Genomic DNA, 72,089 nt, shown 5'->3' with positions numbered 1-72,089 from the left:
TTAGCAAAACGTGACTTTTATTAACGTCGTTAATTATACAAATTCTATGATATATCAACAAAAGATAATCGATCCGTAACATCTACAAGTATATAATTTAACAATATGATTGTAAGAAAATAAGCAAAACAAGTAAATAAAACAATACATTATGTTTGTGAGTTCATTGACCGCTGTTATACCGGTATAAATCCGTGCTTTTCTTCATAAAATGTATAATGTTTTTTTCCCTAGGCACAATACAATTTTCTGGCGCACAAACAGAAACTAGCGTCTACGTGTATTTATTTGTACATGGAGAAATTGTGTTTATTAAAGTCTCTCTTTTTTCAACTCATTTTTCGTCACAAAGCACATCACAAATTTGTTCGTAATTGTTTTCATGTACTATATAATTTAACAATTCTATAAAACAATACATTCATTAAAAGGTATCACTGTATCCTAGGTGTGGAGTGAAGCTGTGGAGTTCCTGGAGGCATCACGTGCTGAGATTCTAAAGTATCACGTGGTGACACACTTCCGGTGCCTGAGAAAGCCATAGCTCGCGTTGCCGCATTTTGTTGATATATTCTTTCCGCGAAACCCTGCCCAAATGACGGGAGTTGTAAGTTAGGTGACCATATTTGTGGATTCATACCATATGATGGAATGTTAGCATACATTTGTTGAAAGTTAAGCCCGTAAAGTCCACTTGCAAGAGATAATTGCAATGTACTCAAATTACCACCTTTTAAATCTATAACTTTTGGAGGCGGGCTTGGAATTTTATCAAAAATATCAATTTTTCTCTTTTTTAATGGTCTTTCAATTATTTCACTTTGTTCAATCTCAATGTTTGTTTTTTGCTCATTCTTCGTTTCTTTTTCTTCGTCTATACCCATAATACTGTCTATTGTAAAAAGTTTTCTTTTAATTCCAGAAAATTTACTTCCGCCAGAATAATTTGATTCAGGCTGATCGCGGTTATCACATTTACTTGTTTGAGGTCTGAAATTAGCTGCAACCTCCGTCGAGTCTCTCGAATTTTCGTCTTCAGAACCGCTCGAACCTACGTTTATACCACTGTCATTTACCGGCGAAATATTTGACATCAGTCGGTCTTTTTCCATGCTAGCTTCTTCCTCATCTCCTGATGTAACATTCAGCTCATCTAACGACTCTACATCACTGTCGTCCCTGTCTTTGGAATCGTCAAAACTATTAGTGCCATCCTCTCCATCTTTTACTGGAACTTTGACCCTTCTTTTCCTACGCCTATAGTTGCCGTTTTCGAACATTTCCTCGCATTTAGTGTCCAACGTCCAATAATTTCCTTTGCCCGGCTTCCCCTTTTCTCTTGAGACCTTCACAAAGCAGTCATTCAAACTTAGATTGTGTCGAATACTGTTCTGCCAGCCTTGTTTATTGTCATGATAATATGGGAACCGTTCCATGATGAATTGATAAATTCCGTTCAACGTTATCTTTCTATCCGGTGCACTTTTAATGGCCATAGCAATAAGTGCTATGTATGAATACGGCGGCTTCTGCGGTTGCTCCCGGCGTTGAAGTTCTTCAAGCATACGCATCGCATAAGCTCGGTTTAAATCCGCTGGATGATAGTACATTCCGGGATAACTGTACGGCGATGCCACGGCGAGACCGCTGTATGCCGACGGAATCCCAGCCCCGTAGATCGAGGAATATCCATGAGGTAAAACTTCATTTGGAAGTGTTGGCGGAGTCGCCATTTCAATAACACAGTTTTTTTCTTTCTTTAATGTAAGAAATATCCTTGTAATAAACGCTTTCGTAAAGTTCTATCTAACACTGCGATAAATTTTAATAAGCGCATACAATTCACTGCACAATTATTGCACGATTTGGCCAGTTTGATAGCTCTCGAATGTTTGAATCCAAGACAGTAATCCAGATATTATTTATATAAACGGAGATCAATTACAAGTATATGTTTTAATTGTATGTTTACTTAATGATGGCAAAATAAATGGCCATTAATGCAAATAACGCTCAAGCAGTGTCAACCCCCTTCGGGCAATTACGTGGCAATCAGCGGACCACGTGGTCTTTGTTAACTAATCACAGCCAATTTCGAGTAATCCTCTACGTAAATTACCGCCTATTTTCCACGCCTACCGTATTTTACACTTACATTTTCAAAATTTTAGCGAAAAAAATGACCACCCAAATTATAAACATTATTTTGACATACAGATATACAGAAATTTGCCAGATTGTGTTATTTTAGACCTCAGCTAGGATCTGATAAATTTCTGAATCAGATTTCGATTCCTTTATTTACATCATGTTTTCAACAAATCTTGTTTTACGAAGAATGTAGTTAAACATTTCGGATCAATCTGGAACAATTTCATTTGATCTAAAACATACGGTTTTCTGCTTGAGGCCAAGCAAACAGAATACATCTTCGGGGGAAAAATGTTTAAAAGCTCTCTAAGTATTCGCTAAACACACGATAAGTGCAGACGAAATTAGCAGACATAAAAAAATGAGCGTGACTTAAGCATGTTTTTTAAGACAAACTCCGTACTTTTTTTTATAAAAGTTAAATTATATATTGTGCTTTAAAATTTCAGATATGCATAGAAGATGGATTAAAAATACAATTGTGGAAATGTTTTTTCCTTTTGAAAAATAATGTTACGAATTTATTTTACTATATTTGTTTATGATGATGCTTAAAAGAAAATGATTTTTATACATGATAATTTATAATAAGATATCATATTAGAATATACATATAAAATTGTCTTTCTTCATTTGTGTTGTCATACAATTCGAATATAGTTATAGAAAAATAACATGTAAATTGAAAGGCTTTATTTTGTGAAAATAACAAATCTGACAAATAAAAGATTCATATTTTAAAAAATGATATTTAAATCCATTTTAATTCTAAAAATATATATTTTATTCTACTCTCATTCATAAAATTGATATTTTGTTTCATAAAAATATTTTGTTTCATTTTAATTCATAAAAATGATATTTTATTCAATTTAAATTAAGTTACAGTTACAACCAGTTAAAATCTTTAACAATAATATATTTTGAATATAACAATATTCTACTTTTTGCGATTTAATTTTGATTACCCTTTAAATGTCTACAAATGAAGTAACGCTCACACATACTTAATGAACAAAAATGAAGCATTTTTTCTATTAAAAAAATGAAAATAAAAGCAGTAAATATTGCGCAGCGTGAACTGTTAAGAAAAGGAATCCTTCGAGAAATTGTTTTTCTTTCCAAATTAAACTGAAAAATATATATACATATATGTATGATAAGAATTTGACAACCTATTTTCTGTAAATAAGGATGTATCTTTCCCGAGAGGAAGAGGATTGACAAATGAGCCGCGCAATGACAAAACCAACATACTGGGTTTGCGGCCAGCATGGATCCAGACCAGCCTGCGCATCCGCGCAGTCTGATCAGGATCCATGCTGTTCGCTATCGGTATCTCTACTTGTAATAGAGTTTGTAAGCGAACAGCATGGATCCTCATCAGACTGCGCGGATGCGCAGGCTGGTCTGGATCCATGCTGGTCGCAAACCCATTATGTTGGTTTTGTCGTGACGCGGCTCAAATTGTAATTTCGAGACCTATAAATTAATTCCCACAGCCTAAATTTGTCATCAGCAGCAGTGTTGAATGTTAATTTAAGACTGATGGCTTACAAACCACCAAGGATGTTTATGTAATAAGATTATAAAAATAAATTGTCTGCACTTATCTATTTCAACACGCGTTGAATTAGCTGAATATTTGTGTATTTTTCCTTGATTGAATCGCGCGCAGTAATTTTCAAAGAGAAACGTATGCCACGGTAATTCCTAATGTTGACGTCGCCCCTTCCTCACACGGTTGCCATTGATAGTTTTATGGATTTATAATGAAAAAAATGATAAATAAAATAGATTTCGCTGCTTAATAATTCAAACCTTTTCGCAATGTAACTAAAAGTAAGGATATGTGATGTTGTTGGTTTTTTTAATTAAATAATTGTAGGCGTTAGGTTTGATACTATTATTTCAATTGATATGACTCACAACGTAATTATCTTTGTTTTGAGAACAGGCTTATATTTAATATTTATATTTAATATATTTGATCGACTGTAATGTGTATGGTGATGCATTTTGTACAAGTCTGAAATAAAGTTACTGTTCTGTTCTGTTCTTAATCACTTAAATTTTTTTGCCGTATTGGGCGTTCTTTAGGGATTCTGTGTTTTCTCTCTATTAAGATATAGAAAAGAACAAAGTTAGTGGTTAAAGAAAGGTCAAATTATTTAAGGAAACCAAGCTGCATTTTTGATATGAAAATTAATAGTATAACGTGTATGAATCCTGAACTTGATAGCGTTATTTTTAGCATACTGGTTGTATGAGGACTAAAAATAGTTTTAACCACGCCTTTAAATATTCAATGCTTTATTCTGATCATATGAACGGTACGGAGACAACTTAGAAATCACAAAATTATACATTAATTGTACTTTGAAACGAAATAAAACATTTTTTTCTAATATTCCCCGATGTTTTGTCAGGGAACAGACGGATAGCAGGACAGCGGGACGAAGGAATACGGCAAATCTTATTGCCCTTGCCCCTCTCCCTCTCTTTCTCTAAAGTATATAAGGGCGTAATAAAATGTTATAATACTGTATCTTATGAATGAGTTTTTGTTATTTTTTTAAGTATTTAAGATAGGTGAAGCTAGGAAATGTTCATACTTTCAAAAGATTTTTTTTTTAATTTCAAAAAAAAAACGTTTTGAAGAAGAAATAAACCGCTTTAATTGGCATAAATCATTTCATTTTTTAACAAAATAGTCATAATAAAAAGTGCTCTGGCTTGGAAAAATTTGAACGTTACGCACGCTTTAATTTGATATTATATAATATCTTGATCATACTTAATCATATATTTTAAATAAGTTTTAACAATAAAGAACAATTTTTCTACAATCTCTCTCGCTATTCAATACTAAAATTTCTTTTAATCCGGACGCATGTACACTTTATCTTTAACAGAGATTTAGATTTTTGTTTGATGTTTTAATACCGGAATTGGCACGTTAAATAAACGTTTGGTCGGTATATGGTGCTTTACTTCTGCCACAAATATTTTTCATATCATTAATCTTTCGAAATGTCTATAATATTTAACTTAAAAACTTTCGTTACTGATTATTACATATATAAATGATAAAACAATATAAATTATCAGTCGGACATTTCGCTTCTTCAGTTAATCTTTGTAAAGCCGCTTTTCTTTAATTGCAAAAGAAAGTATGTTGTTTTAAAATGATTTTATAATCAGATATGGTCCTTTATAAGCAATCGATATAGTAATTTATCTATTTGAGTTATTACTTAATCCTTTTTTATCATTTTGTTTCTGATTCGAGGGCGGGGATTTCTTTTTAATCGCAACTAAAAATGTACACGATTTAATTCTACGGTAATTTAAGCATGGTAATTTGAATTTATAACACTATTATATAGATAATTCACATAAAATAATAAATAATTTTAAATGATGTAAACAATCAGGTAAATAAAACCACTTATTTGTTGTATATATTTGAGCGGAAAAGATCTTTCGAATTTAATGATTTCATATCACTTATTTTGCCTGCGTGTTTTTAGTTTTGTTGAATTTTGTGTGCGTGCTGTTTATTTTTTCTCGAATATTTCTTGGACATTAAAATGATTTATTTTCCCATATCGGAAGTAAAGTCGAAATTTAAACGTAGCAATTACATTTCTTAATTGGCTTTATCGTGTTTTATTTTCGCAAAATTACTATTTTAAAACACAATGTCATCTAAAGACAGCTAAAAGTGTAATTTAGCACGAATTAGCAAGTATTTATCTTTCTGTTTTAATTTCTAATAATTATTTTAAAATTAACAAGAAATATTTCAACAGTTAATGCCAATTAAGTTTGTTTACTTAATTTAACATATAATTAATTAGATTATTACTTGAAGCACTTTCAAACACAATAAATGAGTAGTTAACAAAATTATAATGTATTATTTCAACACTGGTATAATTGGTTCGCTCTCATTAATTAATCATACGAGCAGAAATTTGTACATCGCACCGTTTTCCTACAGACGACACCTTGATGGCGGCAAACATTTAATAATTAGGAGTAATATTTTATTGTTTCGTTTTCTGTTTTTTTTAATGTCGCAGCAAATTGTATTCGGGTGAGAGTATTGAAATTTGGCATTAATATTAGTAGTTTTATTTTTTTATAAACATATGGTTAAAAGTTAATTTGAAAGAAAAATAAGCTGTTGAAATATTCGTAATTTTGTCACCACAGCAGACGGTAGCTTTTTATTAGGTCAGATTTTCAAATTATTAAGAATGTATCATTTCTCTATAACCCAGAAGGCTGTTTAAACAGTTGTTACTTTTCGACTTTGTTTATTTTTATCCTCTTCAAAAATTTGAACAGCAGACGTTATTTTTGTATCGGTAGTCAAACATTTCGTGCTTTAGCCGTGACGGAAAAAATAATCCAATTTTATTTTCGGATTATTGAGACAAATAACAGGTGTTGAGTAAATACTTTTAATAAACATATATTATAATATCTGTTTAAAGTATCAATATAGGATGCTTTTCATTAAAATTTTATTAATGGATTTACATAAGAGATTAAGTATGGGGTTGACCGTGCTACCCTGACCTAGGGGTATCTCGCGACACCTCGTAACCTTTCTCAAAGGAAAACAGGTGCGTTCTTTCACAGATGGGCTGAAAAGTCTTTGTTGATTTTTTAAAAAGTTTACATACAGATTTTGAATGTTGCCTAAAAGTTCTTCCTCCTTTAAGAAGCCGCTAATCATGTTGATGTTAGGCGAAATTGTGAAAATATTTGTTTGTTGAAAAATTAAATTTGACGTGAATGTAACACTTTATTAAGCAAGATATACATAACATTAATCATTGACGTTCTTTTCGTTTTTTTGAAACGCCTGCGGACAGACTTCTCAATGTTTATAACAATCAGTAAAATATACATCTGAACTTAAAAATACTAAGAAAAATAAAAAAGTCACGAATTTTAATTTATGCATTAGTTGTTTTATTATAAGAAGGCGGTTGCTAATCACTTTGATGACATTTCCGTATAAACCCACAACAGATCCTCATCATAAACGTACCAACATATAACACTCCGTTGTTCTTAGACGATACATACGCATACTTGAAGGGACTCCACACACGTATATTTAAAAGGAATTTCACAGGGAATTTTTGACATGACGGGACTGGAAATATTTTTTCGAGATTTATTTTCCACTTGGTGTAGGTCTAGACCAATGACTTATGTGCAAAATTTCAGATCATTCGCTCACTCTGATTTTCCTGAATAGTAATTATAATTATGAAAAATAACATAAAATTGAAAATTACTCAGATCGGGTTAAAATTAACTAAGAAATACGAATTCAATATATTTCTGGGTAAATTTCTTAATAATGTTTTGCAAATCTTTCTGCCGATCAATGTAAGAAATTCAAATTTTATGTTCTTAGACTTTTAAACCTCAATTGAGTTCTTTTAAATAATGATTTAAAATAAACCATTCTAAAATTGTAATATTAAAGCACGTGTATACATGTTCCTTGAATGATTGCAACAATCGTAAGATAAATTAGTCGTCAAAAATGAAAACGCTATTAACCCTTTACCTCATATATACGCGAAACAACGCACTTTCGACCCCCCTCTTTTAGGCCAAGAATGGCCTGTTTGGGCCCCAAACATGTGTTTCCCCCCATCAAAAAGGTACATCAGGTGGTTGCCAGAAGGGGGATGTGCCCTTTCTGTTTGGGGGGTTTGAAGCGGGGCGACAACGTGTAACCAACTCTGAAAAGCCTCTGACTCTATCTGAATCCATTGAGTCCATGAGTTGGCAATGGTCCAGTCAACATTTGTGCCAAGTCTGATTAGTATTGAAGCAGTTTTTATAGTTTTATAGCAATTTGAACTTGTAACGGGAGACTTTTCAATGAAAACAGCCATTTTTCACAAAATGCTCATGCAGTAATGGGTTAAACAATGATGTATATATGTATGAGATTTTATAGAGATTCAAGATTTTAACATAATGTCTTTTGCCATACACAATAATGGCGTGTATTCATACTTAAAAAGTAAATAAAAACAAATACAAAAAAATATGAGAAAAGAAATATTCATATATGATATCTCAGTTATGAAAAAAATATACTAGAAATATAATAAATAATGTTTGAAATTAGTTGAAATTAGCTACAAGTTGTTTCTCTAGCTAAAGTCGCTTAGAAAATAAATTTAGAAAATGTCCTTTTAACATTCTATTGCGAGTTATTCATTAACATTTCCAACTTTTGTACATTTGGCCAAGAGCAGTAGTATTTTGGTGAATATTCATTTTCGTAGATGAATGTAATAACAAACAAGGTAGTTAAATACATGATGTTCAGTTTCTACAATATTCATATTGCATTTTAAACAAAATCGTTCATTTCGTATGGGACAACGTGCTCTCAGTTGAACCGAAATTCTTTATTTTAGGTTTTAAAACAGATGCTTATTGATAATTTTTATACAATTTTGGCTTGCAGATTTTAATTCTAATAGTGTTATGTCTATATTGTACAAATATTTGAAAATGCTCCTCATTTAAACCTTGTTAACAATTAAACAATCCAGATGCTTACTTACAAAATTAAAAATATTTGCTGATTGTCTTAAAATAGAGACAGGACTATATGGAAGAAATAGACCAGAAAGAAGTGAAATAAAGTGCAAAATGTGTAATAAAGGTGACATTCTCTTGTTCTGTGATATGTATAAAAATGTAACACAATATGTATGGAAATGTAAGAAAGAAATACATTCTAAGACCATATTATGCAACCATACATGCAAAAACTACTACAGCAATTAACAGCCATAATATGTTCATAAATGTTCATTGAAAAAGCACATTCTCTCTATCAAAGTGCGGTAGCCCAAAACAGTGAACAGACCTCAGAGACTCTCAGTATTGTGTACATCTTGTTAAATAGTGATCTCTTTGTCAGCCTCAAGCACTGAGCGGACCTCAGAGGCATCGGTCATTTACATGTTTGTAGTATATTGCTAGAACGCCCTCAGTGATATGTAATATATCTTAAATATCAAATCACCAGACACACTAACATTACATACATATCTACATAGTAAATACAGATATAACAAAATTGTACATTTGCTTATGAATTATAACATCCGTATCATACAAAGTTTTCAACGTCACAACATGGATTCAGTTACACCAGTCTTCACACATTTCTCACAGTTTTACTCCGAGAAATATACTTATCCGTATGAAGTATAAGTTCTAAATTCATAAAAACGACGCATTATTTCAAACAATATTGATTAGAGCAGCATATAGGTCACTAGTGATCCATATGCTGCTTACATGATTGGTTTGAGTGACTCTGTCCACGAGGAACAACAGACAGTGTAATAGTTACCCATACCCATAACAGCGACGAATGTTTGATTAAATGGATTTTAAAAGAGGCCAGAAAAGTATAAAAACACGGAAATGAAGTACGGGACACCTTTCCTCCGCTGTCGCATACCACTAATACTACAAACTATTTTCTCCGCATAAATGTCACTACACATATTTCTTAATATCATTTAAAATCAAATGTGATTCTTTACTTTTAACACCTGTCACAGATCAGTAGTCAAAACTGGTCGTTGGTGACAAATACGTTTACTTATTTTCACCATATGGTGTGTAATAGTTACTTCCCTTTGATAGGTAATTTAAAAACTGTTTAAGAAATTATACTCGTATATATAAACACAATCCGACCCGAATTGTACAAAACAACTGCTAAAAAGTATTCGAATTGGGATATAAAATTATATCGAACCATATGAATCACAAAAAACTTACCGAGTTATGAACAAATTTACCAAAATAAAAGTAAATTCTATTCATGCATAAAAGCAGCATTTCATCCTGAACGAACAAATTACATATTTTCACTTCATCTAAAACATAAATTTTATTGATTGAAAATAAATGATGTATATCTCAAGTAAATAAATTCAGCGCAGATAGAAATGATGATCTATATTTTAATTTAGTTTTCAAAAATTAACGCTATACTGAAGATTATACATATATACTGATTGAATATGTAGAAATATACCAGATAATGTGCACCTGGTTACACACATCAAATTTCGGATGGTGATCTTCATTATTTTTACTGCATAGCGTTGATTAGAAAGGGTTTTAAGAACAGAACAGAACAACAATTTTATTCATGACTTGTACAATAAGTACATTATCACATATACAAATGTATACAATTTACAATATCAAATATGCATAATTGTCACAGTGAAATAACATATTTACATTACATATCAATTATCATATGAGGATGATAATTTGTAAGCTGTTTTAAGTTATTATAAGAGCCGTTTGCTAATATAAATTATTCATGATTGTTTAACAATTATTATTTACTGATACCTTATATCAATGTAATTTGGTATTTTTTACTGTTTTCTGAAATTCTAAAAACGTCAACGTTCACGAACTGTTGACCGGTCAATAGTTTCGACTGTTTCCCTCAAGTGCTCTGACGTCATTGACGTCATAGAGGATTCCCAATTGAAGCGTCCATCGATCATGATCATAAACCAGATGTGACGTGACATAGTTAAAGTATTAAGTTTAATTATTAACATATGTGCAAAACTATTTTCTTGTACCTTTTTTTCTTCTGCAATTACTCTTAAAATAGTAATTGATCAGGTAATAAATCAGTTATTTCATATGTTATTTGGGAACAGTCAAACAGTTGTCCCTCGGTGTCGGCCTTGGGCAATAGTACAAAACACTACCCCCTCCACCTCGGGCCAACAATTTGACTGTTCCCAAATAGCCAGATATACAGAGACATATAAAATAATAACTTTCACGGGTTTCATTTCCAAGAAAATATACAATGTAATTTTACATCAAACAAAATTTGTAAGATTTCACTCTAACGGTACTGACTAGTATCTTTTGATGATATTTTAGTAGTGTATCCATATGTTCAACTAAAAAGGAACTGGTTCATAATTATGCATTTATATCAATCAGATTGCATGCTAACCACGTGCAAAGATTCCAAAATTGTAATATTTTCTTTATAAAAGTCGATAGAATACTTTACGTATTGATTAAATTGTTATTTCGGCACAAAACATTTTTTTAATCAATACTTCTATAATTAACGCAACTATCATCTACCTTCTGGTATAGGGATCAGGGTGTGAGCCTAATTTGTGTAACTGTTATGTTTCCTAAAATGACACGAATGATTAGTAACATAACAAAATGATGCTAGAAGGTCAATAAACATACTATTAGCTCCTGCTAGTTGTTTTGTAAATTTTAATTACGTATAATACAAATGTTAATGCTTATTTATAGTCATCGTCGGAAAGCCATTATGGAGACTCATGGAAGGAAATATTTAGGATGGTCATTGGTTATCCACAAGTCAGCTGTATTTCAGCTGAACACAAATTTAAGATGTACGTTAATATTCGAACCCACAATGGCATATGATTCTGAGTCGTCGACAGAAACCGCCCATTTAAACAGCGATTCGGAAATATATTTATTACTGGTATTTATAACGACTTAACTAAAACCACTGAAAAGCAGACGTGCCCCAAAGTTCACAATCAACTTCACTACACATGCAGCGTGTTCAACTTTCAATGGTTGACATAAATAATTCTTCAAATTCAAAGGGATTATTGTTAGATTACATAAATTTGGAAATAGCATGACTGAAATCCTGTGTTTTAATATATGGTACTTTTTCAGTTATTATCTTTTAGAAGGTAAACCTCTTAAATACTTAAATCTAAAAATATTACCTAATTTTAGAATTTCTCTTCCAGTCACGTTAGGATTGCTAAAACATGACTAGTGATCGATATATGGTCGACTTGACTTGATTGATGTAAACATATTTAAATCAAGTACTTGATTATATTACTCACTTTCGAGTCCGCTTCCTGGAACGAACCAGTACTGGTGTCACATTAAGAAACATGGCCGTGACCCGATCAGGGCTCGACACCTTAACCAATAGGCCACCGCCCCCTTTGACTTCTTAAAGACTTGTTTAAGTTTGAATAGAAAAAAGCATCATTCCGCTTATTTAATGGCAACTACAACAAAACGAGAAAAATAAACATTATTATGTTGCTGGATGTGTCAAGGTACGTGTCCCGTGGTTTTGAGATTAAGAGTAATAAGAATTATTTATCCGAAATGAGATGTGAGAGAACGAATCGGTTTAAGTACGAAATTAACCTGGCGTCTGTGACGTCAGATGTTTGTGATGTCAATAACGTTGGCGTCACTCATTAGCAACGACGTCAACGCAAAAAGCAACAGTAACTTTTATACTAAATAAATACATTTGTTGTGTATCAAAAAGTGTAAAATGAATAAAGAATTGAATTCAGAAATGTTTAGGACGATATTTTAGTTATCAAGAAACATGGACAGAGGAGGAAAAATAGGTAAATAAAATATTTTATTAAAAAAAAAAGAAATTATGCTTGTTTCTCAATGTCAACTAGATTTCTATTTTATGGATATGGAGAGTTCGGATTAATGAAAAAAAAATCTTCAGTTTTTGTATGAGTTATAAATATTTCTTTTACAAAAGCAACTGGTCTTAATTAAGGTCTTACTCTAACGAAGAAAAAAATAACGAGAAAGAATGTTGACTTTCATGCTCGGAAATATTCCAAAGGAAAATTTGTAGATTTCGACATAATGTCGACTTAAACGATAAAATTTAAAAATATATAAAACAAGATTGAACATTCCAAAACCGAAAATAGGGAAAGAATAAGCTGTTTTTATGAATAAAGTATTTTTTTATCTTAATATGTGAGTGGTAAAATTGGTGGTGACGGTTTTGACACCTTCAGAAGAAGTACTGTATAGGTCACTGGTATGACCCAGTCGGGCGTTTGAACTTCAGCACAAAAGTACTCAAGTATACTGAAAGATGTTATCAATATTAATGTGAACTTGTTGTAAGTTATAAATTTTAAGTACTGTTTAGTACATGCAAAATTATTGTTTATTAGTATATGCATGATAACTGTTAAGCATTTGTATGTTTACTGCTTAGAATATGTATGATTACTGTTAAGTACATGCATGATTACTGTTTAGTGCATGCATGATAATTGCTTAGTATATGCATGCATGATTACTGTTTAGATAATGCATAATTAATGTTAAGTACATGCAAGATTACTGTTTAGTATATGCATGATTACTGTTTAGTATATGCATGATTACTGTTAAGTACATGCATGATTACTGTTTAGTATATGCATGGTTACTATTTAGTACATGCAAGATTACTGTTTTGTATATGTATGATTACTATTTAGTACATACATAGTTACCGTTTAGTATATGCATGATTACGGTTTAGTGCATGCAAGATTACTGTCTGGTATATACATGATTACTGTTTAAAATATGCATAATTAATGTTAAGTACATGCATGATTACTGTTTAGAACCAGCATGATTACTGTTCAGTAGTAGTAATAATAATAATAATAAAGACTTTATTTAACGAGAGATTTAATTTGAACAAACATATCAATCTTCCATGAGGCCCTCAACAAGGAAGAATATATATTTAACATATTCAAACTATTAAAATACATAAATGTAAAAACATATAGGAGATTATCAATTTGTATACATCAATGCGTGATAAAACCTCAAGTATAAGGTTTTAAAATGGTTAACAGATGTAGCAGACTTAATATAATCAGGAAGGCGTAGTACATGCATAATTTATATTGTTCCTTGTTGAGGGCCTCATGGAAGATTGATATGTTTGTTCGTTAAATAAAGTCTTTATTATTATTATTATTATCATTATCATTATTATTATTTTTATTATTATTATTATTATTATTATTATTATTATTATTATTATTATTATTATAATTATAATTATAATTATAATTAATATTATAATAATAATTATAGTAATAACAACTGTAATTCAATCAATTATATAAAGATTTGGTAAGGCTTGTGTGTTTTAATACGCGCTACCCATTACTTTGTGTTAAAGAAAATATTTATCAATTAATAGAGCTGGTGTTGTAAGAACACATAATTTAACTCTCCTTTGTTTTAATGATAAAATGATATTTCGTATACACAAATGATTATAATCATTGTAAAACACATTCGGACAGCCTTTTATAACACAATGGTAGCCATAGGTATTTCCCATGTTTTACCTGTGTTTATATCTTCTTTCTTATGATAGTATTATTAGTATTATAATCAATTAAAAATTAAATTAAAAATTATCAGTTAATGGTCAACATTATGAAATCGATTATCATCCTCATGTTAACAGATTTTGATCAAAGTCATTTGTCCTGTGTTAAAATACAGTGAACAATAAGCATAACTGATATGTTAGAACGAAACGGTTTGAGTACGAAATCAAATTGACGTATATGACGTCAGACATCTATGATGTCAGTGACGTTATCGCCATTCATTAGAAACGACGTTTATGCTAAAGGCAACAGTATATTCTAGATCACATTAAATCATAAAAACTGTTTAATGGATGAAGAATTAAATTAAGAGATGTTAAAACGCGACATTCTTGTAATCTAGGAACATGGACAGAGGCGGTAAAAAAGGTAAATAAACAGAGAATATTTGTTTGTTTGAGTTGATATGGAATATTTCTCACCCGCTAATTTATGAGAATTAAATATTTAAGATGCGCGAAACTTTGCGTTTCAATGTATGGAACTTGGAAATGAGATTGTGTGATATGATTTGTATTTCATCATATATCTTTGTATATCACCGGAAAGCAAATCTTACAAAACTGTACTTTTTATTTCAGAAAGATTTTTTTTTTTTTGCTTTAATATATAACAGAAAAAAAATAGATGCCTTTTTTTTATTTTTTTTATCCCAAAAAAGTTTTTTTTCATTAAAAAAATATGTGTTTTAAACTTTTAAAAATTTTCATCATAATTTAAAAAATAAAATTTTTAAATTTTAAAAAATTGTCCCAAAGGCAGGGTTGGGTTTGAAAAAATTTAAACAATTTTAAGGTTTTACTGTACGAGTGTTTTTTTTTCTTCACAAATTTAAACAAAATTTGGGAAATTTAATACGTACTTTGAAATTTAAAACATTTTTATACTTTTTAGTTTGTTTTTGCGAACCCCCTGTTCGTCAAATTATATTTAAAGGGAAAAAAGGCTTTTTAAAATGAAATTTATTCTTTAAACTTTCAAAAATTCCCGGGGCCCTATACGTCAATAATTAAAGATGATTCGTTTGCCCGGGAAATTTTCTCAGTGTTTACCGTCGATCAGCATTACATACTAGGTAATTATATAAAGCTGGCGCGATAGCTCAGTTGCTTTAACCACTAATTATCACTCCTGAAGTCCCGGGTTCGATCCTGGGTTACACCCTTGGGATTTTTCAGAGACACTTTCAGTGTTTCCCACCTACCTAGAGATGTACTGGTAAGAAATCCAGGTAATCCTCGCATGTATCAGTGTTATACACTGGGCATGTAAAAGAACCAAGGGGTCTATTCAATATGAGCTAGGGACTGGTTCCCGGAATCCCTTGTATCTCATAGCTGTCTCTTTAATGTAAACAATGTATACCTGCTTAGAGTGATCGGAAAAGATTTTAAAGCAGTATGATGTAGAAGTAGAAGAAGTAATGGGAAAATATCTATCGTGTTCTGTTTTGTATTATATATTTTTTTCTTTTTGTTTGAGTTTTATAAATTGTTCATAGATACAGTTACATGTATAATCTGTAATGTTTTTGATATAAAAGTTATAAAATTTTATACATTTTAGCCACGAGACAGAGTTGGATAACAAGACAGTTTTAAAGGAGAAATCTTCTCAAATACAAGCAAAGGTATGTACCTTTAATGCTTTGATTAACAGTTTCAATAATCATTGTACATAGATTTATGTCGTTTTGTCTTGGCCATATTCTATAAATATTTACTTATAAATGTCCAAAAAAGGCATATTTATGCCGATTGTTGAATAACGATTGATTGTTTGATTAATTGATTGATTGACAAAGTGACTAATTGATTTATTGGTTGATCGATTGATTTAACCTTTTGTTTATTTTTAATCAAGTAAATGTATTATATTAATGAATCATGTTTATGTGTTTGAAAACTCAATTTGGACCCGGTTTTAAAATATTCATGTTTTTTTATATTAAATTTATTAAAAATCAGAAATATGTTAAAATGAACTTATATCCCCCTTAGTTCTAATTTTAAATTTTTATACAAAAGAATAAAAAAAAAGTATGAAAGGAAATTTTAAAAAATTCCCGGTTACAGGTTTAAACAAAAATAATTTTTAAAATTTGTAGTAAAAACATATTTAAAATCTCTTGGTCGGGTTTTGTTTTTTTAATTTCAAGGTTGCTGCGAAAATTTAAATATTATTTTTAAATTTTTTTTTTATTTTTTATTCAATTTTAATTTTTTTTCTAAATTTAAAAATTTTCATTAATTAATATGACAAATAGGCGAAATTTTTTTCATTAAAAAAACTCTTTAAAAAGGCCCCCATAATGAATTAAACTTGAAAATTTTGGATGAATTTTTCTTGGGTTTAATTTTTTTATATGTTTTTAAATAAATTTTTTTAAAAAATTATTAAAATTGTTTTAGAAAAAATTAACCCTTACCCATGGTTTTTTTTTTGGTGTTCGCAACCCGGTTTTTTAAGAAATTTAAAATCACGTGAAACAGCAAAAGTTTGGACTGGGTTTTATCCCCAAAAAGTAAATAAATAAAAAGAAAACCCAATTTTTTTCAATGTTAAAAAAAAGGTGGAAAAAAAAAAGATAGAAAAATTTTAAAAATTTAAATTTTTTTTTGCCCCTTGTTCTTTTGTATTTTTTTTTTATTCAAATGCGAAATTTTTATTTCCCGGTCTGAAAAAAAATTATTTTTGAATTATTTAAAAACCCAATGTTTTTTTTCAGGGGCAAAAAAAATCCCTTTATTCAAGAATAAAGTTATGGGTGTACTTTATTTAAAATGTAAAAATTTTTTTTGTTTTTTATATTTTTTTTCTGTTATGTTTTATTATGTTTTTTTTTAAGGAAATTTTTTTAAAAAGGTGTGACCCAAAAGAAAAATATTCTCCCAAAAAAGCTTATTCTCCGGGGTTTTAACGCTTTGTTTTTTTTTTAAAAGCATTTAAAAACTGATGAAATTTTCTGTAGTTTTCTTATAAAAAGTTAATTTAAAGGAAAGTAATTTGTTTTGTTTTTGTTTATTTTTAAATTTTTAGGGAAAGGGATAGTTCGTTTTGTTGGGGGAAAAATTTAATTTCAAGGAAAAGTGTTGTTTGTTCTGATGCTTTTTTGTGAATTAAAAAGGGCTTAGTGTTGTCTGTTTGGGAAAAAGTCCCTGTCAAAGCAAATTTTATCTGTTGGGGGTGATGTTTAAAAGGGCAAGGGAGTATTTGTAGTCTGTTGGGGGGAAAGTTTTTTAAGTAAAAGACAGATTCTTTGTCTGTTGGATGAAATATCAATGTCAAAGGTATATAGTTTGTTTGTTGTGCATATGTATCAATGTCAAGGACATATAGTTCGTCTGTTGGAAGAGTTTTCAATGTGAAGGTCATATATATATTAATGTCAAGGACATATAGTTCGTATGTTGTAAAGATGTGTCAATTCCAAGGACATATAGTTCGTCTGTTGGAAGAGTTTTCAATGTGAAGGTCATATATATATATTAATGTCAAGGACATATAGTTTGTCTGTTGGGTGGTATACAAATGTCAAGGACATATTGTTCGTCTGTTGTAAAGATGTGTCAATTCCAAGGTTATATAGTTCGTCTGTTGAAAGAGTTTTCAATGTGAAGGTCATATATATATATTAATGTCAAGGACGTCATATAGTTTGTCTGTTGGGTGGTATACAAATGTCAAGGACATATTGTTCGTCTGTTGTAAAGATGTGGGCAAATTCCAAAAGGGGTTATTCGTCGTTCGTTAAATGTTTTTTATAAAGTCAAGGCATATAATTCGTTTTTGTTTTGGGATGATTTTAAAGTCAAGAGGGAACCCAAAAGGGGAATTTTTTTTCTGATATGGATTAAAAAACATTTAAAATAGTTCAAAGAATTTTATCACATCTTTTTTTAAAAAGTGTTGCTTAACGTTTAAAAATGCTCTTTTTTAACCTTTTTTTGATTTGCTATTTTTTAAAATTATTATATTTTAAAAAAACACCAAAAATTAAAAATTTTTAGTGAATCATTTACTTTTTCTTATTTGCCCCCCCCTTTCCCCCCGGGCACGTGGGCTTGCCCCAAACGAACTAAAAGGGGCTATGGTTGCCCTAAAAAACATTTGGGGTTTAAAAAAACCCTTTGCAGTGTTGGCTAACGAGGTCACCATAATGAAGAGGATTTACCATGAAAATGTTGTCACCGCACTAGATGCAATTTATGTCGAAGCTGTAAAGAAATTCTGGCTTGTCATGGAATACGTAAATGGGTGTTCGCTAAAGAAGATTATAAGAAATGTATCGTTAGAAGAAGGACATATATGTTTCATATCTAGTCAATGTGTGAAAGGTTTGGACTATCTCCATAAAGAAAACATAGTTCATAGAGATATTAAAAGCAACAATGTGTTGGTGGATATACATGGGAGAGTAAAGATAACAGATTTTGGTACCAGCTACATTTATGATAAAAATGCCAAGAAGAACGAAATAGTTGGCTCACCGTGCTATATGGCACCGGAAGTTGTAGCTAGGTTAGTAAATATATTGCAGACATATTCTTTATATATAGATAAGCTTTTCCTGTTCCATTTCACTATAATCTGGCTTGACTTGTATTCACAAAACATTTGACCCATTGTTCAATTATTATTTATGGTAAATATCTCGTTTCCACGCCTTAAAAAAGTAAAAATACTTATAAATATGTAAATTGAATTATGATATCCAAAATGATGAAAAAAATATAGATCTATAATAACAAAATAAAAAAACAACAAACAAACAAACAAGGGAAAATAGTATCGAATTAAAACCTTTTTTTATAACTTGTATTTCCCACCAAGCATAGTAAAGTATGTGTTTAAGTATGATCATGCAGACGTATTGACAAAAAGATATTCTCTCAACTTAAATATTTAGTTTATTCGGATCACCTCGGGCGACTTCAATAAGTCTTTCTTACGGAGTTGTCGGGTGAAGCCGAGTTGTTGCAATTGTGGGAGTGAAAACTATTGCCAAACATTACATTTGCTATATTTGTTACAGTGTTACCACTTTCATTTATTTCAGGAGACCTTATGACTATAAAATAGATATATGGAGCTATGGTATAACACTGATAGAAATGATAGACGGAGATCCACCATATATACATGAGGAAGGAACACGTGCTATGAAACTTATAAAAAGAAATGGTAGACCAACTATAAACAATTATGACAAATTATCAGATGTCCTAAAATCTTTTATAGACACGTGCCTTATTGTCGATGCACGCGACAGAGGAACAGCACGTGATCTATTGAGTCACGAGTTTTTAGATGGTGACCAAATACTTGTAACTGCAAGATTAGCTCAGAAAAATGCATCGTCATCTTATTAGACGTTTTTATTACATGTTTTGCAGTAGATTACTGAATTATAACGGTTAATTATATTCTGATAATTTCACAGTAATGATTACCAAATATAATTTCACAGTAGCCGAACTATATTTGGCGTAAAAATAAAATATTTATCATTAATGAATGTTTTTTTCAGCGGAAATGTAGTCAATCATAATAACAAATGTACGTGATAACTGTAGTTCGTAAATATTTACGAACGTTGTGCTGAAAAACATCTAAAATCTAAAAATAATCATGGAATTATATTTTGCTTCAACATTGTGACGTCATTATTTGATGACGTCATGAAGGTAAGAGCATGACGTTACGCGGCAAAAATCAGTAAAATGGTGTAAAAATCGTTAAAAAATCATGAAATAAACAGAAAATTTGTTTGTTTTACATGTAAGATCAAATAATATTTCACTCGTGAACCCCAGCTATTATATTTTCACTCGTGGCTACGCCACTCGTGGAAAATATTGCATCTGGTGTTCACTCGGTGAAATATTTTTCGATCTTACACTGAAACAAACAAATATCCTCTATATAATTTATTTCATGAACTTTTATTTGTGTTATTGTTATAGCCAACAATATTTGTGTCTTAGATTTACAAATATTTAATATTTTTGAAGGTCTGTGCCATTAAAAAGCTTTAGAAATATGACTTTGCTTCATTCATCTGTTCGTTTGTTCAGAAGTTATTTTAACCCCTTTGCTTTTTCGGACATCAATAAGCATCCTAGAAATTTGATCAGTTATTCCCTTACAAATTAAGTCCTATTCTATTAATGACAACGATTTAAACAAAAAGGTTTTTAAAATTTTAAAAGGGAATTTAGAGGAAAAAAACCCATCTGGGGCCTTTTTTATAAACGGGGTCGTAGTAACAAACATTTTTTTTATCGGTTTTCGTAGGGTCTGGGGTAACGTGTCCCGGACCTTTTTTATGAAACGTGTCTCAGGCATTGTGTTTCTGCGACGTCGCAGCCTTTGTCGTAAACAATAATTCACGCAAGACACAGTCAAGCGAGTGCGCGCTTTGACATCACATATGAAATCAAAGTACTAAAAGTACTGATGGAATTTACATATTATTATCAAACGGGCTAATTTACATGACTATTATAAAACGGATAAATACATTTAGTGTCATTCAAAGAACAGTTTTAGTGAGAAAAATAGCTAATATTTTCTGCACTCGATTCACCCCTTAAAATACTATGTCACGCTACGGTTCCACACTTAATGCCTGGTCTGTACTGAATGCTAAAGGCACATTATGATTCAGAAGAGAGTTTTTCTCCAGAGCAAACACGGGTTTAATAACGTTCAAATAACGATTTTAGAGCATGCAGCTGTTGTTATTTTAACAATTTATTTTTTATGTATGCGGCATTAATACCTTGGGTATCTACAAATGCACTAACGAAGACACAGACACTTGGAGTTTGGAGCACAAAACGCCTTTAAAATCCAAATAAAATGTATATTTGTCATTCCCAGCACATGTACTTATTATATGTATCATTAAAACTTAATATAAGCTGTTAAAAGTAATATTTCAACGTCTATAATAATACACATTGTATTGATATATACATGTGCTGGGATTGACAAATATACATTTCATTTGGATTTTAAAGGCGTTTTGAGCTCCACACTCCAAGTGTCTGTGAAACGAAGGGACGTCAGCGTCCTAAGCTCCTTTCTTGTATGTGTCGGAATTTATTTCCAAAATGGGAATTTTATTCAATGACAGGGATATTGTTTCACTTTCGTTGTGATTGATCATGAAAATCCTTTCTACGACCATTTGCACTCTACCTCTGCTCTGGCATGTACACAAGTAATATCAGTTTCTTGCGAAAGCGAAGACAACTAATACTGGTAAACTGCTTGACAGCCTGCCCAGGAACGAACGCGATGGCTTAACTGTGCTCTGGTGAATTCTAGGAGACTTACTTCCGTGAATTGTGTGGTAAACTACAAAGACCACCGCAACCAGCATAAATGACTGTTAGCTAGGGACCAGCCAGCGAATCGATTGATTTGCCAAGTAATTAAAGAAATTTGTTATATGAATTTATAACTGCATTTTTGTCAATAAGTAGATAAAATTTTGGCATTATAATAATTCACTTAATCAAAACACAACCCAAAATCACATAAATACAAGTCATTTTTCATATATCTCAATCTACTAAAGAAGGTACATGAATGTATGGTGGTGGTGTTTGTAGTTTTCACACCAGATCACGACAGTAAGCCACATTGAATTTACCAGAGCACAGTTCAGCCACCGCATCGTTCCTGTGCATGCTGTCAAACAGTTTACCAGTACTTGTTGCTTTCACTTTTGCAAGGAAGTGATAACTTTTATACATGCCAGAGAAGAGTCACAGTGCGAATAACAGTTGAAAGGATTTTATGATCAATCACAACGAAAGTGACCTGCGCCGTCCGGGAATCGAACCCTGGTCGCCAGATTCACAGTTCAACGCTCTACATATTGAGCTAATGGACGGAATCAGTACGTGAATATATATAATTGATATAATATGTTATATATGATGTTAAAACAACATACACTAAAAATAGAACGTATGAAGTTCACGATTGCTTTTGACCTATCTATTTGAAAAATTCACAAAATACTTAAAGGGATTAATGAACATCTAAATCATTTCAACATTTCATCCTTTCACACATACCCCTTTATAAGTTCATTAAACTGACACTTAGATTTTTATAAATTATTCACAAGCTTTCTATTTAAAAGTGACGACACGTGACGGTTCTTTAAGATGTAAACACCATGTAGCCAATTTTGATGTACCATCAATTTTTGTACTCTTTTTTTGGTACTCTCTTTGAGCTTTATATAAATCATAGATCTACTCCCATACTGCAAAAAGTATGTCATTTTGTGAAATATAAATTCGTTTATGATGTGACTGTTTGAAAGGTATAAAGCTATATCTTATATAATATTTTTTTCAAAATTCATCATAAGTAAGTTTATATTGGTTCCATAAAATCTTATAGTCGATTCTCAAAAAACTGTAACATAGAATATCTCTGTTATTTTAATACACATTTTGTATGTATACAGGAACAAAATACTATATTCTGCTATTTAAGAAGGGTTTTTAACCGTTTTAGCAATGATTTTCGCGTTTTGCTGTTAAGGCAATTTTCTACCATACATGCATTAATTTCATACAAGCATCCTGGAAGTACATTTATTATTTTTCATTTTTTTTTAAATTCAAATAATTTTTTTTCAGCAAATATATATGTACTATGATATTTTTACATGTAAATATGTAGTTATAAAGATTTTTTGACAGTTTAATATATGACCCTATATAAACGGCTATTGTTAATATAACCCGCGTCGCTTGAAGGAACAATGAAATAACTTCATAATTTCACAACAGCCGTTAATATTAATTTATATAAACGCCAAATTTATCCAATGAAAAGCGACGTTACAAAATAACGTGCAGTATTACCAACTATCATCAAACAGAGGCAGAAAGTATATTTCGCCTGATGGAAAAAAAACGAATAATATGTGAAACAGACATGGCCATATTTTAGAATAAAATACCAGAATAAAACAGAATCATGATTGGGGACGATGGCGTAAAAGCTTTGATTAATATATAATTATCTACTACACAAACTTTTCTATCTCCAACGTTTCGAGGGGTTAAACCCCTCTTTATCAAGGAGTTACTGTTTATTTTTGTATAAATCACATATTTATCTTCTTACATGTCTTATCTTTAACTATGTTATCATAGTTAAATAGTTATAACATAGTTAAAGATAAGACATGTAAGAAGATAAATATGTGATTTATACAAAAATAAACAGTAACTCCTTGATAAAGAGGGGTTTAACCCCTCGAAACGTTGGAGATAGAAAAGTTTGTGTAGTAGATAATTATAAATTAACTGTTTCCAGATAGAATTTTGATTAATATAATTTATAGTATAAATTTATTCAATAATAAAGAATAAATAAAAAACAATCAGTCGGCTTTGACTGTTTAATAAAAAAAAGAAAGATTATGTACAATCACGTTATAAAGGAAAATAAAAGTAAACTAATCGAACATTTTACCTGTATATTCAATTATTGTATTTGCTTTGTTTACCCTTGTCACTTGAATGAAAACATACACAAAAATCAACAACATCAAAAAGGAAAGAAATGAATTCAAAATGAATGGCAAAAAGGGGAAGAAAATGGAGAAGAAGAGGAAAAAGAAAACATGAAGAAGGAAAAAGAAATTAACACATGAATAAAAATGTACTTAAATTTTAAAACAAGTAAAAATAATTCAAGATTCAAGTTATAGTTTACATGTTCTGTGCGATTATGCTGACTGATATTTTAGACTGATTTTGCGGTATTAATTACCATATTTGTAAACTCCGTGACTAACGCAGTAAGGGCTATTTTTGCGTTTGGGTAATTTACGTGGATTGTAAGTGGTGTTTGCAGTGTGTAAATCACGTTTTTGCTCACTTCATTTTTTTTAACTTTTAAATACGTTTTCAAAATTTTCATGAAAATGAGTATGAATCTGAAGACATGCTGCTTTAAACATAACAAAATTAGATGCAGATTTTTTTACAGTTCAGAGCTTTGATAGACTAGAGTAGATATGCACCACGCCTTCAATATATTATTGAATATTTTAATATAAATTATTCAGAAGTTCTATAGTAAACTCTCATAATAAATTACTTATAGAAATTCAAATTCACAAATTGACTAAACTCGATTTATCTACACCAACATATGTGTTACATGTTTTGAATAAAACTGGAGCGAATATTTGATATGAAATGCATACATTTAGGTGCATAATATTTATTTATATTTATAATATTTACGTCATGTACTTTTCTTAACATACTGGAATTTTCGTCGATCACTTTTTTTACACATGTTCTGATATTTTAACAGAACAGAACAGAACAGAAACTTTATTTTAACTGTAAAGATATATTATCATATAGCATTAATCACTTCATTCGTCATTTTCTTTCCTTTTTTTTGGTTTCTTTTGTAATCTTTGATTGCAACACATACATTATTGTCATCATCGCCACTATCACAATGGTCGTCGTCATCATCATCATTGTCATTGTAGATGTTTTCCGTTAAAAATAGTCAAGAATGCGCAGATTTCAACACGTTTCTTTATTCTCATTCATGGAATAATATATCAATGTGATTCAACAATGCGATTCTCTGAAATTAATAAATAAACAAACTAAATACTGATTACAACGCATTTAAAATAAAATACAATAAATTGTCTAAAATAATAATGTTAATACAAATCATAAATATACGATATCACCTTAAAACTGTTTTAACAATTATAGACTTAAATCTATGCAAATAATAATGTTATTTTGTATTTCCGCAAATAATTCGGTTTATAAATCAATTCACGGCAAATATTGTAAAGTTCATTATCATTTAAAAAAGATTGAATTTACTATTAAAATTCATACATGATTAATAACTTGCTTACCGATTATGATCTACTTTCCATTGGAAAACACCAATAAACAAAACACATCAACAATTTAAGCACTTCCGGCCCCAAGGCAAAACAACATATCAAAGTAACGGTTAATGACGTCACCGTAAACAATTTAATGGCGTGTTTTTACGGGAAACAAAATAAGACGTTACGTTTGGCGGAATTAGTGAAGCTTTATTTTATGCTTTTCAGTGGATTACTGATTTATCCGTGAAAATTATATTTGATAATTTCACAGTGAAAATCATCAAAATATAATTTCACTTTTTTCAATGACGAAACTACTTTTTTAAGATTTTCCCCATGTGGTACCTCAATTTTATTTTTACTGACAATTCTGACAATATCAGGCTGTTTAAAGAAAACGCAAAGCTGAAATTGATAATCAACTTAAATGTCAAAAGTAATAAAAAGAAGAAAACTTACTTCTATTCATTCAAATTCCAATCACCAAATTTCATCTCTAAATTTTTTGTTTCATTTTTACAGTCTGACATATACATTTCCTTCCACATGCAAACTGCTCTTGATGACATTTGGGCACATTAAAGTATCCTACGAGCAACAACTGCCGTACGCTTTATGAAAAATTGAAAAGCAATGACAGCTATCACCTCGTAGAACAATTAAACCACCCAGCGTTCCGAGCAAGCTTCCAAGTTTTCCATTTTCCAAGCTCCTTTTCTGAATGTTTTCACATCTGTCAACACTTATTTTTTTGTCTGTTTCAATCCTCAAATATGTTTTCTTTCTTTTAAAAAGGTGTATGACTAACAAATCCAAATGATATCCCTCTGAATCAAACACAATTATTTTCCTCCCGTGAAATACACAACTTTAAAAAATGGCTGCCGCTTACATTTAACAAAGCCAGGTCTAATATAAATACGCAGTAAGTAACAGAAATATGGATGGATGGTTGGAATTTTTCTCCTACAAGAATTGTTTGTTTTTATTATTAAAACAAGCGATCATTCATATTTTTTTAACAAAATAAATAATATCACTGTCATTTAACGTTGATTGTCGGACTTATTTTACAGCTCAATACTTCTTGTTTTTAATGAGAAATTCCGACTAAATGGGGCTCTCAATGGGGAAAACAGATTTTAATATTAACGTTAATGTCATGAAAATTTCGTTTAAACTTGTTTTTTAGTATAAAATAAAAAGAAAATTTGTTTGTTTGTTGTGTAAGATTTAATTTTATTTCATCTCGTGAACTTTAAAAACAGTATTCTCACTCGTGGCTACGCCACTCGTAAGAATACTGTTTTTAAAGCCCACTCGATGAAATAAAATTTCATCTTACACACAAACAAACAAATATCCTCTATATCTTTAATTGAAAGAGTCAAACAATGTCTTTAATAGTAAATACTATCGGAAAAATCAAACTATGAAAAGTATGTGATTATAATAAATAAATTTACAATTAAGAAGTATAATTCTTACAGTCATCATCATCATCGTCAATGCCATCATCACCGCCGTCGTCGTCATCATCATCATCATCATCATCGTCAATGTCATCATCATCATTATCGTCGTCGTCATCATCATCATCGTCGTCGTTATTATTATTTTCATCGAGTGGTATGAAAATGAATATTTCGTGAGTGGTGGTAGCCACGAGTGAAATATGATAATTTTCATACCACAAGATGAAAATGAATCCTTTTTTATAGAAAAAAAAACTTAAATTTTCTGTTTATTATATAAATTTTTCTCTTTTTTGACATTACAATTGGAAAGATATTTCTAAATATTTCATTTATTTGTATATAATAAACTAGTATATCCAATATTTGGTTTATTCACCCTAGCCACTGAAATGAGTCATATGGGCAAGCATTCAACTCGCGTCTGCATCAAATAAATTTTGAGAGGAGAAAAAATAAATACACAAGACGTTAAAAAAACTTCGTTTTAAATTTCTTTTAATATTTATAAACGGTTAAATTAACCACTTATATTTTAAGAGAAGATACATATATATTACGTAACATTATAATTTACAACTTTTATTTAATATTTATGAAAACACATACAATGTAGTTCTTTATTGTGTTGTAACAAAGAGTCTATAGAATTTCACTCAACTCTAAGCTAAAAGTATGCTTCTGATTTGTAATTTTATATTGATAAAGAAGCGCAACCGAAAATAGAAAAATAAGCAAAGCGAGAAATGTAAAATTTACCTAAACCTATTCAATACAAATTTTGTAGCACCCTATATAAATTAACCTTAAATATTTGAAAGTGTGTTAAACGAACAATTTTTGGATTAAGTACTATTCTATCATCCAACCGGTAAAATTTATTCAAGACATTTGATTTCAAATTTGCATGTTCAGAATTTAGTGGAATTTGTAACTGCTATATTTGTGGACTTTATCCTCAAGGTATGTCCATTTTGACTTCAAAAAAAAAAAAAAAATAAATAAATAAAAAAAATAAATAAAAACAAAATAATAATAATAATGATAATATTTATAATAATAAAAAGTAAAATAAAATAAAAATAAATATACTCAACATCACTAATTCCGCGTCATCACTTATCTCAAGGTAATGGCATATTTTCATGTGACCAGTGTTAAAATTGGTCAGAATTGACTTATTTTATTCATTCACCTATATTACAAAGTTTTTGTGTAAAATATTTTAAATCTCTAGATTTTTACGTAAAACAGAACAACATTTTACAAATTTCTGCAAAAAGCAATAATAGTCCATTAAATTTTTGCGTATGTCTGAAACAATCATCATTTTCTAAATATTCTTGTATGTTAAAAAAATAAATTTTGAGTTACAAAGTAAGGATAATTTTAATATTTAAATCAGGCAAAATAACATGTTACAGTAGAAATTTTAACTGAAACATGAAAAACGTACAGGGCTTAAATGACTCTTAAAAGTGCCGCATTTTTTTTTATTCAAGCGTTAAAATTTTAACATTTTACCAAATAGGAAAATATTTTTTTTATTTATTTCTTTTTAGTGCATTGTCGTATAAAATAACACGATTTGAGTTCATATGCATAGTCATATAAAATTACATAACTCTATAGCACTGAGTGGTTAATTACAAAGCATCGGAACGCCAAACCGCGCACTAGGAAATAATAATGTAAACATATTATTTATTGGGCTGAATACTTTTTAATTTGTGCCGAGTGATAGTGTTAATAAATTAAGAATGAAGGACAGCTATAAAGACTACATGTACATGTTTTTGTTGTTGTTTTTTTTAATGCAAAGATATGTAATTTACATGTATTGTTATAAAAATGTTATTTCTATACAACATTAGCAATTTGTTCTGAGTGTCCATGTTGTTGTAGTTTTTATTTGTTTGGGTCGTCAGACCAAACAAATAATGGTAGTGAAATTTTAGACTCTGATGCTGTTAATTGCAAATGCCGAAAGTAGTCCGCTTTTTTGAAGCGGTTACTTCCCTTTATATGTACACTAACGCCGAAAAATTCAGGGGAGATCACTGCGTAAAGATGGTCAAATTACAGGCGCATTAATTTTCAAGCAAAATAGATTCCGAATGGTCGAAGATTTCTAATATTGTTTTATTCTTTATAGATATACATCCTTATAGTAAGTTCCATAACTATTTACATCTGTGTTAAACAACAGTTAGCGTCGAAAAAATAAGGGTTCCAAACTCTAATTTAGAATAATACGGTTTTCTTCAGGCCATTAACATATAACTTCACCGTGGCCGAGGCTTCGGAAACGAGAGGTCAGGAGTTCAATCCCAGTTAAGGCAACTGATTTTTTTTCAAATTGTTTAAGTCAAATAAACATTGAATTGAATATCAGTGTTGCAATTAGTCTTATAGCCATTTTACTTCAATTTTAACGCTGGAAAGCATTGGTGGCACTATACAAAAACAAATTGGTTTATAATCTCACAACCTTCACCTTTCTGACATTCTGAGACCCAAACAAATTCAGCGCCTTCTGTGCTTTGATTAAGTACATGTAATTGATATATATGGCTCGGTAAATATACAGTACTGTATGCATTTAGCACGGACTAGTCAGGTTTTGCTATAAAACTAAATATGATCCTCGGGTAAATATGATATATAAGACGCGCGTGACTGATTACTCTTGTATCATAAATGATCGGTTGATTTTTTTAACAATAAATTTTAATGAAACACTAAGGCAAACAGCTAAAAAGTGCCTACACATTCATCTTTTCAAAACATAACAGGATATTATGTCGAAATAAAGATAGACAAAGAGATGTCGTTTATTGAATACAAATATTTTAATAAGTTAAAAAAAAAGTTTACCCGTTCGACCAGTTTGAATTGGACATTAAGTTGACATACATGTGTATTAAAATTATAACTTAATTGAGCATTGGACCACATCCTGGCAAGCTGATATTTTGCAAAGATCACATACTTTATCTTTAGAAACATGCATACAATTACAGTCTGATGTCAACAAACTGGAAATCTACCAGACCGTAGCAATCTTTCGATTTTTATACGAGAGATAGTATTTAGTTATATATATGCACCTGCTGTTATGAGATACCCATGGATACCGTCTATTAGATTTAGAAAACATGATATTTTATTATTTTACATAAGTTGTTTAAAAAGGAACCGACTTCTACCAGTACCGTGGAGTTTTTGGCCGAGTGGTTAAGGTCATTGACTTCAAACCACTTGGCTTTCACCGCTGTAGCTTTTTATCCGGCTAGGGACTATGTATTACTTTTCATGTATTGAGGCTGAGGCTATCCATCTTGTATACGAAACGTCGGTGGTTTCACTCAGGTGTCCATTAATGCTTAAAATAATAAACAGAAGAGCAGGTCTTCCTCCACCAGTAAAGCTGGTAAGTCGCCGAGTATCCTATACTGTGCTGCTGTGCAACGTAAGCCCTCCCCTCTAAAACAGCAGCATTAAAGAACAAAAAAAAAACAGCAAAAAAAAAAACACAACAACAACAATAACAAAAAAATAACCACAATATTAGTTGTCAATTTTAATATGTCAAGCGAATTCTAAGAACTGCTAAATCGAGCGTGTAACTTGCTACTGTATATGACGATTTTGATATAAGTCTTTATCACATACCCGTGCAGTTTTGACTCCGTAAAAACGACATTGTGTGGCCGTGCATATATGCTTTCAAATACCTATATACTCGTATTTTGACGTGCATACAAACATTTTAAACAGTTGCCTTTAAGTGTAATATTTTGGTGCGCAACCAAAACGATTATTTTAACTGAAAAAAAGTTCTTTTTAATATCCTCTACACAATTCTTTTATATCACATGCGATTACAAAGCAAACAAGATGCCGAAAAACAGCACAATCTTCGCTTTATGGACCAGTTATATATCAAATGTGTTTAACGCTCATATAAATAATACTAATATAATTATTATATTAAAAATACATGTATAATATGTTACGTGATAAAATATATTGCTCAAGTGAATATAATTTGCATTCAATAGCTTTGATTTTTATTAATATAATGTAATATAATGTTTCCATTGGGAGAAGCCATTTTTTCATGTAATCCAATGTAATGGCTCTTATTGTAAAATATTGAAGGAGATGCTCTTGTTGAATTTATCCATGTTTAAAAATGTCATTCACTCTTAACGTTGATTTCTTTCATGAAATGGCAATTAATTTAAAAAGAAATTAAAAATTGCTAGACCTTAACATTCGTTCAAACGGTACAATAAAATGAATTAGAGAGATACGTTGGAAGCACAAATGTACGAGTATATATAATAGGTGTTAAGATGAAATTCTAAACCAAGTGGTTCACCCGTCGTATTTTAATAACCTAGATTTAAAAATGACATTGACATAAACTTATATCAAAAGTCTTAATAATGTGCATGGTTACACTCCACTTGCCCCGTTGTCATAAATCATATCAGCTTTTCAATTCCCTGCCGTTCTAACTAAACATCTTAACAACCGTTTGGATGTGAGTTCAAACTTTACAATTGAGCCGCGCCATGACAAAACCAACATAATGGGTTTGCGACCAGCATGGATCCAGACCAGCCTGCACATCCGCGCACTCTGATCAGGATCCATGCTGTTCGCTTACAAACCATATTACAAGTAAAAAAAACTGATAGCAAACAGCATGGATCCTGCGGAGGCAAAGGCTGGTCTGGATACATGCTGGTCGCAAACCCACTATGTTGGTTTTGTCATGGCGCGGCTCATTATTATGTATGCTGTAGATTTTGATTTTTAACCTTGAATCTTGCACAATCGTCTAAAGTCACAAGCTTACAAACAATCAATCAAACCGAGTTTGCAATTATGCTCTTTTTTCATCGTTTTAATGCTTCCGAGGGATCAAATATTTGTAAAATAATAGTCCTTTTTATCCATTTCAAGCGATTTCAAGAGACTGTAAGAGTAAGACTACCAAAGTATCAAGATGAAGAAACTGGTGACGTCATTCATATTTTGTATACTTTACCACTATATCACTTCACAGATGGCGGAAGGTAAGGGCCGTTCCAGTACTGGTACTTGTGCATTATTTTTTCGTCTTTCCTTTGTCATTTCGTATATTTTTTAGGGTAATATTACTGCATAAGAATCCGAATAAATGATACAGCGCTGAGTGATACAGGTCTGTAATCACCATGTAGGTAATATCTTCAAGTTTTTAACAATAACATTCGGTGGAGTTCCTTTAAACTTTAGATGTAGTGTTCCAAATTCAAAGCTAAGCTAACCAATGTAATAAATACAGCAGATAATTCAGTCATACAAATCTTTTTCTTTCCAGAAAGAGGGATTGTTATGAGTGTCTATGCATACCCAGACGACCAGAAATTGAAACATCTTGAAAAGTTCCCTGGATACGAAAATGTATCCAGTGTTTTGGCTGATGGCATATCTTTTGACGATTCAAGTCTGAGATTTGACAGTATTGATATAGACTTTGCAGCCAAAACAGGATATGCGTACGAAGAGAATTATAGGTGCACATTTGAGCCGCGTCACGACAAAACCAACATAATGGGTTTGCGACCAGCATGGATCCAGACCAGCCTGCGCATCCGCGCAGTCTTATCAGGATCCATGCTGTTCGCTTACCTACTCTAATACAAGTAGAGAAACTAATAGCGAACAGCATGGATCTTGATCAGACTTCACGGGTGCGCAGGCTGGTGTGGATCCATGCTGGTCGCAAAACCATTTTGTTGGTTTTGTCGTGACACGGCTCATTTTTCTCCTTTCTATTATATCTCAATCTTGTTTAAGTCTATTTTATATCATTGTATACATTAAGATTACACTTGGGGGCAGGGGCCGCAGGGGACATAAAAATGATGGTTCCGGTCATTTTTTTTAATAACTCAGACATGGTGTTTGAAGGTACTGGAAACTTTTGATATTTTCTGTCATTGTAATTCTTTATTGTTTGTGTGTAGGAAATGAGCAGTAGTTTTGGGTATTTACCCGAAACTAAGCATTTTGGTAGCTTTGTATATATAGTGACTATCCGAATGAAGAGGAAAACGTTAAAAATCAAGATTTGACAGTTGGCGCAAAACAAGTAAGAAATTTTGGATAAATTTTGCGAAAAATCTAAACATATGACAGACACGTTATTTGTCATTGATTGCACTGTGTTAGTGATATTTTTACAGAAATTGGGCGAATTCTGGAGTATGCTGCACCTTTATGAAGATTACCCATATTGGTATATTTTAGGTGTAAATTTTGGTAGGTGGGTCTTAATATAAATTGCTATCAGTCATTATTTTAAGGAGCAATGCATGCAAACTATTAAATTCTTCAATGTATGTCGTATATCCTTGAATAACGCTGTGCAACTGGTTATCTGCCAGTGAAACAGATTTTGAAATATTTGGAATTGTGTTTCTGGCCACACTGAAATACAAAATTGTTCATTTTTAGGTCCCATGTCCACTTAATAAAATCGTTTATTTAAAAAGGAAAACCTCTGCTAGCAATTCTTTGGAAGGTTAAATTAGCTTTAACGAAATCATATTCAGTATAAATTGAATAGGTAGAATAGTATGTATGACGACGGATAACGATATATACGCACGATACATAATATGTATTGCACGATACATAATTATCGCACGATACATAATTATCGCACGATACATAATTATCGCACGATACATAAAATGTATTACAGAAGTATTCAAAAAAAGTAGTTGTGGTAGGAGTAGTGTTTCAGAAGTGCACTGTGTGTCAGTATGTGAAAATTGGCCTGTGTGTCAAGACATTGTTTGAATAGTGTCCTGTGTGTCAGTGTGTGAGTTGTGTCCTGTGTGTTAGTGTGTGAATGTGTCCGGTGTGACAGGTCAGTGTTTGAGAAATGCCCTGTGTGTCACGGTGTGAGTTGTGTCCTGTGTGTCCGTGCTTGTGTGGCAGAACAGTGTATATGGTCAGTGTTGCCCTGTGTGTGAGTAGTGTCGTGCGTGAAGTGACCTGTGTGTAATTAGTGCCCTGTGTGTGAGTAGTGGTGTACGTGAAATTACTTGTGTGTCAGTAGTCTCGTGTGTGAGTAGTGTCGTGTCAGTAGTGTCTTGGGCGTCAGTAGTGTGATGTTAGTGAGTAGTGCCGTGTGTTTCAGTAGTGTCTTGTGTGTCAGTAGTGTCTTGTGTGTAAATTAAAGGTAAAATGTAAAATATTTTCGAGTGAACAAAGACAGTAATTAACATATTGCAAACAACACTTTCAATCCACATAAATTACGTGTTGATCCTGTTATTCAGAGAAAATGAAGTACCAAAATCTTTCACGCCCGTAAGCACCGTCTTACACCGTGTTTATTTCAACCATTAAAAACATTGGAATACTTGAGCTAAAATATAACAGCGGCATGTCTTTCTTCCAGAGCTATTCTTTTTCTGAGCGGGTACGGCAAAGCTCTGGATGTTGACAACATGGTGTTTGATGCAGTGCATTATGGGGTTTCTCTGGACTCGATTCAACTCGCAGTTGACTGGCTGTCTAAGACAGTGTATTGGTGCGATGCCACGTACAGGTGGATAGTGGCGGCGTCTGTTCATAAAGACAAAGTTAGTAAGGATTATTTCAAAGTCATCATAAATGATCATCTGGAAAAACCAGCGGGCATTGTGGTAGATCCTTTAGAAGGGTGAGCATAAAAATTATCGTTTTTTTTTGTTGCTTACGAAATTTACGTTATCCACACCAGTGTTTTTAAAGTTTGGAAAAGGATTCAAACAGTTTTGAATTGTAACAGTTTAATCTTTTTAACTATTTATCTAATTATTTTGTCAATTAGTTGATTTTAGATTTAGATCACTTCCTTTCTAAAGCGGCATACTGTTAATGTCAAATTATCTTTAATATTCCATTTTGCAGCAAAGGTCCACCTCCAGTGATCATCTTGTCTTAAATTTTGGAATTATAAACACCGCAGATATATCATATTTCTTATTGAACTACCTATTGTTGTTAACTAAAAGAAATAAAACACATTACATAATTATTAGCAGAATATATATTTTCGCCAATAAAAAGAGTAAAAAATGCACACTAATACTCGACTTAATGCATAGCATACATAAAGATAAGTAACTGAATACAGTCATTTTTACAAAAAGATATTTCTTTAAAAACAGAAGTAGCTTTTTGCGCATGCGCATTATGCAAAGGGCCATAAAGCAATATTTTATTAGAGACTCTAATGTAATATAAAGCACCATGATATTATCAATATGCAACAGCTTCATAAACCAATGACTGTCTCTGATACTTGTGTATATGTTTTGTAGGATATTTAACAACAATAGTTTTATAAATTTTACAAATGGCCGTCCGTAGCCGAGTGATTATGGTGAATTCAAACCATTTTTCATTTGAGGAAGCTGACAATCTAGCTTATGGGGAACGCCGGTGGTTCTACTCAAGGGCCTCTTCGTGTCTGAAATAATGCACGGCGGGGCATCTGAAGTTTTCCCCCCTACATTAAAGCTAAAAAATCCCCATAAATGACTCTACAGTGTTGAAGCGAGTTAAAATGCTACCAAAACCCTACCCCCACCCCGAAAAATATTTTTGTTTTCACATAAAAATACATGAACATTTGTATACTGTTTATTCGCTTGTTTGTTTTTTTCAATTATGATTATGCATTTTTTTCATATTATAGATACTTGTTTTGGTCAGATTCCGGAAAGGAAGCTAAAATTGAAAGATCCGATTTGACCGGAAGAAACCGTAAAACAATCGTGAGTAAGGGTGTAACGAGTCCAGGTCAAATGACCGTGGACATTGCAGATAAACGTATTTACTGGATACATGTTGAGGCCATACATAGCGCCAATTATGACGGCACCGGACCACGCCACATTACACGATATGGCGTATCTACTCTTCATGACTTGGCAATTTTTAGGGTTAGTTCTTTTTTAAACTAGAATCTTTTGTGATTTATTTCTCCCTATAAAGCAAAACATAAAGCATGTACAGACTCAATCAAACTGAGTCTGCAATTTTCATGCAATGTTTTTGTGGTTAATGCTTCCGAGGGACCACACTTCATCCGAGTATACGTTAGACCAACACAATATAGGTCATTTGGCTTGCGTTGTTTTTAGCTTATTGGTGGAAGAAGACAAGGTGCCCCTCTGTTCATTACTTCAGGCGTAAACGGTCGCCTAAGTAGAGCCACCGACGTTCCGTAAGCTAGATGGAAAGCTTTCTCACATGCAAAATTCAACAGGTAAAATTTTCTAAAAGCTGCAAAACCATCATCTGGAATATTTAGTCTTTTAATAAGCATATCAACAGGTGTTTGTCAAATATCTTTTATAAAACTTAAACAGTGTTTCAATTAGGAAAAACTTATAGAAACAAATAAAAATGTTACCTTTCTATCATTTCTATCTATTTATCACTTGTCAAAATATTCAGAACTGTCTTTTACTCTGTTACATGTCGTACAGGATCTTTAGAATAAATAAATATTTGAAAGACCCTGGTTAGTAACACGCAACACCCAATGGGAAATAATTAACAATATAATCTATTAAACCGATTGTTTTTATTTTCAAGGAAGTAATTTACATCAGTGATACAAATTCTGACGAACTGCTATCCGTAAACAAGACAGATGGCCTTGATGTGGCAGATCCACTGTTGTTGGACAGTTATACTATATATGGTCTGGCAGTTTACAGTGCAGAAACTCAGCCGACAAAAGACAAAGGTAAAGTATCAATGCTTGATGCTATTTTTTGCAATTGCAATCACATCGGACATACTGTGAATGTGCACGTGACAAGAATCTAAAGCGTAGCCAGCCCGCATAGCTCAATTGGTTAAGAGCACTTGAAACCTCGACATTGAGGGTTCGATTCCCGGGCTGACCAACTAAAATTAGTAAGACAGTCTTTCGGATAAGACTTTAAATCGAGGTCCAGTGTATGAGTGCGTAAAAACTTGGCAAATTAAAGAAGTATACTGAGGAATCTTTCTGTATCTATATCTTGCACTATCCTCTAAAAATCTAAAATGACTAACATTTTTCTGGAGGGTTCACCCATATAGGCAACCGATGGCGAATATGAATAAACTCAAGTACAAACACATTTTAAGCGTGTAAGTGTTGTATTTAAGAGCATTTGCTGATCATTTTGTTTGTTAAACAAGTGATGGTTTCGACTTTTAATAGTGAGCAAAATGCACAGCTTCATTGAATTACTTTGCTGCACTATAGACACTATACGAGACACTTCTTTTAATTCAATAATAACAATGATGATGATGATGATATACTAATTCTTTTAATCGATTTACAATTCTTTAGAATGAAAATACTACATGTATTTATGATATACATATGTTTAATTTAGATTATTGTGCCGAGCAAAATTGTGACCATTTGTGCATTTCAACTAAAACCGGTGCAACATGTTTATGTTCCGATGGATACACTTTAAACCAGAATACTGGAAAATGTGAAGGTACATTGTATGTTGATACAATTTGGACTTTTCTTTTATCAAAACAGAATAAAACAGAAAATGTATTAATCATTTTATACGAGTACATTAATCATTTATTTATCAATTATACTTTTAATACTTACTACTTCAATAATAGCTGCATTATATCCAATTTAAATATGAATGGGGAAAATGTCAACGTATATAAAGACATGCATATACATTTAAGACTCAGTATGAAGACAAAATATTCATTAATATCTATATTTCAACGATTATTTATAAAAACGCGCACATTTTCATTTCATTATTTGCAGAAATCTATAACAGTAAACTTTTTAACATTTTTTTTATTTCATCATTTGTGCATGCAAGTAGAATGATATTCGTCGGCAATATCTAAATCATTACACTATACACAATTTTAACATTTTTTTTTTAAATTTCATTTTATCATTTTTGCATGCAAGTAGAATGATATTCGTCGGCAATGTCTAAATCATTACACTATACACAATATATTTCTCCTGGAATAAAACAGGTACAAGTACAAGTACGAGGATTCTAATAAGATTGTTACGTGCATTTTGTTACATTTTGTCATAACATATAATATTGAAATGTTCTGAAATCATTCATACGCATTGCATTTGCAAACATTGTTGATAAAGAACATTGATGATGTTGATGGTGATGTTGGTGTTATTAATTGAATCATTTTAATAACTTAAGTAAAAGATTAACCCATCCAAACGGGAAAATACTTCTTTTAAATGTAATTACACAGTTTACAACAAAATAACATTGTGTTTGTTTTTTATTTCTTCATCTGAAGAAGCTTTATTAATCGAAACATGTACATGTATTCATAAACTGTTGATTTGTGAATCTTTTATATCTTTATTCTTCAGAAACTAACGTAGGGTTACATAAAGCGCTAGTGTTTGCAAGTGCAACCCATATTTGTTATATAGACATTCGATCGCTGGCTGCATTCTATTTCGAGCCAGTTTGCATCTTCACCGTCGTGACAGCCAGCAATGTAAGTTCAGTAGATAAGAAATTTAATCAAACATTAAATTATTAAAATTTTATGGCAATATGTTGAAATTTGAATGATTTGCATTCGAATACATTTTACGAAATGTTTGCTTTGGTTTCTTTTCTGCACGTGATGCACTTTGCATCTATACTTTATAGACTTTAGTTCATGAAAGTATATGTGTGTCTACTTATATGAAAGATAACTGCACTTGCGTTATGTAATAAAAGAAAGTAATAATTATAAATTTATTTTTTTCTATACAAATACTCGTACATGTATTGCATGAAACTATCAAGAAAACATTTTTTACTTTGTCCATGTATGATATTATGAGGGTATTATACTTTGTTCAGTACAATACTGAATTCTATTGGAGGAGTACACAATTGTTAAACCTATATTGGAAGATGTGTTAGACGAGTGCAGCTGTGTATGAGGCCAATATAATCGTTATTGTTCTCAACAACAATATATATTACCCTCTTTATTTCACATCACAATTTATGACAGTTTGACAAAACTTTGTTACTTTAAGTACAATAAGGATTTGATATGGATTTTTGGAAGATGCGTTGACCGAGTCTGATATTGGTTTTGCAGCTGTATTTGAGTCTAACAGAATCATTATTGTTTTCAACAATATAATTTGAATAACCGATTTCACATCACAATTTTTGTTACTTTAACTACAATAAGGATTAAGTATGGACTTTTTGGACTCTGAAAATGAAAACGAGGCTAGTTGGAGTACAATGTATGATATGCATTTGATATAGATGTTTTGGACTCTGAAAATGAAAACATAGATAGCTGGGATGTGATAGCATATGATATATTAATTCTTTGGTCTCTGGAAAATGAAAGCGAAACTAAATTCATTAGATTGGATCCAATAAGCATTCATAATAGAACATCACGTGGTGCAGACGCTAAAAGTCCATTTGTTATATTTGATAACATGTAAGATAAAGATAAATATAACACAATGTAACACCTATTTTTCCTTTCGTTAGAATTATAAACCTGACTGTTTTTTTGTTAACAGGAAAAGAGGAAGAAACGTCAAGATCCTACACTTGAGCCAGGTATTTAAGTCGTATTTATATTCTAGAATATAAAATAGATATAAAAAATCGATGCAAAATCATTACCATGTCCCCAATAAATGAATAATACTGTCTAAAACAAAGCCATACCTTCACCACACCGGCTCTTTGGTGTTTTGAATCAAACATAACTATTCGTCATTTTTAGGAAATAGTTCCAAAAATACTTTGTACCGGCTGAATAGCGAACATTGCAGCCATGATCACGGATGTACAGACAAAGATCTGCACTGGTCGCATGAATAAATTTGATTTAGTTGCCGCCAACAGGTTAAGGTTGATGACGTAGCTTGTTGTACTATGTTTATGCTTCATATAAAATGAACAGTTCTTCACTGATTGTTTGTTTTGTTTGGCTTTACGGCACGCCATAGCATTTAAGATCATATGGCGCCCAAACAGGAAAGATGATTTTGGCTAACATGTGGTGTTACAAACACCAGGTGTAAAACTATCTCACCTGCTATAGTTAAGAGATGCATACAGTAGACTCCGATATGGTCGCCTCTTATGGTCATGTGGGATAAAGTATGGCTGCAAGTATGATGCCCAAACCTTAAAAGGCAGCCCCTCAGCCAGATTGGGTCACTCTTCACTGAATAAACCTCTACCAATCTATAAAAGAAATCAACATTTCGTTGCATTTTTTAGTTTTTATTTGAACAAAAATATCATATACAATGTATATGATTTCATATGTATATTTAAATGTTACTTATGTTTATGATACGCAAACAATTTTACATCATATTGTGTCATATGTATGGCCCATTATGCCTCAGAAATGCTTTTATTCTTATTTCTTAAAAGCTTTTATTTTTGCTGTACTTATAGTACACAAAAACTTACTCATTGGCAAATTACCTCGACCATCTTTTTCAATTGTTACTTTCTTGGCAATAAGTACAGTTAAAGTGAATTAGTATTTTGTATGGAAGTCAAAATACTGCTTTGTTTACATGTTGCTACTTTCATGACAAATTATTTCACGTTTATCGCTACTTTGTTCAGGTAACAAGCATTTAACATTCTCTAAAACCATTCTTCAAACATGGTCCAATTCATGTATGCCATTTCTTAAGAAGTAAAAAATGTATATGTGCCTTTAAAGATATTATATTGTTCATAGAATATCATTTTGTAAGGGTAGAATACTTTTTTACAGCTTCACCGGGGGACAAGATCAAATTGTTTGATTTAGATATGAAACAAACCATTGCCTATTATGTTAATATGGACAACAAAATATATGCAAGACAACTTCTTCTGCCGATTGAAAACGAGGCTAAAGAACTCATAACGTCAGCAGGCGGGACAATTAGTGGTAACTATCATTTCTTTTATAGCAGAACTGCTTTTATTATGGTTAGGTTTTACGTCGAGCGAAGATAGTAGATAGAGGTCATAGGGTGACTGTCCAGCTTTACTGGTGGAGGAAGACGACAACGGAAGCCTCTGATGTTCCGTAAGCTAGCTGGATAACTTCCTCACATGAAATAATCAAACGTCTTTGGCGCGAGACAAACCCACAGCGGTGAGGGGCAAGTGGTTGGAACTCAAGGACTTTAAGAATTTGGCCACGGAAGCCCGTGGGTACATATACTTATCATATATTACGACTCTTTTTCATGTCAAAGAATTATTACTGCTTATTAATCGCAACTTGCATCTGCTGATATGGTAATGTTTGGAAAAACAATCATTACAATTAAAATTGTTGGTTTATCTGGAATTCAACACAACCGTTACAAAATGTAGTAACCAATACACTTTTCCCAATTAAACGTTACCATTATTACATATTGTACTGTACCCGTTTCTTTCTGTTTGCCCAGGTATTGCATACGATGCAGTAGATGCTGGTAATCTATATTGGTGTGAAAGTGATACTGGAAACATCTTTATGATCAACGTGAACGATAAAATAGTTACAAAAGTCAACACAGACGGTGTTACCCTGGTTAAACCGAGGAACATTCTAGTACTGCAAGCCCAAAGGTACACTACTGTTATATATGCATCTTTAAATTACCTAGTCATTTTGATTTCAGTTAACGATGACAATTTTCATATCTTTCTACTAAAAGATAAAGAAAGGGACGTGAATAAATAGATAATTAAAATATGTCATTCATTGTTTATTGACCCATTGATACCATTATTCGAAATAGTTTTTTTCCCGGTTTCCTTTGTTGTTTTTTTTTTCCTTACGGCGACTTCAAAAATATTTTGGTCGTATCTCGATGGGCGGTTCACCTACTGCATTTTCTGGAAAAACTAACCAGTTACTACCGTTTGTTCCATAACAGACCGGCTACTAATCCTACATACATGTATTATTTTTGAATCAGGTGTGAACGACAAAAGACCTTACACCCAATGTCAGGGGCAGATTTGCGCCTCGCCCGGGATTCAAATGAGCATCATTTAGTTGATAAATCCAATTCTCTTCATATTGAGATAAGAAAAGCATATCTATGTATATTGAGATAAGAAAAGCATATCTATGTTTATTGAGATAAGAAAAGCATATCTATGTATATTGAGATAAGAAAAGCATATCTATGTATATGTTAGTGTTCATCCATTCTGTTCTAAGGAAATTAGAAACTTCGAGGGGAGCCATGTTGAATACTAACGTACTTTGTGTCTTGATTAATATTCACTTTATAACGTAAAAACTATTTTAACGAACGCGGTTCTTTGAAGCGCTACAACAAATAGAAGGCGACCTTGAATGAACCGACATTTATTCTTTTATGAAAATTAACACATATAAATTTTAAGAAATACAGTATTTTCATTGGATGACAAATAAAGCTGGACACTTTAATGCATGTTCCTAGAATTTACTTATTTCGATATTTATATATTTTGTCATTGTTTCTGCAATATTTAAACCACCAGAAAGTTGGCATGGGTAGCAGGTGAGGATGGAGCAATGTCTATTCAAACAATGAATATGGATGGCACTCAGCTGTTTGATGTAGTCAGCGGTTTTATTGACATAGGCGCACTTACAATTGACCAAGAAAATCAAGTGTAAGTTTATTTATATTACACTGGTCCTTATTTTTGGTCAATAATTTACTTTCAGTGTTGACATCAGAATGCTAGTTAAGACATTGCTAAGAGGAATTATATATATGACATTGTACACTGTCTTTCATTTTCAGATATAACTGATCCTATACAGCGATTTGCATATAAAGATTGATATGTTGCTCTCAAAGGGTGTCTCATTTAAAGAATTAACAATCAATGAAGTTATTTTTGTCCAAACTTACACTATGTAGTTGCAGTTTGATTTTGTTACACTTTCAGACACTCTATTACTTGAATTAAGTGATTCCCACAAATCACAAACATACATTTGTAAAGTGCTATACCATTTGTTGACTTGAATAAATTATTCTTTGGCTTGTCTTGGACAGGTGTGAACGTAAGCTGTCCTTATACTTTGTTTTACATCGAGGTAATGTAACTGTTATTTTACAAAATGCCCGTGATTCTATATTGATCCAATTGAGCCTTAGGTGTAAGCAATTATGGATACCATGTGATGTCAGTATGCTCATTACAGAGTGAAAACTATGCTAAATGCTCTTGAAATAATTGCTACAATAATTATGTGAACATTAAAAGTTGACAAATATAACGAATAGTTATATAGAATATATCAAATAGTTAGAAGAAGACATATTAAGTTTACTGTCCTTACAATTTATAGTTAAGGCTAGAGCTATGGTAGAACATAATGTTTGGCAGTTTATTTTTGATTTTTAAAAAAGAACGCAAGACTTGTCAGCACCATGGATTTTGAAAAAGGCTGAAAACAAAAATGCAACGTCAAACGAACACATGGAATATAAAGTTACGAAAATGTAGAAAAGCACTGACAGATTCTGAAATAAATAATATAATTGAATTAGTAAAACCACATGCTTAGAATACTATAAATAGCATCCAATGATAAAGAAATAAAGTCAATGACATGTCTGAGGTTTTCTTTGGTAATAACACTGTTTTGATGGAACGCTTTGATAAAGTTCTGTCGCGAATCTTTAACGAAATTGAATTTTGATTAAAGGGTCATGTCTATGAAGTGCATTGGTCTATAATGAAAGTTCCGTAATACAATATATAATTATGTTAATCGTATTTAGGATCAAACATAACAATAAACCATAGACGAATTATACATGGACGTTGTTGGCAAGTATGAGATGAACATCCGATGTTACATATAATTATACGTATAGCAGATAATAAATAAGCCGCGTCACGACAAAACCAACATAGTGGGTTTGCGACCAGCATGGATCCAGACCAGCCTGCGCATCCGCGCAGTCTGATCAGGATCCATGCTGTTCGCTATCAGTTTCCTCTACTTGTAATAGGGTTTGTAAGCGAACAGCATGTATCCTGATCAGACTGCGCGGATGCGCAGGCTGGTCTGGATCCATGCTGGTCGCAAACCCACTATGTTGGTTTTGTCATGACACGGCTCAAATGGTTCTGGAACAAAAGTTTTATTATTTGTTTTACATATGGTCATACTTAATCACTTAATAATGTACCAACATTTAAAGTCATATTTTACAAGAGTATCCAAATGATTTATTTGTATTGTGTTAACCAATATTTAAAGATCCTGTATGTTGTGTTAAAGTTGTAAAATTAATTGTAAACTTTGACGTAAACTTTATAGAAAATAAAATGTTTTATTACCTCCCTTTATTTACATGAAATGTTAAATTCGGTAATATCTTTATAAATAATGCTTTTTGGAACCTACAATATTGATAAAACTTAATTTGAGCATCATATTTATGATTTAAAACCATAAAATATTGTGGTACATGATCTTTAAAACATTTCTGGCAAATGTGCCCATTGCAGAACAATCCACTTTCAGCCTATTATTAAGTCAATTATTTATATCTTTACCTACGTTGACCTTCTACTTTTGCAGTTTCTACTTTTTGGCACCAAGCAGAGGGTCAGTGTATAGCGTCCCTTTCAACGGGTCAGAAACTCTTGAAAGATACTTTGTTAGTCTAGAAGACAGTGCAAATCTAATTCTTCATTATAATGTAAGTGCTTAATATTAATATGTTATAATACTTCTTATATGCTTGTATATTTATTAATTTGTTTGTTAAATGAAAATTGTATAAATGATATTTAATATTTAAAAGGTGCATTTGTCAAATGAATAAAATTATGTTTGTTTTATGGGGTAATTTTTGTTATATTACCGAATTGTGCTTAGCCCAATGTAAAAAGTGTTGCTGCTAGGCGATGTTGTTTTTTTTTATACAGGTTTTTTTCTCAGAGTGACAGGGGTCTCTTGTTCGATACTTAGACGAGGCGAAATTTCTTCGTGATAAATAATATCGCACAGAGAGTCTATATTAGCGAATTTCACGAATTGATGAAAATCGCTAAAATTTCCTCAAGCGTAAATATCAAGCAACCTGTCATTGCACGATTCGCGCGGTAATTTCTGAAATGTTTAATTCGCTACTTTTCGACACTAGGAAATATCCACTTATACAGTAATACACTTCCCGACAATTCAAATACGACGTATATACCTTTTTTGTGTTTAGAAATATATATCATGGGTGTACACTGACCCAGGGTATCAAATGCTATTGGATCGTACAACTACGAGGAAAGACAACTTATTGGAACATGGCTTTTTTGATACAGAAAACCACGAAATCATAGACATAAAAGTGCTTGACGAGAAATTGCAAAACGCCTGAACGAAAACAAGGTAAGTGGTTAGAGGCTGTTAACCAAAAAACAGCAAATAAACAACAATTATAATAATAACAGTCAGTGTATCAGGTCCAAGAATTTAAAATGTTGCATGATTTCTATTGATAATGTTCTGAGTGGCGCTGGTCTATTGCTTATTTTTATGCCCCACAATGTGGAGAGAAGCATATAGCGTTGCACTTGTCCGTCCGTCCGTCAATCCGTCAGTCAGTCAGTCAGTCCGTCCGTCCGTACGTCCCGAAATCTTGTGAACGCAACTCCTCTTAAACCGGATAGCAGATTTTGCTTAAACTTACAGGGATGATCAACCTTAATGTGTAGATGGTAGTAAATGAAGGAATTTCGCCTGCGACCAAATTTTAACAGAATTATGGCCCTTTGTTGATTTTTTTACTAGGATACTATGTAGAAATTTTGTGAACGCAACTCCTCTTAAACCGGATGGCAGATTTTGCTTAAACTTACAGGGATAAACAACCTTAATGTGTAGATGGTAGTAAAGGAAGGAATTTTTGCTGCGACCAAATTTAACAGAATTATGGCCCTTTGTTGATTTTTTGACTATATACTATGTGGAAATTTTGTGAACGCAACTCCTCTTAAACCGGATGGCAGATTTTGCTTAAAACTTACAGGATGAACAACCTTAAAGTGTAGATGGTAGTAAAGGAAGGAATTTTTGCTGCGACCAAATTAAACAGAGAATTATGGCCCTTTGTTGATTTTTCACTATATACTATGTAGAAATTTTGTGAATGCAACTCCTCTTAAACCGGATGGCAGATTTTGCTTAAACTTCCAGGGATGAACAACATTAATGTGTAGATGGCAGTAAAGGAAGGAATTTTTGCTGCAACCAAATTTAACAGAATTATGGCCCTTTGTTGATTTTCTCATTATATACTATGTTAGAAATTTTGTGAACGCAACTCCTCTTAAACCGGATGGCAGATTTTGCTTAAACTTCCAGGGATTAACAACCTTAATGTGTAGATGGTAGTAAAGGAAGGAATTTTTGCTGCAAACCAAATTTAACAGAATTATGGCCCTTTGTTGATTTTTTAGATTTCAACTTGTGGCACATGTAGTCCAAAAAAATATTTGACTTAGAGTCTTAAGATTGACAGAAACAGTTTGGGTGTGTGGGGGCATCCGTGGTCCTATGGACACATTTCTAGTTTTATCAGCGTTAATGACCTGTTGTAGTGATTACGATCTATTTTAAGTACATTTGTCGTTGCAAATGAAATTGACAAAGCTAGATAGTGATCGTAAGTCAAAATAAAGGGTTAAAAGTTGGTGGGCGTTATGAAGTTGTATGGCGGTTGTAACAAGTCGCCCATACGTTATCAATTGTAGTTGTTGTATTTAGTACTATTAAAAACTACTTGAAAATGGTTTAGGAAAATACCAACTTAAAACACTTAAAAACCTTAATAACTTAAACACACTTAATAAAAAAACCCCAAAAAACGCATTTATGTCTTCCAAAAATGCATACTTGACGCTTTTTGAAAGTCGAGTTACATATAAGATTTGTGAATATAGTTTTAACAAGTGTAATATTATGATGTAATGCTATTTTTTATTGTTTTATACTGAAAATTAAAGAGTTTAAGTTTAATTCTGTAAAAAGAAGCATGTGAGAGGTCGTTTTGCAGCTGTGGAAGATTTGTTTATTATTTTTAAATGGCGGGAAAGTAAGAATTTCTGATGGGTCGAATTGCATCTGCGAACAATATCAATGCATCGGCTATTTCCGCCTGTCTCCAGATAAGCTGTAATTAGTAATAATCGGCGATGAGTTCTTAAGTTGAAGGAGCAGCAAATAATTCGGTATATGGTTAACTCGGTAATATTGTTTGGTGATATTGTAGCTATGGTGTTTGTTGTTGAACATTATGCAGAAAATAATTATTAATTTTTACGGTTTAATAAAAGGATTAAAAATGGAATGAACCCAGTGTTTGTAGTGTTTAATATATTTCCGATTTTTCCTTTTACAGATCGATATTTTTTTCCGTTTAAATCAAGTCGTATTTTGAAGCGGACATGCGCATAACAGTTTTTGTAGACTGGTTCGTAGGTAGTCTATGCTCAATGAGAGTCCATCCGCCGTTTCAGGGACACCAAATCTAATGATTTTAGGCTTTAAAAGAGAGGTCTGATGATGTCTTCTATTACTGATCTTTATGGATTCAGTTTATTATTTACTATTTCAACAGGTCCCTGTTTGCGTCAAAATGGCGGGTGTTCACAAGTATGTATTACTAAATACGAAAACGACGCAATGACAAAAGTTTGTGAATGCCAACTTGGGTATAAACTAGACACTGACCAGAAAAGTTGCAAAACAGGTTTGTACATACCTATTTACACAATTTTATATTATAAAGAAAATGCTAGTATGCTTACAGTGGTCCTGCGATGTTTTAAGAATGATATTTCACATGGGGTTATTTCGAAATGAATATCACCCGCTTATTATTTTTTCCCAGGGGCGAGTATCCTTTATAGACTTAGGGAAAACGTAATGATCTAGTTCTCTCCCCTGGCTGCAATTACTGATGAAATTTCAAAATAAACTGCCCGTGTCTGGAGCGATGACCAGGAGGATGTGTTAAACGAACGAAATAAAGCATAATGAATTTAGTCAACTTTTAAAGACGAAGGAAAAACCCTCAATTAAGATTACCATCGGGACGGGACCAAAGTGGTCTTAATTGCGGGGTGGTCATAATTGTGAATATTCTTATCATTGCTTACACACTTTTTGACCATGATCTATTTTACTCATTTTATATGAACAAACAATATGTATCTTAACCTACAAATACAATATTAAAGTATGTTATAATTTAACGTCTGATGGGAGGTGTACGGACATAATCCCCTTCGGACAAAATCCCCTTCATGTATTTTTGTATATCCGGACATAATCCCCTTCATGGGTGGACATAATCCCCTTCATGTGTAAAATTTTGAAGTGGACAAAATCCCCTTCATAAAATTGCTACCTAGGACAAAATCCCCCTCAGAGGAATTTTCGTTTTTTTAAGTGGGTATGAGAGCCACATACTGCATTATGCTGTGTAGTAAATATCTTAATGTATAAATGAGTAGAAAATATTTCAGCAGAAAAGCACATTCAATTAGCAACATTTAAATCACATTAAAATTGCTTTGTTAAAGCATTCATAACAATCAATCAAGTAGTGCAGTGATATTGGTTTGATTAAATTATCACTCTTTCATCAATAGAAATTGTAACAATGGATAGTATCTATCAATTAGAATTATCAACTTATACAATCAATGAAACAATTATTGGCTAATAAAAATGTTTTTCATACTAATCAATTTAAAACTATTAAAGAAATTGCCTAATCAAATATGTGTTATGCAGTTGATAATTTACCATAATTTTAATGAAAACTTCTAAACTAAATAAAGGTAACTATTGATACATAATTATAAATAAAAAAAACAAAAGTTCATTATTCATCAATTTTTAGGGAGTATAATAATACATTATTCATCAATTTTTATGGAGCATAATAATACATTAGAAACCTATGAAACAAGGGGATTTTGTCCGGGTAGTGAAGGGGATTTTGTCCAGCCTTACAAAAAAATGAAGGGGATTATGTCCACCCATGAAGGGGATTTTGTCCGGGTAGGTGAAGGGGATTTTGTCCGAAGGGGATTATGTCTGACATTCCTGATGGGAAGAAAGAAATTTATTATCAAATTCTATTTGGTCTGATTTCAATATTAATTATTATATAATGTACATAATTCACCCATCAAATAAGAAATTAATTCTTCGCATAATCAATAAGCTTAAAGCAAAATTCAACCACTCTAAAATTTACTTTCTCAACTTATTTCACACAATATCCCAATCATATAAGGTGTTTTGATACCTTGTGAAATTAAGTGTTATCCCTTAAAGCATTCAAGCAGATAGTAAGAACATTACAACAAATTTAAGATCTAGGTAGGTGTTGAATTTAAATCAGTGGTCTCAAATAAAGAACAAAACAAAAATTTGGACTGAATCGGGTGGTCTTAAAAGTGGATAAGCGAGGTGGTCTTATATCTGGATCATGCAACCATTGACGGGGCGATCTTAATTCCGGGATGGTGTTAAGAAGGAATCCTATTGTATTGAAATATTAAATTATGAAGTCAGCCCACAAAGCAGATTAATTGAGCCCAAGCTGAAGGTAGGTAGTCTATGGCTAATGAGGGTCCATAAGTCCTTTCTGGCACTGAGATTACGTACCCCATAATTGAGCCAAACGATTTGCTATCCGTTGTTATTTCAGAGGTGGTCAGAGATAACTTTTTACTGGTAGCCGATTGGACGGTGGACCTTATATTTCAAATCGATTTGCTGACAAACGAAATCAACGCTATACCTTTAGGCGACTCCGGATATTTGATGGGTGTACTGTATGACGCCGAGAACAATAAGCTGATTTGGTCCGAATTCTTTGACGGCCAAGTGTATTCAATGAATGAAGACGGAACTGACAGAAAAGTTGTGTCAGATATAGGTACATATGCATATATGTTAATAAAAAGATTGTAATTGCTATATCATTAGTTCGTTGCAATTGTGCAAAATATAAGAACATATCGTATTATGGATTAAAGGTAAACGATTATATGAATATATATGTTTGAAAAGGAAAATCAAATTGATATGGAAAAATGGGTATTGTTTTGAATATGGTAAACTATGGTCTGAAGTACTAAGTGTTTTAGTCACTTTAAAGGTTTTCTTATAAATCTAATTAATACATTGATGTTTGTATTTCAACATTGTTTCTCTCCATAGAGACAATATGTCCATTTTCTGATGGCTTTTTGGTATCTAAGGAAATGTAAAAAGGTGGATTGGAAACAAATAAACAGATGAAAGCCCCGTCAAAATGTTCTTTTTAAATTGAAGAATTGAGATGATTATCATTAAATTCCAGGATTTTCTTACGCCTATCGTTTTGCTAAGGATACTGTTACTGGTAACCTGTACTACACGGCCTTCAGTTCAGCACATATTGGTGTAATAACACCATCTGGGGAGAATATTTGGTTGATTGACGATTTCTTCTGGGAGGATCTCCAAGCCATAGCTGTCCACCCACAAAAGGGGTAAATTAAATGCATTTTTTATGTTTCTTAAAATATAGTTAATATAATTAAAATTTATTTATGAAACATGGAACACGTTATGTCAGCCATGAACATATGATATTAAACAGATTTTCAAGTATAGACGGCAACACATTGAACATTTTTTTAAACACAAATACATGTACAAGCATAAAATAATGGACGGCACGATAGAAATATAGGGTAGAAATGGTAGGTACGATTTTTCATTATGGACAACACATGAGTAGATTATCAGAGATGTTCGCATGGACGGCACTAAATGGAACCTTCAGTACGTGATCGACTGCATACAGGGAATATAACATTTTGTCATATAATGCACAAAAAAGAAAAAAATAAGAAAATCAAATCATAAAACATCATCAGTAAAAACGACAAACATAATCTGAAAATATCGGAATGTATTATATAATGTATTTAGATAGTAGCTCGGAGAATTATATAGCTACGCTATCTTATCTTGAAATTATATTTAGCATATTTAAATATAAGAAAACGTATTTATGATTTTCTGTATACTTTCTTTTACAGATGGTTGTATTTTTCGGCCATCGATTCTGATTCGTACATTGCAAGGGCTAATATGGACGGTAGTAATGTAGAGAAAATAATAATAGGCGAACACGTGCAATATCCTGCTGGACTTGCTATTGACTACCAGAGTAAGTCAGTTTTAATACACTAGCCGTAGTTTATCTCTTTATGCTTCCATAGGGTGAGCATGTAGTCGTCGCTTTGTCCGTCCGTCCGGTTGTCCGTCGTCCGCTTTTCTTGTCCGGGACATAACTCTATAGCAACATAAGGTATCAACATGAAACTTTAAAGGTAGATAGATCTCATTGGGTAGATGTGCAGTGCCAAAGACCCATTACTCTTCCTTGCCTAATTTTGGAGTTATTGCCCTTTGTTAATTTTTGTACTTTGAACGTTGTCCGGGACATAACTTAAAAACTATCATGTGAGATATCAATATAAAACTTTGTAGGTAGAAAGATCTCATAAAGTAGAAGTGCATTTTAAAAAAAAAAACATAGCTCTGCATTGCCTTATTTTGGAGTTATTGTCCTTTGTCCATTTTAACACTTTGAACATTGTCCAGGACATAGTTCTGAAAGTAAAATAGATATGAACAAGACACTCATTGGGTAGATGTGCAGTGCGCAAGAACTGTAACTCTGCCTTGCCTTATTTTGAGGTTATTGCATTTTGTTCAAATTTGCATTTTGACACTATAAGAAATATGAACAAGAATCTTTGTAGGTAAATAGGTATCATTGGGTAGATGAGCAGTTCAAAGAACAACTCTGTCTTGCCTAAGTTTGGAATTATTGCATTTTGAACTTTGTCCGGGACAGAACTCTGAAACAACAAGAGGTCCAAAACCTATTCGGGGAGCATCACACGGTTCAACCGGTTCTTTTGTTTTCAAATATTCATAAAGATTTTATATTGTTATTCTGTTACTTAATTGCATTAAAATGAAGACGATATTGAACAAATTTGCCAGTGGTATATACTCGCAAGATGCTAACGCCAGAAGTGATAATTAGTCTGACATAGAAATAAATAATTATTTAATCATGATAAAGATTTCAAAAGTTGAAATTATGCAATAATCAGTACAGACGCTTATCAAAAAATATTTACAAAAAAAACAACAGGGAAGTCAAAGTTCGACCGGTTTCTTTGTTTCACAAAGCATTTTAAATTAAATGATACTGATGTATTTTTAAACACCTAATATATTTACACCTTGCTCATGTGTCACGATAAAACGCAGCATCTACCTTTTTCAAACACAATGATGTATAATGATTCATTCAAAACCTTAAGTGGTCGTACAATGTTGACAACTTTGGTACTGAGGAAAACAGTCTTGTGTTGGGAAAAGCTACACGCATATCTGAGACACCCACTATTGTAGTGGAAGCAAAGAACAAAAACCAAAAAAAACATAAAAAGCAATTGATATATAGCATAATGGGATATTAATCATACTGCTTGCATATTTTTGAAATAATTCCAAATTTTGTCACAAATTTCCAGATGACTACCTGTACTGGTGTGACTCCAGTCTTGATACAGTTCAGCGATGTAATCTAGATGGCGAAGAATGTGAAACAATTGTTAACAATAGTAAGATTGGAGATGAAATTAACGACATTGTACTGGATGATAAATACTTGTATTATGCAGCAAACAAAAAATCGTACGAATTCACCTTTTTCACTCTTTCTCTTAACGACATAAAAGGCGCATTATGCCCCAGGAAAGGTTGAATTTTTTATTTATCAAATACTTTCTATTTAAGGTTTCAAAAAAGTTACTCATCGACGAATTACCTGAACCATCTTTTGCTTCTGATACTTTTAGTAATAAGTACAGTAACAATAGTTTGGTATTTTGTATAGTCAAAATACTACTTTCTTTACATTTTGCTGCTTGAATTACTATTATTTTCACATTCAGCAATACTTTCGTCAGGTGATGAGCATCGAAACATGCTCTAAAACCATTATTTCAACGTTACAAAACTCGTGTATGTCATTTTCAATGAAAGAAAAGAAATCGTGTCTGAGACATAATGTGCCTTTTAAAATATGTAGTGATAGTAATATGCCTTTTAAAAAATGTAATGATAGTAGCTTTATTAAAAAAAATGATAAAAGATAGAAGAAATTACTACTGATTTTACTGCTACTATAGCTTTGTTGCCGTGCTTAAAAGGAGTTTCATTAACCCTTACTACGTTAAATAAATTAAATGGACTTGTCCATCTTTCAATCTTGACAAAGTCATGCTTATAGTTTAATGAAAATTTAAAAAAATATCATATGGCGGCGTGATTGAGTGGTTAACGCGTCGGACTAGTAATCTAAGGATTGGCAAGCCGTTGTTTTCTTGAGCAAGACACTTTACATTTAATACTTCTTGGTTCCAGGAACGCTTTCGAGAGTGTTATAGCTAATGACACAATCAATCGAACTAAATTAAGTTGTATAAACTAAAATTTCAAAATATTACTGACTGGGTAGCGAACAATGCAGTAAACTAGTGGCATTGGTTGAATGTTTTGGACGCCTTCATCCACTGACATCATCTATAATTTTGTCTATGAGATTGCTTATTCGTATAAAGACACTACCAATCATGCCTAAAACTCGAAACATATTCTATTTTTATTGTTTAGAATAAATAAAAAATATATATGATTACGATTCTGGAGTTTGTTGGCATAATTCAGGTTTATTGTGTGAGTGTTTTTTTTCAATATTTTAGGCACGTGGTACAGGTTAGTCTAACAGCACCTTATACCAAAACGGAAGTTGGTTACAATATAGGTCTTGGAAAAGTAGATACCCTCAGTTTGTATAAAAGTAACAACCAGAATAAACAAAAAGGTAGATTCAATAACATATTTATAGCTTTGTTTTTTGGTTTATGCAAAGTTGAAAAATGTGACCGGCATTTGAACGCGTAAAGGACCCTAAATGTCTGTGTCGTCAATATATGTCGCAACGACTCTAATTGTCGCACTTGCCGCTAAATGCCGCACTCTTGCCCCTAAATGTCGCAACCGCCGCTAAATGTCTCAAAATATTTTGCCACTAAATGACACTATGATGACGTTAAATGTTGCACCCTTTTCTCTTGCTGTTAAATGTCACAACACTACCGTTAAATGTCGCAATATATAAAGGCATGTAAAACAACTGGTATTATGTCAATATTAACGTTATGTAAGTGACCTGGAGACAAGTTATCTATCTGATAGGGAAGGATTTGCTGTGATGTAGAAAAAAAATAGTTTGAATTTGAAGTCATTAGTCGGTATTATTAAATGGACACCACAATTTATGCCAAAGAGCCCCTAGGGGATGAATACATGTGTATACGTTTTTCACACCGAACTATTTATTCCAGGTCAATTAAAATTCAATCTCAGACCAGAATATTTAAATATTCTGTCGACCTTTCACCTACAAGTATGCCCGCAGATTTATCGGAAATAAATAATTTAAGATAATATGTATGATTTTTTTGCCACAATTAGATTACAGTTTTATAAATTTCATTCTTATAATCATCACTTAAGGTCGTGTATGCAAAATATCAACCCTGTGTGTCTTTTCTTGAGAATGTTACAGGCGTCTGGAGTGAAAACGCTGCCGTTATAGGCAGAAATGCATATGATGACTGAAAATGCCCTTGAACTTGTTAACATTCTGACAGAAAATCAAGCTCACCCTTTCATTAATTTTATTCGTATTGTGCCTTTATCGACAAATGAGCCGATAGTCCATTGAATGTTATTTGCCATAAGAAATATACATACAAACAACATTTAGATACATAAAGGGTATACTTCATCAATAAGAAACCGCTGCATAGTATTGAAATATTTGATATTTCAGTAGGAGGCGGGTGTGCAGGAAATGGAGGTCTTGGTGACTGTAGTACTGTCTGTCTACCTACCTCAACTGGCCGAGCATGTGCCTGTAATGATGGTATTGATTTGAAACCCGACGGCAAAACCTGCTCAGATAGTAAGTACTTTGTCCAAAGACGTAGAACCGTTCTTTGTCTCTGAAGAAGCAGTTTAATTTTATTCATATTTTTAGATTTTTTTCTAGATACATATATAAATCTTCAAAAAAATCTTGAATAAGATTATGATATCTTACTATTGTTGCATGTCATATTTTGACAGCTGGTATAGTTTTGAATGTTTCTTTTTAATAACGAGTGTATGAACAATGATGGCATAACTGATAAAACTAAATGAGCTCATAATTCCATTGATAGAAATCACTATCCATGCTTGATTCTACAGTGTACTTAGTATTTATTATTCAAGGACTTTTCCTTTGGCCACTTCATTTTCAAGACACTTCAAAAGTCGCCCTTTTCATATACATGTACTAACATGAATATGAACACATTTGATTAAGTAATTCGTCAATTACATCAATTTCAATGTTCATTCGATAGACTTGAATTCTCAAGAAAGTGTATTTCAGTTCACCAAACTTCATGAAAGACTGAAACCTATTCATGTGTGAGACGTACTTGATGTTTAACAGGAAGGGAAGATCAACCCTATGTACATAGCACTGGCCTCTTGACATAAAGGCCCATGTGGTTGCAATAAGTTTCATGGTTACGTTGCGAACTCGAATTTGCTTTACAGAATTTGAGAAAACTTTCTTTTCAAAAGTAGCTAATGGTAATATGAGCACGTTTAATCTTGGCTTTTGTCTCGTTTTAGTTTACCAGTGCACCGATATGATTAAGCAAGTAGTAAATACCACAGCTGGCGTTATTGAGATAAAACTTCCGGCAACATGTTCGAGGCTGAACGAGACTACATGCGAATATACCTGTCCTAAATACTATATGCCTACTATAAAAGACAGTTCGACATTGACGTGTACAGAAAATGGATGGGACCGGGAAAATAGCACTCTTTGTGAAGGTTTGATAAAAATCATGAATAATAGAAATCTTTAACAAAAGTTCGTTTTTTACGGTGATGTATCTGAGTCATATCTTGTTTGTGACGTCATTTGTAAGGCATCAAAAGGAATATACGAAGAGAAAACTAATGATTGTATTTCATTATCAACTGTAATGGAATATTGAAAAAAAATGCCTACATCAAATAATTGTCAGATTTTATATTTTTACTATAACTCCAGTTTAAACATATTTAATTGCAGTACATACATGACAATAGTATATAAATGATAAGTATGTAACAAAAAGCAAATCTCTAACTCAAGATGGCACGAATCTTTAAAATTTTCTTTAAAGTGCTTATGACCAACTTTGTTTTTATGATAACCCAAAACCGTCAAACATTTCAAAATCGTATGACACCTCTTTTGACTGTGTTTTTTTTCCTTCATAGAAATCCGATGTTCTCCAACTATAGAGAATGGTGAACTAGACACTGATTGTGAGGCCGAAGTCGGTAACACTTGCGATTTTAAATGTAACAATGGTTTCCAGAAGACCGAAGAAAAGACATTCTGCACCAGAAGTGGATCCTGGCATAAGAATACTACTGAATTTTGCGAAAGTAAGATGCACCTCTTTAAGGTTGGGGAGTAGTACTGATAAATAAATGAAAGGGAAATGTTTATTCGTATTTAAATATTTACAAGTTTGGATACCAATTACTTAATTTACATTGTCATGAGAAAAAATGAATGTTCAAGACATTTTCATTCATCAACTAATTGGAAAAAGAAGATAAATCTTTAGATTAAAGAGGTGGAATTGGAATATAAGTCATGTTTTTGCTTCAAAAGATTACCAGTTTGCATGTTAATTATCTCCCTAGAAACACTTTACTTTTAAAAAATTGAAACAAGTATATTATCATATTTTTCAAGATTTGTTCACCATTTAATTATTAATTATGAATCAATAACTTGTGTACAAAGTTTTGAAAAATGATTCACTCACTCCGTTATTTTCTCATATGTGCAGAATGGTCTGTAATGAAACGCGCCTGAACGCTTTTAACTGGAATTTGGCTAAATAATCTCACAAAAAGATTGACTTTCAATTCAATTTTGAGTAATTTTGTCTTCGTTATCTTAAATTGACCCAGTTAAGAATAAGAATTTTAAATTTTATGTTATTTAGCCTTTTGAACTGCAATGGAGCGCCTAATATTTTGAAGAACAGCATTTCATTTCAATTGGTAAATGTTTGTACAAGACATCGAAATATTGTTTATTTTGATGTCTTTTTATATTTTTGCTTTATTAGAAAAGACTGTTCAAGAAGCACAGAAAGAAGAAGACACGTGGAAGAAGACTGACGTTCTTCTCGTGGTTATAATTTGTGCAGTTCTCGTGTTTGTTTTGTGTGTTGTTGTAGCTGTTCTTATTCACAAGTAATATAAAAATCTTTGTTTTATTATGCTACCCGAAGGGTGCGCATATAGTCGCCGCTTTTTCCGTCCGTACGTCTGTCCGCACTCACAGGACAGTAACTATGTGGCTAGAGGGACAATAGGTTCTTTGATGTCATTCATTCCGTAATGCTTTTATGTGGCTATTTTCTTTTGTGTGGCTGAAAAGAACAATAGAGAGAACAATAGAGTAGCCACGTAATTACTGTCCTATGAGAACATCCGTCTGTCCGTCCGCTATTCTTGTCCGAGGACATAACTTTGAAACCACAAAAGGTATCAACATGAAACTTTGTAGGTAGATAGATCTCATTGAGTAGATGTGCAGTGCTCAAGAACCGTAACTCTGCCTTGCTTAATTTTCGAATTATTGCCCTTTGTTTATTTTTACACTTTGAACTTTGTCGGGACATAACTTTAAACTTAAAAGAGGTATTAACATGAAACTTTGTAGGTAGATAGATCTCATGGAGTGGTATGCAGTGCACAAGAACCGTAATTCTGCCTTGCCTAATTTATGAATTATTTTCCTTTGTTTATTTTACACTTTGAACTTTGTCCGGGACATATCTCTAAAACTATAAGAGGTATCAACATCATACTTTGTAGGTAGAAAGATCTCATTGAGTAGGTGTGCAGTGCACAAGAACCGTAACTCAGCCGTGCCTAATTTTTGAATTATTGCCCTTTGTTTATTTTTACACTTTGAACTTTGTCTGGGACATAACTCTAAAACTATAAGAGATATCAACATAAAACTATGTTTGGAGTAATTGCCCTTTGTTTATTTTGACACATTGAACTTTCTCCGGGACATTTTTCTAAAACTATAAAAGATATCAACATAAAACTTTGTAGATAGATATATCTCATTGTGTAGAAGTGCAGTGCATAAGAACCGTAACTCTGCCTGGCCTAATTTTGGAGTTATTGCCCTTTGTTCATGTTTACACTTGAACATTGTCCGAGACATTACTCTAAAACTATAAGAGATATCAACATGAAACTGTGTAAGTAGATAGGTCTTATTTGGAAGAAGTGCAGTGCTAAAGAACCATAACTCTGCCTGGCCTTATTTTGAAGTTATTGCCCTTTGTTTGTTTTTACTTTTTGACTTTGTCCGGGACATTACTCAAAAACTATAAGAGATATCAACATGAAACTTTGTTGGTAGATAGATCTCATTGAATAGAACTACAATGCTTAAGAACCTAAACACATTCTTGTTTAATTTTGGAGTTATTGCCGTATGTTCATTTTTACACTTTGAATTTTACCTGGGACATAACTCTGAAACTATAAGAGATATCATCACGAAACTGTATATGTAGATAGGTCTCATTGAATAGAAGTGCAGTGCAAAAAACCATAACTCTGCCTTGCCTAATGTTGGAGTTATTGCCCTTTGTTCATTTTTTATACTTTCCTGTGTCCAAAACCTTCTCGGGGAGCATCAACCGGTTCAACCGGTTCTTGTTTACACTAGTTAGCTCCCTTGACATAAGTGGCAGCCATTTTGAGTGACATTATTCAATACATTGAAGAAATACGCTGAATAAACAAATGCTTTACATGAATGGTGCACATTTTTTACGTAAATTATGAAAATATTAAAACATTAGCTGCATTTCATAAATTTCATTAAAACAGAAATAGGTTTCATTTGGACTCACGTTCTTACTTTGGTGTCCATACGACCAAAACTAATTTGATTTTATGTCTATAAAACCTCATTGTGACGAAATCGAAAGTACAATTTCTGTTTAAAAAGAGAAAAGATAATAAGGCGTAAAGATTATCTTAAAACAGTATAGAGACAGAGAAAGTCATTATATTAAGGTCTAGTTTATTTATCTGACAATACGATAGAGAATGCTTTTAAAGATTTATTCTATATGTTTATCTTAGATTAATTCAAGGAAGAAGGAGATCTGCAGAAAGCGGTGGATCTGTAGCGTACCAAAAAGAGCCCAAATATCTTCGTGATGATTTAGATGATGACCGCAGACGAGATTCTGAAATAAGTTCTGGCTACATTCAACCTAAGTATATATGGCTTAATAAAGTATTTGTTTACCCACGGGCCATAATTAAGAGTATAATTATGTAGGTTACCCGTTAACCATTCGTAGGACACCTTTTCCTACTTAGCCTAATGAGGGTATATAGAATATAATTAAATGTCATTATCCCAATGGAAGAATAAGGCAATAAATCTACATATAACACCATATCTACCAGTAATACGTTATAACTAGTGTAAAGTTGTGTTTTACACTATTTGTTACATGATTATAGCTATATCATAGGTATTGACACTCGTCATACTGTAGCGTATAAAGTAACTTAAACTGTTTCAGTCCACTTGATCTTTTTTACCATGATGTGTGTCTATATATTAATTGTAGGTTTGGGTATACCAGTAATGTACTTTATACTTTAGCAATTACTTGAACGTGACATTGCGAATTTAATACAAAGTAAATAATTGTAATACACCGAAGGACAAGTTCTTTATCATTTGTGTGTTTTAAGTGTATATTCTCATTTCGTATGCAAACAGTAATAACGAAGAATGCTGGATATATTACCGTGGTATTCTTGCTAGGTGTACATAATTTATCATTTTCCTATTTTCAGATTAAACAATATCACAGAAGAGACGGTCTCTACAAGTATGGTCAACCCGTTGTATAATAACGAACCGTTGCCGGCAGTCTCGCAACACGTAATCCCTAAAGACAAAACTGTCTCGTACACTGATTGGCTGAAACAGCAATAACCATAAAATCTAAAAATAATACGTCGACGCTTATTGGCTGATAATAATTAACATACATATGACCGAATCGCTAAAGCTGATTGGCTAAGTACTTATCTGCGGATATGACGATGTATGTTTGTTTTGACTGGAATTGAAACTTTTTTTACTATTAACAGTGTAAAGGAGAGAATGGCGTGTGATTCTTCTCTTAAAAGGAAATAATAAACAGAACAGAACAAATTTTTTCATAACTACAGATATTTAAATGAAACTTTATAGGATAATAAAGACCAGTGTACATTCTGAAATATGTTAAGCGTCTAACTTCTAAAGTGCCATGCATGTTCCGTAAATGTATAAATTATACAGGCTTGTTATTAGCTGTAGGCAAGATTCAAATTGCTATTGTATTTTAAATACAAGGGTGTAAGTTATATACCTGGATTTACACTTTGAATTTAAAAATACAACTAAAACACTATATCATAACAGAGAGTATCTTTGCTGTCTTGCTCGAATTAAACTTTTTGGGTTTTATCAAAAAAACCAAAAAAACCCTTAGTTTGTATGGGGGGAATTTAAAGCAGAAAAAACGGGTTGACAAAAGAAAAAAAAGGGCTTTTAAAATTTTTTATGGGGGAAAATTCAATGATCTGCTTTTTTAGCTCGGGCTGGGAAAAAACCAAATCTAGCAGAGCATTCCCAAAAAAAATAAAAAGAAATTTTTTGGGGTTTATCCCTCAGCGGGGTTTAAAGGGAAAATTTGGGGCGGGGCCTTTAACAAAAATATAGTGAAAAAAATGCTCTGCTGGTAGCTAAAGGCGGCTGGGGCCAAATCTAGGCGGGGGCATTTCCAAAAATATTTTTTGAAAAAAAATACCCTGTTTTATATTTCGGGCGGGCCAAAGAAATTTCTAGCGGGGCCCTTTCCCAAAAAAATATAATTTGGAAAAAAAAAGCTCGGGGCTGTTTTTTGGTTTTCAGCTGGGCTAAGAAATTTTCTAGGGGGGGCCTTCCCAAAAAAATTAATATTTTAAAAAAATTGCTCGGGCTGGAGGGCTAAAACGGGGCAAAAGGGGAAAAATTCAAGCGGGGGCTTTCCCTTTTAAAATATAGTTTTTAAAAAATTTTTATTTTGCTTTTTATCCCTTCAGGGGCAAAAGAAAATTAAAACCCGGGGGAATTCCCCAAATATAGTGAAAAAAATTTTCTGCTTTATTTTCTAAAGCGGGCTAAGCAATCGTGGGGTTTTTTCCCAAAAAATTAAAAGGAAAAAAATCCCTCTGCTTTATGCTCGGGCGGGAAAAGAAATTCTAGGGGGGGCTTTCCCCCAAATTTAGTTGAAAAAAAATTGCTTTTTGGCGGGGTTTTGTTTAAAGCTGGTTTGGGGCTTTCTACCCCGGGGCATTCCAAAAATTTTTAGTTTTAAAAATACTTTTGGTGTTAACCCCAGCGGGCCCTGGGGAAATTTTAGGGGGGGCCCATTCCAAAATATAGGGGTAAAAAAAGCTCTGCTTTTTATCCCTTCCAGCTGGCAAAGGGAAAATTTTAGGGGGGGTTTTCCAAAAAAAATTTTTGGGTTGTAAAAAACCCTCGCTTTTTATGCTAAAAGGCCCTGGCAAACCCCAATCTAGGGGGGCCCTTCCCAAAAAATTTAGTGAAAAAAAGTTTTCTTGCGGGTTTATGCCAGTTTTGGTTTTAAGGGAATCAAAAGCGGGGGGCTTTTCCCAAAAATATAGGGTTTAAAAATGCTTTTTTGCTGTATGAAACGGGCTGGCTGGGAAATTTCCTACCCGGGGGGCCTTTCCAAAATAATTAGTGAAAAAAATTTTAGCTTTTTTTGGTAAGGCTGGCAAAGGGAAATTTCTAGGGGCCCTTCCCAAAAATGTAGGGGAAAAAAATGCTCCTAAAAATTGCTCAGGTTTGGCTAGGAAATTTTGGGAAAAGGGAAAACCCTTTTAAAATAGTTTTTAAAAGGAAAATGCTCGGGCTGGCTAGGTTTTTCCAAAAGCGGGGAGCTTTTTCCAAAAATATAGTGAAAAAAAATCCCTTTGCGGGGGAAAAGTCGGGGCTGGCAAAGGGGAAATTTTCTGGGCAAAAAAGCTTTCCAAAAAAATTTTATTTTTCAAAAAAAAATTTGGCTCTGGGGGTTGTCACCCGGGCCCTTAAAACCCAAATTTTTTAGCAGGGCCCTTTTCCAAAAAAAAATTTTTAGTTTTAAAAAAATGCTCACGGGGGTAGGAAATTTTAGAAAAAAAGCATTCGGGAAAAAAATTAGAAAAAAAAATTTTTTTTCCCGGGGAATTTGTTGAGGGGTCGGGAAAAAACCTGGGCGGGGGCATTTTTAAAAAAAAAAAAGTAAAAAATTTTCGTTGGCTGAAAAATTTTGATTTTTGGATTTCGTGGGACTTTTTTAAAAAAATTTTAATTCCCAAATTTGCAGAAAAAATGCCCTTTTTTTTAATTTTTCTAGGGGGGGGCCCCTTTTTTAAGTTTTCTATTTCTTTGGTCCCCGATGTTTTTCGGGGACGATCGCGGGATTTTTCGGGAAAATTTTTGGTTTTGTTAATGCAGATAAGGGGACATTTTTTTTAAATTTTTTGGGGCCCAAACCCCAGGGGTTCCATTTCTTTGGTTTGCAAAATGTTTCGGGAAAACCCCTTCGCAAAAATTTTTTCCAGAATTTTCCCGGGTCCCCAACTGGGATAATGACTTTTTTATTTAAAAAAAGGGGACCCCCCCTTTTGATTTCTTTTTCCCGTTGGGTCGCACTGATTTTTGGGGCCCCACCCCGCAGGTTTTCCCGGGAAATTTTTTGGTTAAATTTGAAAAGAAAATGATTTTTTCGGGGAACTTTTTTGGGGAAACCCTTCTTAAAACCATTTTTTTGGGTTCTGCGACGGGATTTTGAGGCACCCCCCGGAAACTTTCGGGAAATTTTTGATGTCAAGGAAAAGTTTAAATGGACATTTTTTTACTTTTTAGGGACCACCCCAGGGTCCTTTTTTTTTGGTCTGGGGAACTTAATTTTGACAGTAAAACGGGGTTTTCCCGGGAAAATTTTTTTTGGGGGCCAAAAAAGAAAATTTTCCCCAATTTATGACTTTTTTGACCATCCAGGGGGGCCCTATTTCTTTTTGGTTTTTGGGGAACTCATTTTGGGGGGCACTTGGGGGATTTCCCCGGGAATTTTTTGGGGGTTGCTAATCCCAAGGTTTTAATAAACATTTTGGGGTTTTAAAAATTAGCTTTGCTTTTGACTAAGGGGTCCTTAAAAGTAAAAAATTTCTTTGGATCGGGCAATGCACTAAAAACCCCCTAAAATCGGGCCGGTGGGCCAAGGAATCAGTGGGCCAGCCCCCAAAAAAATTTTACTTTTGGCTTTTCCCTAAAAGCCCAAAAAATTTTTTCATTTTTCCCCCCAATTGGCACCCCAAAATTTCCTAAAAATTTCTGAAAATTTTCCCCAAAATTTTCGGGCCCGAAAAACCCCGGGCAAAAAATTAAACTCTGGGGGGGGTCGTTTAAGAATTTTCCAAAAAAAATTTTTCATTTTTCCCCCTTTTTGGCACGAGTTTCCTAAAAGGGTCTCCCGAAGGGCCCCCTAAAACAGTGGGAAAGACCTTTTAAAATTTTGGGGACTTTTTTGGGGGTTTCCCTGGAAGAAAAAAATTTGCCACCACCCTTCCTTTTTGGGCCCCCCAAAATTTTTTCCGGGGAAAAAGGTTTTGGGGAAGGGGCCCAAAAAAACCCGCTGCGGGGGCCAAAAATAAAAATTTTGGGCCCTTTAAAAAAGGGCCCCCTTTAGAAGTAAAAAAAATATGATTTTTTCCTTTGGGCCCCCCAAAACCCTTTCCCTTTTGAAAGTTTTGTGAGTTTTCCAAAAAAATTTCAGTGGGCAAACAAAAACCAAAAATTGGGACCCCTTTGAGGGCCCTTTGGGGGGAAGTTTTTAAATTTTTCCCCAAAATTAATCACTTTTTGCCCCCAAAAAATTTCCTTTAAAAAGGTTTTTTGGGGAGGGGGCCCTTTAAAAAAAAGGTGGGGGAAAATTTAAAATTTAGTCTTTTTAAAAAAGGCCCTTGGGAAATTTCAAAAAAAAATCATTTTTTTTCTTTTGGGCCCCGAAAAAAAACCTAAAAAGGTCTGCGAAGGGGCCTCAGGTTTGCCTGGGAAATTTCAAAAAAGGGTTCAAAAAAAACCTTTGGGCCAAAAAAAAAAAATTCCCGGGAAACCCGGGGGAATTAGTTTTTAAAAAATTGGGGGCTTTTTCCCAAAAAGCTTTTTTAAAAAACTTTTTATTTGGGGGAATCCCTTTGCTAAAATTCCCTAGCCATTTTAAAGATTTCACCAGGGGGCCTTTTTTTTCCCCAACTATTTTTTAAAATTTGCCCTGCTGGGATTCCCTTTACCAGTGACCCTTTTCCACCAGGGGGCCATTTTTTCATTTATTTTAAAGGGAAATTGCTTGCTATAGGGGGCCAAACCCAAAAGTTGGGAAATTTTTCCTTTCAGGGGCTTTTTAAAAACCTTTTTATTTGAAAGGGCCCTTTGCAAATTTGGGCCTTTAAGCCAGTTTTAAAGCTTTTCCGGGCAAAAGGCATTTTTCCCCACTAAAATTTAAAGGCAATGCCCTGCTTTTTTTTCCCTTTGGGCCAGCTTAGTTTTTTCAAGGAAAAGGGGCTTTTTTTACACTATATTTTTTTAATGCTCTGCTGGGTTTGGCCAAACCCAAAGCTGGGGGGGCTTTTCCAGCAAAAAGCTTTTTTTTACACTAAAAAATTTCTTTTAAATGTTTCTGCTGGGTTTCCCTGGCAGTTGGGCTTTCCAGCAAAAGGCTTTTTTTACATTTATTTTTAGAAATTTCCCCGGTTAGATTGCCAAAAGGCCGCTTAGCATTCAACCCAGAGCTTTTTTACACAAATATTATTTAATCCCCTGCTAAAATTGGGGCCTACCCGGGCCTTAAAAGGGCATTCCAGGAAAAAAAAGATTTGTTCCAAATTAATTTAAAGGTAATGTTTCTCCCTAGATTGCCTACCCCAGTTTTAAAGAAATTTCCAGCAGGGGGCCAATTTTTCCCACTGTTTTTTAAAGAAATTCTGGCCTAGTTTGGCCTACCCAAAGCGGGAGCTTTTCCCAAAAAGGGGGCATTTTTTCACAAAATTTTAAAGGGAAAACCCCTTTCTGTTTTATAGTCCCTTACCCAAGCTGGGGCATTCCCCCCAGGGGCAAAAAGGGCTTTTTTTTAAACTATTTAAAGGAAAATGCTCTGCTTTTTAGTGCCTACCAAAAGCTGGGCTTTTCCGGGCGAGCATTTTAAAAAACCTTTATTTATTTAACCCCTTTGTTTAGTTTGGGCCTACCCAGTTTGGGCTTTTCCAAAGCAGGGGCTTTTTTTCCCATTTATTTCGAAATTTGCTCTGCTAGTTTTGGCCTGGGGGCAAGTTTGGGGGCTTTCCCAGCAGAGCTTTTTTTAAAAACGGGTATTTAGAAAATTGCCCTTTGTTAGTTTTGGCCAAACCCAAAAGTTTAAACCCATTCCGGGCAAAATTTTTTTTCCCCAATGTTTTTAATTTAAAGCTCGGGTTAGATTGCCAAAGCCAGGGCTTTGGGGCTTTTCCCAAAAGCAAGAGGTTTTCCCATTTGTTTTTTAAGAATGTCCTTTTAAAGTTTTCCCTTTTGCCCGGGTTTAGCTTTTTCCGGGCAGACCCTTTTTTTTTCCCAAACTGTTTTTTAGAAAATGTCTTGCTAGTTTTGCCTGGGGCCAAAGCTTAGCTTTCCCAAACCGGGGACCCCTTTTTTTTTCCAAACTTATTAGGAATTTGCCTTAGGGCCAGCCAGGGGAGCATTTCCTGCAGGGGCCTTTTTTAAACCCATTTTATTTAGAAATTTTGCCCTGCTAGATTGCCTAGAAAAGCTTTGGGGCTTTTTCCAAACCCAAGGCATTTTTCCCCAACTGAAAATTTAGAATTTTCCTGTTAAAATTGCCAAAAGGGCCAGTTTTAAGGCTTCCCCCAAAAGAGGCTTTTTTTTTCACTTTTTTTTTTTGGGAAATTTTCCTTTTGCTATAGTGCCTAGCCAGTTTAAAAGGCTTTCCCTTTGCAGGGGGGCTTTTTAAACCACTTTATTTAGTAAGGGCCCGGGCTAGATTCCCCTAGCCAGTTTTGGGCTTTTCCAGAAAGAGCTTTTTTCCCATTGTTTTTATTTTAATGCCTTTGTTAGTTTTGGCCTGGGCCACCCCTTGGGGCCTTTTTTCCCAACCAAAAGAAATTTTTTTACATATTTGGGGAATTTGCTTTTTTCCCAAATTTTTTGCCTGGGCCAGCAAGGCATTCCTGCAAAAGGCTTTTTAAAACCTTTTTAAATTTTAAGGAAAGGGGGCCCTGTTTAAAATTTCCCTTTTACCCAAAGGCTTGGGGCATTCCAAAAAGGGGCCTTTTTTTTAAACCCACTTTTTTTCGAAAATGCTCGGGTTTAGTTTGGGGCCCTAGCAGTTTTGGGCTTTTCCCCCAAAAGAGCTTTTTTCCCCCACTATATTTGGGAAATTTCCCCTTTTGCTAGATTCCCTACCCCAGCTTGGGGCTTTTTCCAGCAGAGCATTTTTCCCACTATTTTTACCCAATCCCCTTTGCTAAATTGCCCTTAACCCAAGGCGGGGGTTTTAAAAACCAAAAGCTTTTTTTCCCCCCTTATTTTTTAAGAAAATTCCCCCTGTTTAAGGGTCCCTTTGGGCCAAAGTTTTAGCTTTTCCCAAAAAAAAGAAATTTTTTTCCCTTTTATTTAGAAATTTTGGCCTTTTTAAAGTTTTTGCCAAAGGCCAGCTTACTTTTCCAGCAGGCTTTTTAAAAACCCATTTTTTTTAAAATTTCCCCCTGTTAGATTTGCCTGGGGCCAGCGGGAGCGTTCCACGGGAAGCTTTTTTCCCACAAAAAAGCTAGGAAATTTTTCCCTTTTTGTTTAAAGTTTTTCCAAGAAAAAGTGAGTTTTTGGAAAAAGGAAAGGGCATTTTTCCCACTTTTTTTTGGGGAATTCCCCTGCAAAAGTTTTCCCAATACGGGTTTGGGGCTTTTAAAAAGGGCACTTTCTTTAAAACCTTTCCCCTAAAAAATTGGGAAAAGGGGCCTTTTTGCTTAGTCACTTTTTTCATTTGCAAATTTTTCCCCAACTTTTCCTATATTTTTTACACCTTTGGGTTTCTTTGGGGCATATTTTTCCCAAAATTTTAAAAATCTTTTTTGAAACATTTGTTTTTTTTCTCTTTTGGGGCGGGTTTTAAATAGAATTGGGAAAATTCTTATACTTCTGAAATGGGTTTTCTGAAATTTATTTTTTTCATTTTTAAAAATTTTTCATTTTTGTTTTAAAAAAAAATTGTTTTGGCAAAAAAACGGGAAAATAAAAAGTTAAAGAGCTGTTTTTTTAAAAATTTTTTGTTTAAACAAAACAATAAAAAAATTTTTAAAAATAATTTTTTTAAAGTCAAACTTTTTTAATTTTTTCCCCCGCGGGGCCTTTGAGGGAAAAGCCGGTTTCCTTAAACCCTCTTTTTAGAAAGGGCCCTCAAAAAAGGGGGGTTAACGTTTTCCAAAATGACGGAAAAAAATTCCTGAATTCCCCTTTTGAAATTTTTTTAAAAGGAAAGGGTTTTAATTAAAAAAAAGGGGCCAAAGTTTAAATTTAGGTGTTTATTGTTTTTTATTTTTTTAAATGCTAAAAAAATTTTTAATTATTTTTTAAAAAAAAAAATTTTTTAGGGGGGGTTTTGTTGAAAAAAAAAGAATAAATGACAATTAAATTTCGTTTTTTCAAAGGGCGGGAAAAAGTCTATACAAATTTTTGGGGTTTTCCAAGGGGGCGTAAACTTAAGAAATTAAATTTAAAAAAAGGAACTAAAAAAAAAGGGGACAAAAGGAAAAAAGAAAAATCAAAAAAAAGTGTTTTTTGTTTGTTTTTTTTTTGGTTTTCCCGGCTCAAAAGCAAAAAATTTTATTTTTTTCATATGGCCGCCCAAAAAAACGGGGAAAGATAAATTTTGGGCCCAAAACCTTTCGTGTTTTTTAAAAAATTTAAAAGGAAAAACTAAATTTTTACAGGGGTTAAAAATGTAATTTTTATGAAAAATTGTCATTTCTCCCTCTCATCAAGAATAATTGCTGTACATTGTATTATAAATTCGTTGTAAAATTTCCTGACATTTTACATGGCAATTTTTAAAAAACGGTTGTTTCATATTTCCCTTCCCCTTTCGGGGCCCAAAAGTTAGTTTTATAAAAAGAACCGTTTATATTGGGTAAATAAACCTGTCAAAAAAATTTTTTTTAAACTAAAAAATTATTCAGGATTTGCCTGTTTTTTTTCAAAAAAAAAAGATACAATTCCCTGATAATATATTCTCCAATAAAACCGGACTTAACATTTTTGTTACACCTTACTTATAAAAAAAGCATAAATACATATTTAATACTACCCTTTTTTTAAGCGTTTACCAATGCAAATATTCAAAAAGATTTAAAAAATGTATTTTTAAAATTACACTATCGGGTCATTTTCACCCCCTACCCACAAATGGGGAAAAAAGTGTTTTTAGTATTTACTAAAGGTCTTTGAAATGGCTATCATTGTTTGAGGAACATACCATTTTTCGATTTTTTTTATAAATTAAACACAAATTGATGGTTTTTTTTTCATACACATAAAACCCTCAACGTACTGCCAAAAATTTAAAAAAAAAAAAACATGTAAAGAAATTGGTGACCTTTATCAGCGTTAGTCTCGGAGACGTTTTTTGGAAAAAAATTTTTATATGAAATTATAAGAAGCGCTTAAATCAATTCCCCAAAATCTTTCTTTTAAATTATTTTTTTATCTGAGTCTACGACTATGTACACGTATGGTTAAAAATTTTTGTCCGGTTTTAGCCCCGGGAATAAGGTTTTTTTTTTTTTTCCAAAATATACAAAAAAAAAAACAACAAAAATTCCATAAACACAAAAAAAACACAAAAAATTTAAATTACCTGAAAAAAAAACTTCTTCTCATTTCCTTTTTTAGTTACAAAAAATCTTCTTGGGGATATGAATATTGAGGTTCAAATTTTTAAAATTATTCTTTCAATTTAAAGCAAGTTTAATATGTTTTAGAAAAAATATTGGAAACAACGTTTTCTTTTTTTATCTCATTTTTTGCACGAATTTTAAAATTCATAAATTTTTTTTTTCATAAAAAAGTTGCGTTATTAATCTTTGCTAATTTAAAAAAATTACAGTATGTACTGTATGCAAATCAAATATTTATTGCTGAAAAGGGTTTCTCTAAAAAGTTAAATATTTGTTAAGTTAAAATTGAAGGTGATTGCCTGCAAGGGTTCTCTGCAGAGGTTCTTATTTTTTTCACGCCTTAAATAAATAAATAAACAATAAATAAAAAAAGAGAAATAAATAAATAAATCACACACACGCGCACGCACGCAAGCACGTCACAAAACAAATATAAATAAATAAATAAATAAAAAATAAAAAAAATAAATAAGATGGATGAATGAATGAATAAAAAAAAAATTTTCACACTCCCCGCGCAGCACGCCCCCGCACGCACACACACACAAAATAAAAGAAAAAAATTAAAAAAAAAAAAAAAAATAAATAACCAGTTTTTTGTCAGCTGGAATACAGACAAACGTTTAACTAGATTTTATAGGGGATTAAATTAAAATGCATCGTAAACAAAAAAAAAATAATTTTCCTCTCTTTCTGTAGGGGCCTCTCTTTATCATTTTAAATATCACTTAATTTTTAAATAAAAAAAAAAAAATTTTTTTCAATTTTTTATTTGTAATTTTACTGATTGAGTACATGAATACGTGAAAGTAAACAGTTTTTTAAACGGGGGGTCATGCAAAAAATTCACCAAGGACAGTCTGCAGTCATACCAAGGGGGGTATTTTCAGTTTTCGGTCAATTAAATATATTTTCAAAAATTTGTTTCACCTCAACGGGCCAAAAAGGTTTATTGGACTATCCGACAACAAGTTTTTAAAAAAAAAAGATGTTAAGTAACCCCCAATTTGTTAGAAATATCTTTTTGTATTTTATTAATTCCCCGTGTAAAAGGCAGGGGGGATTAAATTAAATTTTTAAAATTTACATACTACAAAAACCCCAAGCATCAAAAACCCAAAATTATTTAGTAAAACATAATACGTACTAGTTTAAAACCTAATTTTACAAAAAATATTAATTTCTTAAGTAGGTTCGTTTCCTTCTTTTTAGTTCATTTTTTCCAAAAGGTTAAATTAAAACGGTTTTTAAAAAAGGCCCCAAATTCCTCTTTCGCTATCTATTCTGATTTTGCGCCTTTTAAAGAATTGTTGCAATATTGGGAAATCTTTTTCCTTTTCAGTTATGTTTAAGGAATAAAGCAAGGATTCAAAGAGTTTTCCACTTGAAAAGCCAGTGTTTCCCATTTTCAGATTGGTTTTTGAAAGTTTCAAAATCGTTTTTCAATTTTGTGCATCAATCTAAATCGACATTTAATTATTGAATATTCCCATGGAATTTCCTAAAAAAATGAAAAATAGGAATGTTTCGACAAAAAAATGGGTAAAAGGGGAAAATGTGTACCAGTTAAAAAAATTTTTCTGGAAAAACGACAGGAAAAAGGCATATATTTTTAATGAAAACAAAAGGTTTCCATTTTTTGTTAAAAAAATAAACGAAAGTAAATTTTTTTTAAACTTTGGGGAAAACTTTAAAATTTTTTTTCAGACGTAGTTATTTTTTAAATACTCAACGGGGCATCATAAAATAGACAAATAATAATTTTGAAAAAAATCAGCCCCACGAAAAAATTAAAGCATAGTTAATTTTTTTAACAAGATATTTAGTTTTTATATTAAACAGAAGTCAAATATAAACGTTACAATCCCCATTGGGTGATTCTGGCCCGCCGATAAATCTGATAAAAAAATAATTCAAGCTTGGGAATACCTATTAAAAAGTAATTTTTATACTTTTGACTCTTTTTCCATTTCCTCTCCGTACGTTTTTTAATACAGTACAGGTAGGCGTTCCAATATTATTGTTTTAAGCCACTATTAATATTTAAGCAAATTGATTTTAGACAGCCTGTCGTTAGTGAAAAGAAAGCTTTATGCCCACAGGATTTTCGAATTTTATCAAATAAAAAAATAAGAAAAAAATGTGACCCCCTTATCAGAAAAATAAATTCGGGGAAAACGCAACCCATTAGGGCATTTTAAAGAATTTTTAAAAAAAAAAAACCCAAATTTTAATTGTTATATCGAATAAAAAATGCTAAAAACCATGAATTCTTTGTTTCTTTTTACGAATTCTATCTTCCAGACTATATCTCTAAAAATATACTGTATAATTTTTTTACGCTTCCCCAAAAAAAAGGACGGGGGGCTCAGTAAAAGAAAAACCCTTTTTGATGGAAAGGGTTTAAAAAGGGTTTTAAAATTTTCGGGAAAAATTTTTCCCCGTTTTCTTTCTGGGTTTTTTTATAATTTTTTAAAAAAACATTTCCCAATTTATTTAAAACAACATCCCCCGTTTTTTGTTTTATTGTTTTTGACGTAATGTTTCAGTAAGTTGAAAAGTTTTTTTAAAAAAAAAACGTAAACAGGGGGAAAAAAAAAATTAAACTTTAACGGTTATTTTTGACTCATTTTATGTTTGATTTTTATATAAAAAAAAATTTAAAACTTTTTTGGGAAAAATTAATAAAATTTTCAAAAAAAAATAAAAAGTATAAATTTTTTTGCTTTTAAATTTTAATTCCAAAAATTCAAAAAAAACCAACCAATTTTTTAAAAAACTTTTTTAAAACCCCGGGGG

At 32.4% G+C, this 72,089-nt stretch overlaps 4 protein-coding genes across 4 annotated transcripts; 3 read left to right on the top strand and 1 right to left on the bottom strand.

Moving 5' to 3' along the window:
* Positions 1-409: 409 nt before the first annotated feature.
* LOC132760148 (forkhead box protein L1-like) lies at positions 410-1,777 on the bottom strand. The gene has a single exon (XM_060752056.1). It carries the CDS (start codon positions 1,731-1,733, stop codon positions 435-437), a length of 1,299 nt encoding a protein of 432 aa, XP_060608039.1. The 5' UTR covers positions 1,734-1,777; the 3' UTR covers positions 410-434.
* A 16,850-nt stretch (positions 1,778-18,627) lies between these two features.
* On the top strand, positions 18,628-19,840 carry LOC132760145 (serine/threonine-protein kinase PAK 1-like). Its single transcript, XM_060752052.1, has 2 exons — positions 18,628-18,989; positions 19,528-19,840. Exons 1-2 carry the CDS (start codon positions 18,628-18,630, stop codon positions 19,838-19,840), a joined length of 675 nt encoding a protein of 224 aa, XP_060608035.1.
* A 12,104-nt stretch (positions 19,841-31,944) lies between these two features.
* Positions 31,945-36,761, top strand: LOC132760144 (low-density lipoprotein receptor-related protein 8-like). The gene is made up of 5 exons (XM_060752050.1): positions 31,945-31,954; positions 32,242-32,437; positions 34,336-34,599; positions 35,620-35,866; positions 36,525-36,761. The coding sequence occupies exons 1-5, from the start codon at positions 31,945-31,947 to the stop codon at positions 36,759-36,761; spliced, it is 954 nt and encodes a 317-aa protein (XP_060608033.1).
* A 2,405-nt stretch (positions 36,762-39,166) lies between these two features.
* On the top strand, positions 39,167-60,387 carry LOC132760147 (low-density lipoprotein receptor-related protein 6-like). The gene is made up of 17 exons (XM_060752055.1): positions 39,167-39,199; positions 39,508-39,547; positions 40,734-40,892; positions 41,404-41,566; positions 42,476-42,610; positions 43,003-43,010; positions 49,690-49,920; positions 50,347-50,518; positions 51,074-51,204; positions 52,589-52,751; positions 53,822-53,943; positions 54,958-55,089; positions 55,812-56,018; positions 56,454-56,624; positions 57,323-57,449; positions 59,376-59,513; positions 60,108-60,387. Exons 1-17 carry the CDS (start codon positions 39,167-39,169, stop codon positions 60,247-60,249), a joined length of 2,274 nt encoding a protein of 757 aa, XP_060608038.1. The 3' UTR covers positions 60,250-60,387.
* The last annotated feature ends 11,702 nt before the right edge of the window (positions 60,388-72,089 follow it).

The sequence above is a fragment of the Ruditapes philippinarum genome, unplaced genomic scaffold (assembly GCF_026571515.1).
Source record: "Ruditapes philippinarum isolate M1 unplaced genomic scaffold, ASM2657151v2 ctg4118_1_1_1_1, whole genome shotgun sequence".
Classification (NCBI taxonomy): Eukaryota; Metazoa; Mollusca; class Bivalvia; order Venerida; family Veneridae; genus Ruditapes; species Ruditapes philippinarum.
This window is presented reverse-complemented; position numbering and strand designations above follow the sequence as displayed.

Coding starts and splice junctions, on each gene's coding strand:
- LOC132760148 (XM_060752056.1), bottom strand. CDS start 1,733: ATGGCGACTCCGCCAACACTTCCAAATGAAGTTTTACCTCATGGATAT.
- LOC132760145 (XM_060752052.1), top strand. CDS start 18,628: ATGAAGAGGATTTACCATGAAAATGTTGTCACCGCACTAGATGCAATT. Junction 18,990..19,527: donor GCACCGGAAGTTGTAGCTAG/GTTAGTAAATAT, acceptor CATTTATTTCAG/GAGACCTTATGACTATAAAA.
- LOC132760144 (XM_060752050.1), top strand. Junction 32,438..34,335: donor GCGTACGAAGAGAATTATAG/GTGCACATTTGA, acceptor TCTTTCTTCCAG/AGCTATTCTTTTTCTGAGCG. Junction 35,867..36,524: donor ATGACTTGGCAATTTTTAGG/GTTAGTTCTTTT, acceptor TTTATTTTCAAG/GAAGTAATTTACATCAGTGA.
- LOC132760147 (XM_060752055.1), top strand. CDS start 39,167: ATGGACTTTTTGGACTCTGAAAATGAAAACGAG. Junction 39,548..40,733: donor AGATCCTACACTTGAGCCAG/GTATTTAAGTCG, acceptor ACTTTTTTACAG/CTTCACCGGGGGACAAGATC. Junction 53,944..54,957: donor CAACCAGAATAAACAAAAAG/GTAGATTCAATA, acceptor TTGATATTTCAG/TAGGAGGCGGGTGTGCAGGA.